Raw genomic sequence first — 72,089 nt, forward strand, 5'->3', positions numbered from 1 at the left:
TACTTATACTATTGTACTACAATCAGAAATTATTGTGTTATCCATTTCTGAATTTTTACAATCAGCCTTGTTCTACATCTGTATTCTTTATGCAGCAATTGTTCAATCCTTACCTTATTTCTATCTCCTGATAACCTCTGTTCTTAACTTAAATTCTCCAAGTTCACTCATTAATGTTCATATTTGTGAGACCATGCAATATTTCTCCTTTTTTATGTCTAATTTCAGTCAGCACAATGTCCTCAAAGTCCATGCAGGTTGTTGCATGCTTCATGACTTTATTATGTCTTACAGCTGCATAATATTCTATGGTCTGTATATGCCATAGCTTGTTTAGGCATTCATCCAGTGATGGACATTTGAGCTGTCTTCATAGTTCTGCAATTGTAAATAATACTATTATAAGCATTGGTGTGCAAAAGTCCATTTGTGTCCTGGACCTCATGCCCTTTGAATAGAGACCTAGCAATGGGATTGCTGCTTCATATGGCAATTCTATACTTGGCTTCCTGAAGAGCTGCCACTCTGTCTTTCACAGAAGTTGTACCATTTTACATTCTCACCAACAGTGGATAAGTCTGCCTCTTTCCACACACCCACTCTTGCACATGTCATTTTCTATTTTGTTTTGTTAATGGCCATTACAGTGGGTGTGAGATGATATCTCATTGTGATTTTGAATTGCATTTCCCTAATAACCAGGAAATTTGAACATCTTTTCATGTGCCTTTTAGTCATTTGCATTCCCCCTTCTGAGGAGTGTTTGTTCATTACTTCTGCCTATTTTTTAATTGGAATATTTGTCTTTTTGTTGTTGAGTTGAAACATCTTTTCATATATTCTAGATACTAAACTCTTATCTGATATATGGTTTCCAAATATTGTCTCCCATTGTGTAGGTTGTCTTGGCAAAGAACTTAACAAAGTCCTTTGATGCACAAAAGGGTTGAATTTTGAGGAGTTCTCATTTGTCTATTTCTTTCTTCAATGCTCATGCTTTGGGTGAAAGATCTAGGACACCACCTCCTCTTGCAAGTTTTATAAGATATTTTCCTATATTTTCTTCTAAAAGTTTTATAGTCTTAGCTCTAATGTTTAGGTATTTAATCCATTTTTAGTTAATTTTTGTATAAGGTATGAGATATGGATCCTCTTTCATTCCTTTGCATATGAATATCCAGTTCTCCAAGCACCATTTATTGAAGAGGCTGCTCTGTCCCAGGTGAGTTGGTTTGGCTGCCTTATCAAATATAAATTGTCCATATATTAGTGGGTCTATATCTGAGCACTCTATTTGACTTCATTGGTTAGTATATCTATCTTTGTGTGAGTGCCATGCTATTTTAACCACTCTAGCTTCATAATATGCTTTAAGGCCAGGTAGTGTGAGACCCCTTACTCCATTTGGGGCATGCTGCCCTTCCAAGTAAATTTGGTTATTTGTTTTTCTATTTATGCAAAGTAAGACTTTGTTATTTTAATTGGTATTATATTGAATCTGTATATCAATTTAGTAGAACTGATATCTTAACTATATGCAGTCTTTCAATCCATGAACACAGTATGCACTTCAATTTATTTAGGTCTTCCATGATTTCTTTTGGCAATTTCTTGTAGTTTCCTGTATATAGGTCTTTTGTATATTTCATTAAATTTATTTGAAAATATTTGATTATTTTGGTTACTGTTTTAAATCAAATTTTTTTCTTGATTTTCTCCTCAGATTGCTCATTACTAGTGTATAGAAACACTACTGGTTTTTGGGTGTTGATCTTGTGCCCTGACATTTTGCTATACTCATTTATTAGCTTTAGTAACTTTACTGTGCCTCAACATATAGTATCATAACATCCAAAAACAGTGATTGTTTTACTTCTTTCATTTCAATTAGGATGCCTTTTATTTCTTTTTCTTTATAATTGTTCTGGTTAGAACTTTCAGCCCAATGTTGAATAACAATGGTGTCACTGGAAATCCTTCTCTTGTTCCTGATCTTAAGTGGAAAACTTTCCATCTTTCCCCTTCAAGGATCATGTTAACTGTGAGTTTCTCATATATTCCCTTTATCATGTTTAGGAGGTCCCCTTCTATTCATATCATTTGCAATGTTTTCATCAAGAAAAGTGTTGAATTTTGGCAAATTCTTTTTCTGCATCAATCGAGATGATCATGTGGTTTTTCTGCTTTTATTGAATTATGTTAATTGATTTTCTTATGTTGAACCATTGTTGCATACCTGGAATAAATCCCTCTTTGTCATGGTGTATAATTCTTTTAATGTGCTCTTGGCCATAGTGTATAATTCTTTTAATGTGCTGCTGGATTTGATTTGAAAGTATTTGCCTGCATCAGTTTTCCCAGAGGGTGAGACTCAGAAGGTTGACATACTTTCTTTTGAAGCCTCTATACTCTGTGCTTTTCCTATGCTGCCCAGCCTATGGTGCTTGTTTCCTGGCATCTTCCCACCAGTGTAAAGTGTTGTGGGCCCAACTTCAGCAGACTATCCATGCCTGGAGCAATGCTGAGATAGAGGTGAGGTTGTAGGTTGGCATTTTTATTCAGTTTTCCAGTCCCAGGGTCCTGAATTCCTTCAGGGAGGGATTCCACTTTAGCTGGGTTCAATCTTTAGGGGAGGTACAGCCTTAAGGGAATTAACCCTTTTTACCTGACTTGTTACTTTGTCTCTCAGACAAGCTTAATTCTTCCCTTGCTTGGGGCAGTGCTGGAACCTGAGAAACTTTCCAGTTCTATCTAATGAGCTTTTTAGTGGTTGAAGAAAACAAAAAATATACACCCCTTTAAGAGCATGACCCCTGCTCCTCAGTTTGTCAATTAAGAGCTTAAGTTGGTACATGGTTCTATGTATCTCCAGGCTCTATGTGCTACCTTTTTTAGGGTCCAGCCCTTTTCAAGTATTTTGTGTCATCCAACTACCAGTAAGCTGTTTTTTCTTTCTCCATCAGCCCTGTCCCTTTCTGCCTTGGTAAAAACTCCTAGTTCCTTTAGCTCTTATTCCAGGTTTATCTGAGTTGGGGGCCTACTTTTTGTATGCAGAATTTGTTAATTAAATCTGCAATTGGATCTTGGCTGAGCTAAGCCCTTGTGGCTAGTAAAGTCTGTTTCTTTTCCCCTTGAGGAACCAGCCTGTTATGCCCACAGGGGAAGGGCAGTGGTCTCCACACTTTGGAGGACTTACAGTTCTTTATGATATCTCAACCAGTCCAGTTTGTCCAGACTGGTGTATGTCATTTGTCTGGTTCCTGGCTATTTATTAGTTACACTGGAGGATGAACTCAGTTCCACACCTCTCTAAGCTGCCCTCTAACCCTGCCATCACTCTATCCTTTTATTTTCAATGTATTTGTATCCTTGTGTCTAAGATAAATCTTTTGTAAGCAGCATAGCTGGATTATATTTCTTAATCCAGTCTAGCAATCTGTATCTTTTAATTGGTAAATTTAATCCATTAAACTTCAAAGTTATTACTGTAATGGGATTTCTTAAATCCATCATCTTAGCTTTTAGATTTTATGTCACATCTACACATGCTTTTCCCTCTTTCTTATTTATTATTTAAGTTACTCTTACTGGTACTTTTCAATTCTGTGTCCTTCTGAAAACCTCTTTCTCTTTTCTTTCTTTTTTCAGCCAGCAGAATATTCTTTAGTATTTCTTGTAGTGTCTGTCTCTTATTACAAAGTCTTCCAGCATTTGTTTGTCTGTGAAAATTTTAATCTTTCCCTCAGTTTTGAAGGACAATTTGGCTTAGTATGGAATTCTTGACATGAGGTCTTTCTATTACAGTGTCTTAAATATATCATACCACTGTCTTCTTGCTTACATAGTGCCAGTTGAGTAGTCTGAACTCAGTATTACATGGTTTCCCTTGTATGCAGTAGACTGTTTTCTCTTGCTTCTTTCAGAATTTTCTGCTTCTCTTCAACATTTCACAAACTGATTAGTATGTGTCTTGTGGAAGGCCTATTTGTATTTATTTTATTTGAAGTTCATAGGGCATCTTTGATTTGCATATTTATATTCTTTATAAGGGTTGAAAAGTTTTCCACCATATATTCTTAACTAATCTTCCTAACCCTTTACTCTCCTCTTCTCCTCCTGGGATACCAATGATTCTTATATTTGTGTGTTTTGTTTTGTCCATCATTTTCCTGATATCCAATTAAAAAATGTCCTTCTTTTACACCATTTGCTTTTTTTAATTTTTTTTTTTTTTCAAAGAGAGAGGAAGGGAAGGAAAGACAGAGAGAAGGAAGGAAGGATGGAAGGAAGGAAGGAAGGAAGAAAGGGAAACATCTTTAAACATTTTCTTGTTTTATTATATTTTGTTTGTTTGTTTGTTTTTTACATGGGCTGGGACCGGGAATCGAACCGAGGTCCTCCGGCATGGCAGGCAAGCACTCTTGCCCGCTGAGCCACCGCGGCCCGCCCCCATTTGCTTTTTTGTATGTTCAAAATCAGTTGCCCTGACATCTAATTCACTTATTCTTTCTCTGGCCTATTCAAACCTGCTTTTGTGTGTCTCTGGTATATATTTTTATTTGGTCTACAGCATCTTTAATTTCTGTGATATTTGCTATTTTTTCTTTTTATTTCTTCAAATTTCTCTTTATGTTCTTCTAGTGTCATCATGATCTCCTTTATGTTGTTAGTCACCCCATTGGTTTTATTAGTAGTTATAAAAGCATCTTTGATTAGTTGTTCCAAGTCTGTTTCTCCTCCAGTGTTTTAATTTCATTAGGCTGGGCTATATTTGTCTACATTTTGATATGTTTAGTGATCTTCTATTGCTTTCAAGGCATGTAAATATTTTGATAGAATTACTTTGAAATTTGATTTCCTTTAGTAGTCTAAAGCTCTGTACTTGCAGGAGAGATGTAGAGGAGGATGTGAGGCATGGGGCAGGGCACAAAAGTGTGGTGATTGATTGCAACACAGGTAGGCACAGCTTGAGAGTGCTACACTGGTGCCTATGACCATGGAATGTGGGGCATGGGGTTGTGGAGGTGTAATGGAGGGGCTGCAGGGGTGGGGTGCAGTTCAAGTAGGCCTTGGAATACAAGAGCAGGGTGTAGTATGGGGGATTCAGAGTGGAGTGTGCTGGGAGCTGGATGGGAGGGACTGTGAGGATGCATGGTGTCTGGTGTATAAGCAGAAGATGGGTACATGCATGGAGCTTAAGGATTGTGTTTATCAGGGTATAAGGCAGGTGGCACAGAGGCTGAGGAACAGTGATAGCAGGGTGAGAATGTATCCTTGCATGAGGAGAGGTCCATTTTGCAGGTGTGGGAATGTGTAGGGGCAAGGCATGGGGTCACAGTTCACAGGGATTGTGGGACTTGGGACAGGGACAGGTGGTGTCAGGTGGTCAGAGTCCATTGTGGGTGCACATACTCAGGGACAGTTGAAGCATGGTTGTGTATGTGTTCAAGTTAGTGGCTATGTAGCACATATGTACATGTGAGCATCTGCCAGATGTGGGAGCAGGGTTCTTTTTCTGGGGGTAGGGGAAGGCTGCTCACATTTGGGGAAGGGGGCTGGGTTACAGGGATCAGGTAAGTGCATGAATGTCTGTATGCCTGGTGGTAGGGAGGATGTGGCTGTGTGCAAGTGTGGATGTGGGGGATGAGGCTCTGGTGTGGGATGGTCTGGGAGTGGGGCTGTGGTTCTGCATGCACAGTGCTCAGGGATAGTGGCAAGGGTTGCACCTGCATGGGATGGGGTAGGTGTTGCCTGGATATGCTGGTTAAAGCTTGTCCAGAGCTGGGAGACATGATGAGAGTGCCTATGTTCACATGAGTGGGTCTAGGAGATCTGTAAACTGATGTACACATGCAAGGAGCACGTGGGTTGCAGGGCAGGTTGTGTGATTGTATGGGCTGGGGGCAGGTATAGTCTAGGTATGAAAGTAGTGCCCAGAACCTTGATGCAATGATAACTGCTTGCAGGGGGCAGGGAGCAGGAGGTGGTTGTCACAGGGCTGGGCGTAAGTTGGTGCATCTCAGGAGGGGTGGGGTGAGAATGTGCACTTTCATGAGAGGTGGGTTGATCTGGGGCAGGCTTGCTTATGCTCAGGATGAGGGTATGAGGCAGGAATGCATAGTGGGAGGTCAGCGTGGGGGTGCTAGAGCATCTTCAGGGGATGTTGATGGGGTACAGGGGTGTGGGGTGAGTCATAGTGCAGGAATTGAGGTGACATGCTTGAGTGCAGCCATTCAAGGAATGAAACTTGGCTTACTTCCTCACTCCTGTCTCAATGTCTGTGTGCACCTGAAGGCTGAGACTTTCATTTGAAAAGGGTTAAGTTGGGCTGCTTGCACTAGCTGGTGGTATTTGGTTCTCTGCATCTCAGTAATTCTGCTTTTGCAACCAGAGCCTCTCTATGTGGTTTAGAAGACACTCCCCAGTCACTTACACCATGGAACCACATCCCAGTTGCCTTCCCATCCCTTCTCTAGTTGTTCTTTGGAGCAGGGGTGAACTGAACCTATCTTATTCTGCAATCTTTCCAGAACTCTCTAGTATATTAGGATTTTTATTGAAAGTTAGATTAAATTTTATTTCACATTGATAGAAACCATGAAAAATATTTACAATTTCCCATACTGCAGTAAAACTTTTCAATGGAATAAGATACTTTACCATAAATAAGATGTTAATTTATATAACTGAATATAACTGTTTATATTCTTCAAAGTAGAAGACAATGCATTTGTAAATGATTGTTTATAAATTTTAAACCCAGACATAAGCATATGGCTTAATTATTAGCATTATATACTGTACACTGCCAAATTATTTCCATTATTAATCAGTACCCATTTATACAGGTGCAATCACTTCATTGTTTTGATTAGTGGGAATACAGCACCAAAATTAACAATTCAAAAATACCAAGCATACACTTCAATTAAATATTAAACTGTGTGGTAATTATACCATGTGTATCAAGTTTTGACTAACCTTCATTACCCAGAAATTTGTTTTCAAATAATTTTTACAAGTAATCTGAAAATACTGATGACATAAAATTAAAAGATTGCTATTTTTATGCTTGCACAAAAACTAATTTAAAAATTCATTTGAGTAAAGTCAAAATTTCAAAGTTCATTGGCATATAAAATAAAGCAAAATTTTCTTAAAGATTCTAATTTTCCTTCATAGTTGATTTCAAAATGTACAAAATAAGAAAACTTAAACTCTATGCTGCAAGAAGAATCATCTTAGACAAAATTACCTTATAAATTACAATTTTTAAGCTCAAGTCTTAAATATTTCAGAACATACTAAAGTATGATCTAATCATCCTCCAGCTATTTACAGAAAGTTAAAATCACGGAAATATTCTGGTCTCTTGAACTAATGATTCTAATAAAATAAGTATAAATTTGGACTAAAATACAAGTTGAAAAAATAAGCGGTGCTAAAGTCTTAAGTGACGCCTGGTTTTGTTAAGTATTAATACATCATATGTACCATGTGACTGTGATTCAAATATCAAAGTATAACACTTATTGACACCGATGTCTGTGACAAGGAAGTAACATTTGTCTCCTCTGAAGGATAATAAAAGAAGAACACATCTTTTCTAGTGAAGAGAAAAGAATGTTAAATGAAAATTAATGATAGGAAAAAAGTTTGGACCTCCAAAATAAAAGGGTCATTAATTGAGGAGAGCAATAATATTACATTCATTAACACTTCAAAGTATTATCCCTATTAGGACTTATATGCCATCTCATCATTTTGTATTGTAATTATTATGTATAATGAATACTTATATAAAAATATGGCCATTGCATAGTGACTAGGAAATTTTGGAATAAATCCATAGTCAAAATCACAGCACACTTAAATCATTTATATCTTAGCTGCTCATTTATACCAAAACAAATTTTCATTAAGCATACTAATAATTTCCAAATGATGTAATAAATATTCTGGTTGCAGTATTTTATTATTTTTCTGAATTACATTTGGGAAAAAGGCAGCAACTTCACTTATTTTATTATTAGTATTGCTCTGGGATCACATTATACAAATACATATATAGAAACTTAAAAGAATGTCATTTCCCATGAGGAGACATTATTTAGTCTGTATCACTGGTATGTATTTGCAAAACATTCTAACACTGCAAACAATAAGTTTCAGGATTGGGCACATTTGAAAGTTTTTACTATACTACAAGGATGCTGGTGTCCTTCTACCCAAGGCCTCTTAGTGATTGTCAATCAACTGATGGTAGGACTTCATCAATGAATTGCTTGATAGCCATCATTTCCTGGTGATATGAAATGTGCATTAGGCCCTCATTGGTTCTGAAGGATACATTGGCTGGATTTACCAATGTTTTTAACTTTTCAACAGTAAGAGAACCAAACATTAGCGAAACTAAAGGATCACAATCTCCATGACATTGGAGGATAGACATATCTCTATTAGCAGCACTGATAAGACCGTATGGAAATGAAGCCAAAAATGGAAGCCAGCAATTTAAGTGCAACAATACCTGCCAGTTACTGTTGGGAAGTAAGAGCAGTATGTAAAGATAAAACTCCTCTCTGGGAAAAGCCTCCCCAAATAATCCTGTTAGAAGGAATTCCATTCTTCAACTCTCGGTCTATCAAAGTTTTGACTTTTTCTTGTGCCTGTTTGATTCCAGGTTCTTCCTCTTGTGAATCAGGTGAAAGTCCATTAATATCAAATCAGGAAGGCATACTCATATTCTTATTTAATGTAACAGGCATAACTGGCACATGCGGGTGTATATACTTGATATGTGAACTTATGATAGCTGCCAAGGATTCCTCTTCCCATTCATTCCCTGTGCCTCCCAATCCGTGAAGAAAAATAACTGCTGCTGTGGCCTTGAGGCAGGCACAGCAGTGGGCAATGGGGCTGCGAGGTTGCTGCCACATGTGCATGGCTTGGCAGCCACAGGTCAGAAGTGGAAGGGAGAAGAGATATATTAGTTTTTTAACATATGCTATATCATCTTTAGAATATATCTTCAAGGAAATACTTCCCTCATTTTCAAAGGCAAGTTTGATTTCCAGAGAAAACAGCAATTTCGTATATTCTGATAACAGTTAAAGAACCAGCCCCTTAACTACATTGGACAGTTTCCAGGTTTCTGTTTCTTTGCTTCAGGATATTACCTAATACAACCTGTTAAAGGGAAATCTTGTTCAAAGGCTTTTTATTTTGAAATCAGGATGAGTAAATTTGTCTTTTTTTTCTGTAATTTGATAGCTGAAAACATGAGAACATCCAATATAAGCCCAGAAACACTGTATCAAACCAAACGCCTATTAAGAATCATTAATTTGACTCTGCATTCACAAAAGACTGTTGATATGACAAAATAAAAAAGATGAAAATAAACAAGTGAAAGCTGCTATTAATGGTATAATTTGATTGGAAGGATTGGTGATGTTCCTCTTCTGTGCTTCATTGAGTGGAGTTCATGGTGAAGGGAAGTTAAAAGTACATGATCCGGGCAGGCCGCGGTGGCTCAGCGGGCAAGAGTGCTTGCCTGCTATGCCGGAGGACCCCGGTTCGATTCCCGGCCCCAGCCCATGTAAAAAACAAACAAAATATAATAAAACAAGAAAATGTTTAAAGATGTTTCCCTTCTTTCCTTCCATCCTTCCTTCCTTCTCTCTGTCTTTCCTTCCCTTCTTCCCTTTAAAAAAAAAAAAAAAAAAAGTACATGATCCATGGCTCTAGCTGAGGGTGTATAATAACATCTCACTCACTAAATTTATTTTTCAGAAACCTAAAAAAGCCAGATTGTTCCTATACCAGATAAGCCCTGAAATCAAAAGTATTAGTCTCTCCAAGAATATCAACCAGTTGCATACCCCTACCTTATGATGTCAATTCCTCTTTTCAACATGAAGAAGCCAGAATTGTCATTTCCCAATTATACATAAAAAGCAAGAAAGGGACCTATTAAGAGGGAGAAGTTGCAACATCCAGGAAAATGAGAGTTAGCAAATGAGTAGGACTATTGAATCATTATATTGATATTTCTTTTTATTTCCAGTGTATTAGAAGAGCTAGAAGGAAATACCTGAAATAGTGGAACTGTAATTAACACCATACTCTGAAATTTGTCCTATAAAAGGTTGTTAAAATGTATATTGAAATTTATCACTTTTCTAAAGTACATGGTCCAAATGGTCTAGAACCTAGTTTAAAGGGAGTAAATGGAGAGAACCTCAATTGACTCATATTTTTTTTGACTCATAGGTTTTTTGTGGAAATGAGAATGAAGTGAGTAGATTGGTTAAATTTGTTACATTTTTTTCAAGAAGTTCATCAAATTTGGGTCATATAAATACAATATTTATGCCAACATCAAAATATAAATCCCACTGAACACAACAAGAGAAGACTAACTTCTTTCTGGGAAAGGTGTTCTCAGAATCATTGATTGTCACAGTACAGTGACTTGATTCTTAGAGTATGAAGCATGCACATCTATTATGATGCTCTATCTGTGATATTCCATAAAATTCAGCATAATTTACATTGACCCCTTAGTTAGTAGTAATTTTTGTTATGAGACCAGCATTATACTCATGTCTATTTCATGGGGTGCAATCCTATATGTCAGTTACTAGTTCTCTGATAAATTTTCTTTGAAATACAAATAACTGAATAGTAGAAAGTCATTCAAAACATTATGGAATCATTAATTTGCTTATTATGCTCAGGGAAAGTCTTCATTGTTGGAAGTATATTTATTGTATTTGTATTGAGTTATGTTTCAAGAATATAAGTTTTTACTTCAAATTGTCTTTTATAAATTCGTTTCAAAGAACTCTAAAATAAATGAAATTAAAACTTAAACTGTATATATGCCATTTTTAAAACAATGGTATGAATTTCTTTGTTATTTTTTTCTATTGAATGTTGTGTTAGCTAGATTCAGTTGTCAACTTGGCCAGGTGAGCATACCTAATCTTGTTGCTGTGGATATGAGCCAATGGTATGTGAACCTCATCTGTTGCCAATTACATCTGCAGTCGGCTAGGAGGCGTGTCTGCTGCAATGAGTGATGTTTGACTTAATTGGCTGGTGCTTAAATGAGATCACAACGTAGAACAGCTAAGCAGCTCGGCATTCATCTCAGCACTAGCAGCTCAGCCCAGGCCTTTGGAGATGCAGAAAGAAGTCACCCCGGGGAAAGTTGTTGGAACCCAGGGGCCTGGAGAGAAGACCAGCGGAGACCATCTTGTGCCTTCCACATAAGAAAGAACCTCAGTGGAAAGTTAGCTGCCTTTCCTCTGAAGAACCAACAAAATAAATCCCCTTTTATTAAAAGCCAATCCGTCTCTGGTGTGTTGCATTCCAACAGATAGCAAACTAGACCAAATGTCTTCCAATGAAGTATTTATTCAAATTTTTGAATCATTTTCTTCAAACAAGTCAATTCAATTAAAGAAAAGAACTCTAGACTCAGGATTCATTTGTAATTTTTTATTTAATACCAGGCTTCTGAAATTGCATGCATTTGGTCTTAAAGTAAAGGAGAAAGAAAGTAAAAATGGTTCAGTGAGAAAATCTGAAAAATCACAGAAGGCATTTGACTCCTGAGAGTGAGTTAATTTCATTGCTCTAAGTACATTTAGTTCATTGAGTATATATTTAGTGGAGTTGGCCATTAGTTGGAGTTGATAAATCAATGGCAGAAGTGTCAACCAGAGAAATACAAATGAGTATATATTTAGTGGAGTTGGCTGTTAGTTGGAGTTGATAAATCAATGGCAGAAGTGTCAATCAGAGAAATACAAATGTAATCTAAGATGTAAAGAATGAATTAATTAGTTATTAAAAGCATTCCTTGCTTTCTCTTTAATTGTCTTTCAGTTTGATGTTCTCATTCCTATCAAATGATTTTAGAGACTCTTTACAGACTTTTGACAGTCAATAGTAATTTTCAAGTTTGGATAAATCTGATAGACTATTCTTCTTTCCTCACCAATAAATAACTTTATACATGATTCCCTAGGATGGCAAACTTTTAAGAAATGAGTGTTTTGTTCTTGTCACTGCATACTGTATTGCAAATTCATATATAAGTAAGTAGACACCACCATATATTGTGGTTTCAGTTTTAAAATAAACTGTTACCTTACCTTTTTCAAGTGATTTTCACAGATGATGTTTGATATACTGCACTATAATTGGGTGAAATCTTATTTATCCCATAGATATATTTAAATGCAATTATTAATTTAATACTTTTTAAAGCAAAGTATTGTTTAATCCAAAACTTCATTTTATTGATTTGAAGTAACAAGTAGGGCCTTAGCATATGAAGGGTTCAAAGCCCACCCCTCATTATGTCAACATGTCAAATTGTACATTTTTCTCAACTTTTACATTTTTAAGTCCTATGCATAATGAATCTATTACACATCCATTCACTTATTTTTAAGCACTAGTGAGGATAAAGGAGTTAATTTTTCTTAAATGATTGTTTTTCCCCTGTAAAACATATCACATTAATATTAAATTTTTCAATTTAGAAATCTCAAAAACCTTGAATTTAAAGCTTTTAAATTATTTCCAATTTGAATCAAGAAAGGCAAGTAAATTAATTAACTGTGAATCTTTTCATCTCTTCAATTAAAAGGTATTCAATGATTATATAGTAATGAAATATTTTTGTTATTCAGATATTGTTTGAAATAACATTTCATCCCTTGTTATTGTAAAATCTATGAAGGATGTATGGTATCATACACAAGTGGTACACATAAAAAACTGGTATGCTAGAGGGACCAGCATTTCCAGATCATCAGCTAGTTCCATCTCCTTACCCCTAATTATTGACATCCTTTCCAACATGAAAAAGTTAGAAAAGACATAGCCCAAATACCCCTAAAGAGTGGCAGAAAGATCAAAGGTGATGGTGGAGTTATATGGAGAAGGTAAGGTTTAACAAATGAGGATGATTGCTGAATAATTATATTGATATTTCTTTTATTCTCCAGTATCTTAGAGCAGTTAGAAGTAGAAACCTAAAATTGTGGAGTTGGAACCCATTCCAATCTCTGAAATCTGGTCTACAACTAATTGTTGTGCCATGCATTAAAATTTATTGTTGTTTTTGTATGCATGTTATTTTTCACAAAAAAGAACTACTGCTTTTTTATTTCTTTCCTTTGTATATATGCTATATTACAAAGTTAAAAAAAATTAAATTCTCAGTACTGAGTAACTTAAGAGATGTATGCAAAATTTTCAAGCCTTGCTTGTGGTGATTTGATGCTGTATATACCCCAGAAAAACATGTTCTTAAATCTAACCCATTTCTGTGGGCATGAACCCAGTTGAAGCACGACCTATTGATGAAGTTACTTTGGTTAAGGTGGGGCCCACCTCAATCAGGACGGATCTTAATCCTACCACAGGGTTCTTTATAAGCAGAGTAATATTTAGACAGAGAAAACCACAAGAAGCAAGGTGTTGGAAGTTGGCAGAACATGGAAGAGAAGGGAGAGACCAGGAGATACTACCATGTGCCTTCCAATATGACAGAGGAGCCAACAAGACAAGGATGACCACCAGAGAACCCCAGAATTCAGGTCTTTTGGAAGAAAATATTGCCTCAATGATGCTTTGATTTGGACTTTCTTTTAGCCTCAAAACCATTATCAAATAAATACCCACTGTTTAACCTGAAAAAAAAATTGGCATGTAAGAGCTGCTCAGTTTCACACATATTTATAACTGGCTAGGAGATTAAAATTCAGTATTATATAAAATTATCAAAGCAAAACATTATTGACATGCAGATGTATGCTGATTTGTTTTTATAAAACCTAAATCCTATATTGTTTTTAGAAATACTGGATAAATACTAACATGCCTCTTATATTTTCACTCGTTATCACCAGTACTATAGTTATGTAAAAGGAAGACTTGCACAGAAAAGTATCCAGAGTGATTCATTTTCCTCTGTTGCCATTGTCATATATCACAAATGAACTACAGAGGTTATATAGAACAATAAACTCTCTACTACAAATATATGGTGAATTTACAATTCTATTTGAACTTTCTCAGGGAAAATGTTCTTTTCTGCCCCTTTGTTCACTTCGGACAAATAAAACTCCCATTTTCCTCCAAATGACCAATTAAGGAAGTCTGTTTTCTTGTAAACGAGCAAACAAAAATATCAGTAGGTCACCAAAACATTAATTTACCAGCCCCAGCTGACTCAATTTGAGTACTCAAAAGTTGTAGTGGTGAAATCCCAGTGCCGAATTCAATAGGTACTGCCTTAGATCCAGAGGGAGTGTGCTTCCTTCCTGATTCACCACTTATTCATGAGTTCATAAATGATATTTAACTTTTCTTTCCTACGAGTCTTCATCTGCACAATGATGATAAGATAATATGAGCCCTCTCATGTAAAATTAACATACACATACATAGCAAATATATTTTATGATTCATATAAAGAGAGAACATGAGTTTTATATGGATAGATGATGTAGAGTGAAAAATTTATTTGATCTATTTCATTTGCATTATTTACACTATTTTTCATTGTATATTATATAATTGTACTTATTTAATTAAAATTATCTGAACATTTCAATCCCCAAGTAATTCCTTAACATTTTTTTACTATATATAGGGGGTCAGGGAGAAATGTATAACAATCCTTTGAATTGAGTTTGTTTTCAAATGAAATCTCCGGCTGTGTATGGAATAATTAGTAGATTACTTTAGGGCCAAGCTGATTATAAGGTCCTGCTGAGTGTTTGATATACTAATTAACTTTCATTGAGTGCTTCATATGCTTTAGATAGAGATACAAGTGTTTTATTTATTTACTAAATACTAAGCCCATGCAATGTCTATTATAGGAAAGCAGTCCAAATAATACTTGTATTTCTCAGATACAAAAGTTGTCTAATTTCTTTGAGAGAGCAAGAAGTAGAACCAAACATTGATTATATTAAGTAATACAGTGCCTGTGTTCCTGTAGGTCCTGATATAGAGCCACACCACATTTAATACATCACCAAAGGTTTGAGTTTAGCTTTTTTGTACTCTTCTAAGAACATTTTATAATATAGTGTTTAAACATAAATAAATAAGAATTAGCAATTGAAAGGTGCTTACACATAACCGAAGTTCATTGCATCAATCATATAGTTAGAAACCAGTCCATTTTTTTCTCACTGCATTTGTTGCACAAGAACTACTAAAAAGCAAAGCAAAAACATCAGCACTGTAGTTACTAAAGCAATCTGAGTTTGAAAACAAGTTTTGGTTTGATTTGCCCTTTCAGTTAAAACCAGCATCATTTATTTTATTAGACACCAATAGGTGTTAAAATAGAATTAATGCAAAAATGATTTGGAATTTTACTGAAGTAAAGTAAAGGCTTTATCTGTTTTCATGGTCCAGGGAAATACAGGAGGGAAGAATTTTCCACTGAAGATTATTTGCCATTAGATGAGCATAAATTCTTCTATAGATAGCATCACTTTTAATATAATGGCCATTCTTCATTTGCCAGGTTATTTGTTGCCAGTTCTAATCACTCTAAGTACATTCTCATTTCATGAGATTCCTGGAAGATGAAAAACTGAAAACTACATTTCATAGAATCCCATTCTCTATAGTTCATATTTATCATCCATTGTTCTAGTTTGCTAGCTGCTGGAATGCAACATACCAGAAACAAAATGACTTTTAAAAGGGGGAATTTAATTAGTTATTAGCTTTTATTTCTAAGGCCAAGAAAATGTCTCAACAAAACAAGTCTATAGAAATGTCCAATTTCAAGCATCTGGGGAAAGATACCTTAGTTCAAGAAGGCCAATGATTGTTTAACATTTCTCTCTCAGCTGGAAGTGTGCATGGCAAGCATGGCCGTTTCTGCTGGCTTTCTAGTGGCTCTACCAAAAAATGACTCTCTCTAAAATGTTACCTCTTTTAAAAGATTCAGGTAAGCAGCTCCACCTTCTGTAGGTGGAGACACACTTCCATGGAGATCATCTAATCAAAAGTTACTATCCACAATTGGGTGGGTTACATCTTCATGGAAACAATCAAAACACTCCCACCCAGCAATATTGAATGAGGATTAAAGGGCATGCCTTTTCTGGGGTCCACCACAGATTCAGACCTGTATGCCTATCAACTTGTGAAATTTAAGTGCTATTTGAGAGATTGGAGGAGAAGAAAATGAGTATTCTTTGAAGGAAGCAGATGTTTGGACAGCATCAATACTGCAGTATTAATGTTTTTGCTGTATTTATTGTGACTGTTTACAAATCATTTCATACCTGTAGGCTTCAGAATACAAGTGAACCAATACAAATTTGTTCCAAAAGCATTTCCATCTATTGTAATCATATTGATCTCCATTTGTTTGAGTTTCCTAAACTGCCCAGAATGCAATATATCAGAAGCATAATGACTTTTAAAAAGGGAATTTATTAAGTTGCAAGCTCGCAGTTCTAAGGTTAAGATAGCATCCAATCTTAGGTATTCAGGAAAAGATATCTTGGCTCAAGGCAGGCCAAAGGGTCCAGAACATCTCTGTCAGCTGGAAAGGCTTCTGGCTGGCATCTGATGGAGTCCTTGGCTTCTGGTTTCAAGCACCTTCCCCAGGGGCATTTTCTTTCTTCATCTCCTAATATCTGGGACTCATGTGGCTCTAAAGCTTTTTCTAAAATCATTCCCTCTTAAGGGACTCCAGTAAGTGACAGTATCTCCTTGGAAACCACCTAAACAAAAGGTCCCACCCACAATTGGGTGTGTCACATCTCCACGGAAACAACTTAATCAAAAGATCCCACCCAGCAGTACTGAAACAGGATTAAAGTACATGGCTTTTCTCAGGTTTGTAATAATTTCAAACCAGCACATTACTTATCTTTCTGCTTTCTCAGGTACCCATAGCAAGCTACCTGATCATATTTTCAGTCAACTTCAGGCATTAGGGAAATAAATTGAATGTTAAAATGTGTTCCAAGTATTGTCTGCATATTCTTTGCCAGTTTCCAGTCTCAGCCTATTCTATTGTGGTCAATGTGAACCTCTATTTCTAAGGGTTAATTTGTGAAAGTTCATTAATTGCATCCATTCCCTCTTCCCATGAGCAACTTCCGTGGATTTAATTCCAGAAATCACATATTTGTTCAGATTTTTTAAAGTACACTATATACCAGCAAAAAGTGGAGTATGTTTTTACAAAAAGGTGTATTTTATGTAATACAAAAATTGAGAATTCCCTTACTCATCAAATTCTTCCCCTCTTACCACTGCTTACCTAATGCAACTCAATTTCTCAGCATTTTGACATTAAATGTAGCCATGTGAATGAATCCTTGCCCATTAAGTATGTTTGGAAATGAATTCTGCCCTGTACAGACCTGGCCCATGAAAATAAATACATGTGTTCCACCATGCTTTTTCCATTAACCATGAGTGTATAGAACCCACAAGCACAACTACAATGTGAGACTTTTTTTTGACAAAGTTTCAAGAAAGAAAGCATCTGGTGTCTAGTATCACTGTTTGCAGAATCATCAGCCAGGGGTGTCACTAATCAGGAATACTTGTTCTGAGGTATAATATCAAGGAAAAAATGCTTTTTTTTATAGATGAAATTGCTGTTTTATTTCTCATTACCCTTTACAGATGCTAAAATTAACTGAAAGAATTCTTTAATCCTATGGCTTTTTCATGAAAAAGTTAATCTCAAATGTACAACAGAAGATATTGCTAAAATAACATGAAATAGAAAGATGAAAATTGTCATTATTAAAATTATTCATTTAGGGAAATTTGACGATGTTTTCCCCTCTTAAACTTTATTGCAAATTATGATATCAATATACTGCTCAAATAATCTCAATTTTGCTTAGATGTCTTTGAGCTTGTGCAAAGTTAATAGCAGGATATCTCTCTTGGTCTTTGCAAAAAGCAATATAATTGATTATTGACGAGATAATGTAACATAACTTCTGCTGATTTTCTTATTTTTCGTGGGGATTTTTAAACTAGAGAGAGCACACTTCAGTTTCAGTCCTGGCAATGTATAAATATTGCATTAATGTTATTAATTTACATGAGAAGTAGCAGATTGTATCTGATCTTTACATCCATTGGGTACTTTATACATGTTCACAGGATCAAAGGGTATCCTTTTATGTATTGAAGATCAGAGATCTACAACCTAAATTTATTCTTTCAAACACATTACAATAAAAAATTCAGTGCTTTTGAAAATTCACAGTTTTGTGCAACCATCACCATAATCCATTACTGAAGCTTTACAATCTACCCAAATATAAACTCTACAATTTAAGCACTAATTCTCTATTACCTAGCCACACTTTAACCTTATATTCTAGATTCTGTAAACTATATTCTAGATTCTGACTCTATGAGCTCACTGATTTGAATTATTTCATATCAGTGAGATTATACAATGTTTGTCTGTTTTTCTGTTTTATTTCACTGAACATTATATCTTCGAGGTCACCCATGTTGTTGCATGTATCATAATTTCAATTCTTTACATGGATAAATATTACTGCATTGTATATATATACATAACATTTTATTTAATAATTCATTGATTGATGAATTCTTGCATTGCTACCATCTTTTGGTGATTGTTAATAATATCACTATGAACACTGGTATGCTAATAGTCTCTGATTTCATACTTTTGAGAATATACTTAATAGTGGAATTGTTGAGTCACATGGTGGTTCACTCTGTGAGGAACTGCCAAACTCTTTTCCACAATGGCTGCGCCATTTTATATTGCAACCAACAAGGTTGCAAGGTTGCAAGGTTTAAATTGCAACCAACAAGGAATTTTAAATTGCATTCCTACTTTTCCATATCCTCTTCAACATGTAAATTAAAAAAAAGACTGTATCCATTCTAGTGTGCATGAAATGATAACACATTGGAGTGATGAAAATATTTTGATTTGTGTTTCCATTACAATTAATGTTGTTGAGCATTATGTTGCATGTTTTTAGACCTTTTATGTATCTTTGGAGACATTTCTATTCATATCATTTCCCCCTTTTTAAAATAAATTGTGTAAATGCATCACACTAACTAGGGCATTAATAACACGGTAGTATATCAGGTTGTGAATGCTGCCAGAAAATACTATACCAGAAATGGAATAGCTTTTAAAAAGGGAATTTAATGAGTTGCAAATTTACAGTTCTAAGGCTATAAATATGTCCAAACTAAGTGATCCAGAGAAATATATCTTGGCTCAAGGAAGGCTGATTGGAGAAGGCATCTGCTGGTCCTTGTTCCTGGTTCATTGCTTCCAGCTTCTGATGTGAGTAGTTTCCTCTCTAGCCATTTGTGGGCCTTAATTTAGTTCCTCCAGAACACAATTATGGGTTCTTTCTTGCTTCATTAGCATCTCATGGGAAGGCACAAGGTGACATCTGCTGGGCTTTGCCTGTGTCTAGGCATCTGTCCCTCTGCCAGCACTCAAAGTATCTCTTCAAACCTCTGTTTCTCTGTCAGCTCTGAAACAACTGTTCCCCAAGCACTTGCATCAGCTCTGAGCCCTCTAGAAAATGTTTCATCTTTAAAGAACTCCAGTAAACTGATCATAACTCACCTTGAAGGAGTGGAGTCACATCTCCATCTAATCAAATGCCAAATCCACAATTGGACATGTTACATCTCTGTGAAGAGTTTCCAGCCTACAGTGTTGAATCAGGATTAGAAGAAATGGCTGTCCCCAAAATTGGCTGAGGATTAAAACATGGCTTTCCTGTGATACATATTTTCAAACCAGCACAGGTTGTATATAGGAAGCCTGCATTTTATATGTTGTTTTTCTTTACCTACATTATTTTAATATTTTTAACAGCGATATCAATCTACTGGTATTCATTTTTTCATGGGAAAGGAAACCAATTCAAGATTTGCATTCAGAGTACTCTGAATGAGCATGAAGAGGGATCACAACTTATCATTCACATCCCACCCCTCTCCTCATATCTCTCCTGCAGATCTAATTTATGTGATAAACACTCTCCCTAGCATTCCTTTCTTTCTCTCAGTTTCTCAGGTGCTTTTCAGATAAGGCAGGTTGCCACACACCCCACACCCACACACACATGCACACATACATATTTGGATTATGATGAGAATCTTCAAAAGACAATGTTTTGGAATTGCTCAAGTTGGGATATGAACATCCTGAGAACTTAAGGCATTCTGAACATGAGACTCTCTTCAATCCTGCAATGTCTTTTTACATACTAATTCCCCCAAATTTCTTTGTTCTAGTAGACTTAAGTCTCATTACAGTAATGTTTTAATATAGGGGATGACTCCTGGCCTGACTCAGGGAACTCAGTAAATTGCTGCTCAGTTTATCTCAACTCTCCAGGGCTGGCACTTTGCATTCTTGATTATGATGATGATGATGATGATAATGATGATAAACAATGATGATGACAGTGATCTTAATTGAGGTGAAATTCACAGAATCTAAAATTAACTATTGTAAAGGGGACGATTCAGTGACAATTTTTACATTCAGAATGTTCTGTAACACCGTGTCTAGTATGTTCTAAAATAGTTTCACCACTCCAAAAGTAAACCCCAAACTATAAAGCATTCCATTCTCAATTTCCTGCTATAGTCCCTGGAAACTATTGATCTGCTTTCTGGTCTCTATGGATTTATCTATTCTGAATATGTGACATAAAAGGACTCATACTATTTGTAAACATTTGTTTCTGGGGACTTTCACTTAATATAAGGTTGTCATGGTTAATCTATATTGTAACATGAATAAGCACTTCATTCCTTTTTTAAAAATTTTCTTTTCATTCCTTTTTATGTATGAATTATATCCTAATGTATGTATACATCGCATTTTTGTTTATGAATTTATTCATTAGTAGATGTTTTGGGTTTCTATATTTTACCATTGTGAGTCATATTGATATGAACATCCATGTATACATATTTAAGTATGTTTCTTCAAATCTTATTTTAGGTGTGGATTGCTGTATCATACATTAATAGTTGGTTTAAAAATTGTTTTCCACAACAGCTGTACAATTTTACATTTCCATCAGAAGTGTATAAAGGTTAAATTTTCTCCAAATTCTTTTCCATACATTTTATTTTCCATTTTTAAAAACTAACACTGATGCTAATGGGTATGAAGTGGCATATCATTGTAGTTTTGAGTTGCATTTAACTAATGAGTACTTGATATTACTGTGCACCTTCCTGAGTGCTACTTAGTCATATGAATTTTTTTTGAAAGAAGTTATACCCAAATATTTTGCCTCTTTTATTATTGGCTCATTTGTCATTTTATTTGCTGAATTATATGAGTTTTTTCACATTCTTCATATTAATCCTTATCAAATATAAGATCTGAAATGACTTTCTCCTGTAGGATGCTGTCTACTGACTTGATAGTATCTTTGATTGATGAAAGTTTTAAATTTTGAATTATATCCATGATATCTATGTTTTATTTCATTTCTATTGTAAAGCTAAGATCATCAAGATTTACCCCTATATATTCTACTTAAAGGGTTTTATTTTAGTTCATAATGATGGACCATTTATCTACTTTTGAGTTTAATTTTGCATGGTATGTATTAGGAGTCCAACTTCATTCACTTGTCTGTTGATATCCAGTATTACAGTATCATTTGTTGGAGAGATTTCTCTTTCCATATTGAGTGGCCTTGGCAGGCTTGTGAAGATTCAACTAGCCTTGATGTGATGATTTATTCCTAGGAACTCAATTTCTAATCCATTAGTTCATATAGCTATGCATAGGCAAATATAAAATGGTTTGATTAATGTAACTTTGTAGAAAACATTGAAATCTGTATTGGTGAATAATCTCACTTTGTATTTTTATATCAAAGTGGATTTGGCCATTCACATGAATTTAGTGATGACAATTATGATGGGCTTTTCTGTTAATGCTAAAAGGCTATTGGTTTTTAAATTATTTTTATTACAGCAGTTGCAAGTTTACAGAGAAAATTTCTGCAGAAGTTAAATAATTCACATATACCATCCCACAGTTTTCCCTGTTATTAACATTTTGCATTACCATGAGACTTTGTTACAATGGTGAACATTATTATTAAAATTATACTATATTGGCTTTAGTTCATAGCTTACCTTAACTTTTACTCCTGGGAAGACACAGTTCTATGTTTGTTTTTCAACTTTTATCTGGTAATACTTATACAACCTAAAATTAATCATTTTAAACACTTTCAGGTTTACAATTCATTGATATTAAATATATTCAAAGTGTTGTGCTACCATCATGACCATTCATGACCAAAGCTTTTTCCAACACCCCTAACAAAAACACTGTACCAATTAACATTTACTCTCCATTCTTCACAACCACTACTGCCCTTAGTCTCCTGTATTCTAATTCTGACTTAATAAATTTGCATATTCCAATTAGGTGAATATATATGAAACCATACAATATTTGAAGATTTGTGTCTACTTTATTTCCCACAACATGGTGTCAAAAATGTTCACCCATGTTGTAGAATATATCTGATTTTCCTTTTGATTTATGGCTAAATAATATTCTATGTGTACACTATATTTTGTATTCATTCTTCTTTGGTGGATGCTTGGCTTGTTTCCAGTTTTGGAGTATTGGATACTGTAAATTGACATTTTCTTTTGGTGTAACTTATTGCAAATATATAGAAAGACAACAAATTTGCATTGATTTTATATTCTTTGCTGAAGTAGTTTTATTAGAGTAACAGATTTGATAGCTGACAAGAGTGTTCTAGATATAAGACTGCATGAGTGCAGCTAGTTTGACTTCACACTTTACAATGTGAATGTCATTCATTTCTTTTTTATGCTTAATTTCTCCTTGCTAGAACTTTTGTTAATATGATGAATACAAGCTGTGAAACCTGGTCTCCTCATCATTTTCTTGATTTTAGAGGAAAAGCTTTCACACTTTCACCATTGAGTAAAGCCCTGTGGGCTTTACATTTATGGCCTTTCTCAAACCAAGGAGTAACAATGGTGTTCTTATATTATAAAGTGTTTTTATCATAAAAGCAGTTAGATTTTTCCCAAATGACTTTCTGCTACAATTTTATTGATCATTTGTTTTTAGGATTTCCCCCTTTCTTCTATTAATGTGGTGAATTACATTATTTTCTTATGTGGAATCATCCTCAAATGCCTGTGATAGAAACCATTTAATCATGTTATATATTCTTTTCTGTATGCTGCTTAATTTAGCTTGCAAGTAGTTTTGAATATTTTTGCATCTATATTCACAAGGGACATCGGTCTGTACTTTTCTTTTTTATACTGCATTGTTCCACTTTGGTATCAATGCAATAATAGACTCATAGAATTAGTTAGGATGAATTTTCTACTACTCAGGTTATTGCAACAGTTTGATTAGGAATGGTGTTTGTTCTTATTGTATGAATTCACCATCTAAGTCATCTGGTTCTGGATTTTTGCTTGTTGGGATGTTTTATAATGTGATTTTATTGATATATATTATATATTCACAAACCATATAATCATCCACAGTGTACAATCAATGGTTCACAGTATCATCATATAGCTGTGCTTTCATCATCACAATCAAGTTTTGAACATTTTTTATTACTCCAAAAAACATGAAAATAAAAGCAAAAGAGAGCACACAAACATCCCATACCCCCATACCCCCAATTCTTCATTTCTTTTTTTCTCTTTATTTCCTTATACATCTGTCTATACATTAGATAAACTGAGGGTCAGTCACAATGTTTGAAATTTTATTTTGGTTAAATTCCTTCCATTTTTCACCAAGAAGGCTTTTTCAATCCCATGATACCAGGGACAAGCTAATTTCCATCATGTCCCACATTGTCATGGAGAGTTACTCCCTCGGGAGTCATGTCCTCCATAAGGGAGTGCAAAGATTTCACCTGCAGTGTTGGAGTTCTTTGCTATGATCTCAGCCCTTCCAACCATTCAAGGCTGTTGTACAATATGTGTCCAGTTGTGGCTGTCCCCCAAACAGTTTTTACAGATAGTTACTGGCTATTTACTAGGTGCTGTAGAGGATAACATAAACTCCACACCTTCCTATGCCATCTTGCCCTGACCCTGTTGAAATATTTTTGATTACTGATAAAATCGACTTACTTGTTAGAAGTCATTTCAGATTTTCTCTTTATTATTAGGTCATTTTTAGCAGTTTATATGTTTCTAGGAATTTATCCATCTATTTTAGATTATCCAATTTTTTGATCTATGATTGTGCATAGACTTCTCTTGTATTCCAACTTGTTTCAGTTAAATCATGTTATATCTCCTCTTTCATTTTTGATACATGTAACTGAGGGTTTTTATTTTTTATTCCACACAGCTAAGTATATGTAAATTTTTAATTTTTCAAGGAAACAGTTTGGTATGGTTGATATTATTTATTAAATTTATTATATATTTCATTTAACTCAACTCTAATTTCTTATACTCTTTATTCTGTGAGTTTCATGTTTAGTTTGCTCTTTTATTGTACTTCTTAAGTATACAGCTATCATATTAATTTTATATATTTTTCTATAATGTACACATTTAAACCTATACTCATGTATGTGAGAACAGCTTTAAATTCAATCCATAAGTTTTGGAATATTGTATTTTAATTTTCATTTTCATCAAAATACTTCCTAAGTTCTCTTATATACTTCTCTTTGACTCATTCATTCAAAATGTATGTTAATTTTCTAATTTTTATATGGTATCAATGTAAAGTTTCATTTCATCGTGTTATAAATAATACCTTTGTGAGTGAATATTTTTTTAAAGTAGAGACAATTTTGACCTGACAAATGGTGTGTCCTAGATAATATTCTGCATGCATAAGTGAAGAATGTGTACTCTTCTGTTGCCAGATGGATTGTCCTGTTTTTGTAGTTAGTTTATAGTGTTGTTTATATTCTTTTTTACTTTTTGATATTTTATACAGTTTTATGCAATGATGAATATATAAAATTGAGTTCTCCAGATTTTATTATAGACATGTATTTTTGCTTTGAATATGAAGTAATATTTTTCTTTTTTCATATATTTTAATTTTGTGGCTTTGTTTTTGGGGTATGTATGTTTCTAATTATTATGTCTTCTTGATGGCTTTGCCCTTTGTTAAACTATGTACTTCCTTGTCTCCCATAGCAGGCAGTTTTTGATGTATCATCTATTTTTCTTGTATAAGTACAGCCTTGCCAGTTCACTTTGATTACATTTTAATGTTATTTTATGAGATATATGCACACACCATAATATCCATGAGAAGTATACAATCAGTGGTCTACAGAATCATCACATTGCTGTGCATTCATCACTGTGATCACTTTTAGGACATTTTCATTATTCCAGAAAAAGAAATAAAAAGAAAAAATAAGCCCCAAAGATCCCATTCCTCTTAACCCTACCCCCATGTTGACCACTAGTATTGCACTCTACCAAATTTGAAGACTTACAATAGAGGTAAGTTAATCAAGAAAGTGTAGTATTTTAGAGATAGATGAATAGATCAGTGGAACAGGACAAACTATCCAGAAGTAGATCCATACAAACAGGGGCAACTGATTTTTTTTTATGCTATGTCATTGTGCAGTCATCAACAAATATCAGGGTTAACACATTACAGTTCAGCAACTTCTGATTTTATCTTCTGGTTCTTCTAGAACAGCAGGCACTAAAAGTAAGTATCTATATAAAAGTCAGTAGTCACAGTTATTTGTTAAATCATAATTTCTCAGTTGCACCTCCTCCCTATCATTTCAATATTCAGGGATATTTGGAAAATGACCACATTAACTGGTTCATGTGGCAAAGGGTGCTGATCTTATGTGGTGGAGTAATGAAACTGTTTGATGCTCTGGGAGCAATTGGTCTCTCTAGGTTTCAGGGCTTATCTGGCATAGGAAAAATTGGAGACCTTAATTTTCTTAAAAAAAAAAACCTTACCATGAAACCTTTTATAGAGACGTAGATAGAGCCCAGGATACCATTTAGGGTTTTCAGGAATACTTTTGCTTGAGGCTTGGCATACTATAGTTGTTTGCAATATCTTGCTAAAGCTTGCCTAAGAATAACCTCCAGAATGTCTCTTTAGCTCGATTTGTTGAAATTTTTTAGCTACTGAAATTTTATTTTGTTCCATTTCTTTTCCTCCTTTTGGTCAAGAACACATTCTCAATCCCATGTTGCCTGTGCCAGGCTCATTCCTGGAAGTCTTGGTCCACATTGCCAGGGAGTCTTACATACCTGGGAGTCATATTCCATGTGCAGGAAGGGTATTATTTTTATTTACAGATTTGGCTGAAATAGAGGCCACATCTGGGCAACAGAAAGCTCTCTGAGGTGACTCTTAGGCATAATTAGAAGAGGTCTAGTTTCACCATTATGGAAATAAAATTCATAAGGCAGAGCCTCAAGATCAAGTTCTTGGCTGATTAAATTTGGAATCACTAATGTTTAAGAGAATATTAGGAATTCCTCAAGTGGGAGTTGTATAGTTCCAATTTTTTCTTCAGTCCTTCAAGGGACTTTGTAAATACTTTTTTTTTTCTGCCAACAATTCTCTGGAATATATCCAATTATTACATTAACCTGTAGAAGATAACATGACCTCATTCCCTATTCTAGGTTCCATGCAATCACGTTGTTTAAGCAAACAGGCCAGAAAGATTAAATAAGATAGTGTGTGTGCTAGTTTGAAAGGATGTGGACCCTAGAAAAGCCGTTTTAATCTAAATCCCATTTCATAAAGACAGAATAATCCTTATTCAATACTGTATGTTTGAAACTGTAATCAGATCATCTCCCTGGAGGTGTGATTTAATCAAGAGTGGTTGTTAAACTGGATTAGGTGATGACATGTCTCACCCATTTGGGTGGGTCTTGATAAGTTTCTGGAGTCCTATAAAAGAAGAAATATTTTGGAGAAAAAGAGATTCGAGAGAGCAAGCAGAATGACATAGCCACAAGAAGCAGAGTCCACCAGCCAGCCTTTGGAGATGAAGAAGGAACATGCCTCCTGGGGAGCTTCATGAAACAGGAAGCCAGGAGAGAAAGCTAGCAGATGACTGCTCACGTGCCCTTCCAGATGAGAGAGGAACCCTGACCATGTTCATCAATGTGCCTTTCCAGATGAAAGAGAAACTCTGACTGTGTTTGCCATGTGCCCTTCTACTTGAGAAAGAAACCCAGAACTTCATCAACTTTCTTGAACCAAAGTATCTTTACCTGGATGCCTTTGGACATTTCTGTAGACTTGTTTTAATTGGAACATTTTCTCTGCCTTAGAACTGTAAACTAGCAATTATTAAATTACCTTTTTAAAAAGCCATTCTCTTTCTGGTATATTCCATTCCAGCAGGTAACAAACTAGAATTACGTGCTATAGAAAATTTAAATTTTAGACTAAATAAACACCTTTTCCTTTAGTCTCATAAAGATGTCAGTTTTTAAATACAAACACCATTTTGATTATTTTTAACATGCGATGACATATTCCATCCTTTCATTTTCAAAGTTTTTATGTGTTTAGATTTAAAGTGAATGTGTTGTATACAGAATATTGTTGGATTGGCTTTACTATCCCTACTTCCAATCTCAACATTTTAATTTGAGAGGCAATTCATTTCTAGGTAAAATTATTGCTTCCATATTATGAAGGATCTGCCATTTTAATATGTTTTTCACATTATGTTTCTTCCTAAATTCCTCCATTGCTTCCTTATCTTTTTTTGGTGCATGATCTGGGAATTAAATCTCTTAATTTTAATTTATGTTTTCCATTGTGTCATTTTGATTCTTTTCTTACTTCCTTGCTATGTACTCTTAGAGTAATTTTATTAGTGCTTTTCCTGGGAATTGTTAAACTCTTATACTTACAATAATTTCACTTAAATTAATATCAACTTAGGCTCAATAATATTGTATGCAAAAATGTCTCTACTGTTGAGTTGTGCACTTACCCTTTCTGCTGTTTCTGTCACAAATTATATTATATACATTGTGTTCTCATTAACATAAGTGTGTAATTATTTTTAGGATGCAAATTCAAATTATAGAGAAAATAAAAGAGGATTTAAAAATGTGTGTAATAGTGCTAGTTTATATACTTATTAATGTAGTTATTTTTGCCAATTTTCTTTACTTTCTCATATGCCTTTAAGTTACACTTTAGTGTCTGCTCATTTCTACCTAAAGGATGTTCATTTCAGTTTCTTTTTAAAAATATTTTTATTGATGAATCAGTATACAAATAAAAACATTTTAAACATACAAACAGTCCATACATGGTTTATAATACGTGGCTCACAATAACAGCATTTAGTTGTATATTCATCACCATGATCATTTTTAGAACACTGTATCACCTCAGAAAATAAAATAAAGGAAAGAAAAAATTCATACATACCATACTCCTTACCCTTTCCTCTCATTGACCACCAGTATTTCCAACTATGCAGTGTACTTTAACCTTTGTTCCCCCATTATGTGTTTATTTTTATCCATATTTTTACTCATCTGTCCATGCCCTAGATAAAGGGAACATCAGCCACAAGGTTTTTCAAAATCTTACAGTTACATTGTAAATGTTATATCTTCATGCAATCTTCTTCAAGAAACATGGAAATAGAAGTAGAGTTTCTATAATTATCTTCAAATAAACAGAACTAGAATTTCTATAATTGATTCCTTGTGACTGCTATAAATTTTATTGAGGCTTCATTATTTCCAATATTGTTATTCTATCTGATATATTAACCAGCAGCTTTCATTCTGGGTCTGTTTTTTTTTAGATGTTTATGAGAGTGTATCATTGTTGCTGTCTACTTGGAATTGCTTTATTTGCCATTTACATCAGGAGCACTGTCCTTTCTGGAGAATATTCAAGTAATTTGTAGGAGTACTTTGACTTTTACATAAGCTGATCATTTATTAATTACTGGCCATTTAAGTTGTGTCTTTCAGATTGATGAAACATGAGCAGAAATTAGTGTTTGAAATGGAAATTAACTTTGTAAAATCATCTCATATTTAAATTGAGATTTCAGCTAACAAGAGAACTTTATAATTTTGTTGTGAATACTTCAAAATATAAATCCTTTATAACAAAACTAAATATCAAATATTACAAATTTTATGGCTTTTTCATACATGTACTTGAATTGAAAATTCTCCTGAAAAAAAACCAGTTCAATAGGATTTATCTGATTCTTTTAAAATGTTCTTATTCTATTCAATCTCTCTATTTCTACTCCTGGTTGTCTGTCCTAATAATGTAACATAAATGTTTTCAAATTCCTTGCTTAAGGTTTTCTGTGAAATAGTATTAAATATAGAAAAAATGTGACAATTTACAAACAAAATCAACAGTGTGGGAAAATTACTGCATATCCTTATGATTAAATATTACAAAGATCTTGAAATACACTGTTCAATGTCATTTCAGGACAAAGGTGTATTAGTTAGGGTTTTCTAAAGAAGCAGAATCAACAGGGAATACTTGCAAATATAAAATTTATGTAAGTGTCTCACATGACTGCAGGAACACAGAGTCTAAAATCCACAGGGCAGGATGTTATACCAATGATTCCGACGGAGGGTCTGGATGAACTCCACAGGAGAGGATCACCAGATGAGACAGGAAGAGTCTGTTTCTTTTGAACCCTCCTTAAAAATCTTTCACTGATCAGATTAAGCATTACTTATTGCAGAAGACTCTCCCCTTCAGCTGATTACAAATATAATCATCTGTGAATGTAGCTAACATGATCATGATTTAATTCTATGAAATATCCTCATCACAACAAACAGGACAGCACCCACCCAACCAGGCAAACAGGCACCAACACCTGGACAAGTTGACACATGAACCCAACTCTGACAAAAGATAATCCTTTTGATCTAATGTTATGTAGTAAAAACTGAAAGTCTTATTGTAATTTAGTTAGAAATATATACAGCTTGACACACAAATATAATGAAAGGATGTTGCATTAAAATATCATAAATTACTTAAAAAATACTAGTATTAGGTGATGATGTAATTCTATTCCTATTCCTAATAAACCTTTATTTCCAAAATTTTCTAACTTAATTGCAAACTATTGTACCCAGAAAATATTTTTTTGTTTGAAAATATATAATATGTGATGTCTAAATTCTAAAATGTGTTTCTTTTGGGTACTTTTCTTTTCATAGTTTATCTTGTACACAGTTGTGATATCATATTCATAAGTACTTGGAGGTTTTAAAATGAAATTTATTGACTGGTTTTCTGATTACATCCATATTATCTGTCATCATATACAAAATATGGTGCAGTTTCAATGACCACAAATAAGTCTTTTTGTAGTCTTCTCTACAGTCTCACCCCAGACCAAACAACCCCTGATTTGCTCTGTCATTGTGCATTTTATTTTATTTTTCATTTTTGCCTGTGAAAGAATTTCACATACATGGAATTAATTACAAAATGTGTATTTCTTCTGTCCCTGACTTCTCCTATCAGGCACTCAGATTTTGAGTTTCATATATGTGATTTCATGTATCAGGCTGTTCCTTTTACTGGTAAAAGTATAGTTTATCTACTCATTTATTTAACATTTTTGTTGAATCCCTTGAACTAGCAGCAGGACTCACCCCCAAAGAAGAAATAGGGGAAAGACTCAGCTTGACTTTCCCAATTCACCCACAATGAAACCTGCTGAGATTCTGAGAAAAAGGCACTAAATTCTGAGTGTTCAGTTCTGAAGAATGTATTAGGGGAATTTACAGAGAACTAGCTACCTGGAGATGAATAGCAAGATGGCAGGAAGTTTACTTGGAGATGTCCACACCAATGGTATTAACTCCTTAGATTATATAGGGCTAGAGACAAAGGTGTGCATATTTTTGGAAAGCATCTGGGTACCAAAACAAGCTGCACTCTGCCAGAAGCACTCAAGGTTATAGCAGTTAAAATTTGGTAAGTTTTCTGGGAGCTATGGGGAGAGATATCTATGGGTATGCAGTTGACAGGGCCATGGTCAATCTTCATAGATATAGTGGATGCTATATGCTTTCATACAAATAGTGTGTAAAGGTTTTGCCTTCATATTTCACTTAAAAGTAATTTTTTACTTCTTGCAAACTCATATATATTTTTCTCTAATTGTATATATTTTTATTTATTTCTTATGCAGTTTTATTATCAGACTTTATACAAATCTCCAAAATGTATACAATCCTTGGCTCACAGTATCTTCACATAGTTGTCCATGCATCCTCATGATCAATTCTGAATATTTTAATTACATGATAAAATAAATGAAAAGAAAACCCAAATCCTTCCATACACTTTATCCATCCCTGTTTTTGGTGTTCTATATTTGTTAGTGTTAGTGAAAGAGCATTAAAATATTGCTGTTAACTATCATCTAAAGTCTGCAACCGGTGCATTTTTTCCAATACACCCCTCTGTTATCAACTCTTTGTAACAGTGTCACACATTTGTTCTTGTTCATGGAAAGATTTTTTTCATATTTGTACATTTAATCCTGGGCCTTATTCACCACAAGATTCACTGTGTTGTAAATTCTTATGTTTTAACTTCAACTTTCCTTCTGGTAACATACTTGACTCTAAACTACCTCTTTCTACCACTTTCAAACACTATTCAACACTGCTAATTCTTCATTTAAACAACATGCTGCCATCACCTCTATCCATTCCGAATGGTTAAGCTCATCCTAGTTAAACATTTTGCACATATTAAGCATCTACTCCATTCTTTACCCTCATTCTATATCCTGGTAACCTGTATTCTATATTTTAAATCTAAGAGCTTACATATTCAAATATTTTATGTCAGTGAAATCATACAATATTTGCTCTTTTGGATCTGATATTCTTCACTCAACAAAATGTCCAGGCATGTTGTTGGGTGATTTAATAATTCATTCCTTCTTACTGCTGAATAGCATCCCATCATATGTATAACATATATTTTGCTTATCTGTTCATCTGTTACTTGATACTTGGGTTGTTTCCATCTTTTGGTAGTTGTGAATAATACCACTAGAAGCTTCAGTGTGCCAAAGTCTGTTCATGTCCCTGATTTCAGATCTTCTGTGTATATACCAAATAGGTGGGATTTCTGGGTCACAAGGCAACTTTATACTTATCTTCCTCAGGAAATGCCAAACTATCCTCCAAAGCAGCTGCACTATTTTACATTCCCACCAGCAATGAATAGGCATTCCAATTTCTCCATATCCTCTCCAACACTTGTAGTTTCCTGTTTGTTTAACAACAACAATTCTGGTTGGTGTGAGGTGATGGCACATTGTAGTTTTGATCTGCATTTCCATAATAGATAGTGAAGCTCAGCAGTTTTTTATGCGCTCTTTTAGCATCTGAATTTCCTCTTTGAAAAAATGTCAACTCTTATCTTTTTTCTCACTTTTAACTGGTTTCTGCTTTAATACATTGTGTGTCTTTTACAGTTGAATTGTAGGATTACTGTATATATTTTGTATACCAAACCCTTATAAGATATGTGGTTTACAAACATTCTTCCCATTGAGTCAGTTGCAAATTCACCCGTTTGACAAATTCCTTTGAAAAAGTGAAGGATTTGATTTTAAGGAGTTCCTATTTATTGAATTTTTCTTTCATTGCTTGTGATTTGGGTTTAAAGTCTCAGAAACTATCTCCTTTTATTAAGTCTTGTGGATGTTTCCTTATATTTTCTTGTAAAAGTTAGTTACTCATTCTTATAGTTAGGTATATGATACATTTTTAGTTAATTTTTGTATAATGTGTGAGAAAGCAGTCCACTTTAGTTGTTCTAATTATAGACATCCTGTTCTAAAAAGTAAACAATGAAGAAAAGAGCAAACAAAAGAAAATATCAATTTACCATAAATTTGAGGCTCTGTTTCTAAACTCTCAATTTGTTTCCATGGATGTATATGTCTGTCTTTACGCCAATACCAGGATGTTTTGACCATGGTGGCTTTACAATATGCTTTAAATTCAGGAAATGTGATACCTCCTACTTCATTCATCTTCTTCAAGCTGTTTTTAGCTATTCAACATTGTTGGAATTTTCATTGTTATTGCATTGAAGCTGTGGACCAATTTTGTTAGAACTGGTATCTTAATGACACTTACCATTCCAATACATGAACATAGACTGTTTTTCCATTTATTCAGGTCTTCTTTGATTTAGTAGAGCAATGTTTTATAGTTCTCTGTGAACAAGTCCTTTACATACTTGGTTTTATTTGTAGGTATTGATTCTTTTCATTACTATTGTAAAGGGAATTTTTTGCTTGATTACATCCTCAGATATCTCATTACTAAGTTATAGAAAGGCTATTGATTTCTACAGGTTGATCTTGTATCCTGCCACTTACTAAGCTTGTTTATTAGCTCAAGTAGGTTTATTTTCAGGAGTTTCTAAATGTAGGATCATGTCATCTGCAAATAGAGACAGTTTTACTTCTTCATTTCCAATTTGGATACATTTTATTATTTTCTGTTGCCTATTTGTCCTAGCTAGAACTTCTAGCACAATGTGGAATAGCAGTGTTCACAGTGGACAGCTTGTCTTCCTCCAAATATTAGAGGGAACTCTTTCAGTCTCTCACCACTGAAGTTCGCATTAGATGTGGGTTTTTCCTATAGGCCCTTTACCATGTTGAGAAGGTTTCCTTCAATCCCTGATTTTGAACTGTTTTTATCATGAAACAATGCTGAATTTTGTCCAATTATTTTTCTGTGTCAATCAAGATAATCATGTGGTTTTTCCCTTTGGATTTTCAATGTGGTATATTACATTAATTAATTTTCTTGTATTGAGCCACTCTTGCATGCCTTGAAAAATACCCAGTTGATCCTAGTGCAGAATTCTTTTGTCATGGTGGGGTATTCAAGTTTCAAATAATTTGTTGATGATTTTCTTTCATCTATATTCAATAAAGATATTGGTCTGTAGTCTTCCTTTGTTGCACTATCTTTTACAAATTTTGAAGTAAAGGTAAATTTTCTCCACAGAATGAGTCAATAGTGTTTCCTTTTCATCAGTTTTTTTGGAAGAGTCTGAACAGGAATTGTGTTAATTCTTGGAATGTCTGTAAAACTCCCATGTAAAGTTATTGTACCTTAAGCTTTTCCCCATAGGGAGATTTTTGATTTCTCAGTCTCTTTACTTCTGATTGGTTCATTGAGTTCCCCTCAATCTTCTTATGTCAGTGTAGGTTGTTCAATATCTTTCTAAGAAATTGTTCATTTCATCTAAGTTGTCTAATTTGTTGGCTTACAGGTATTCATATGATCCTCCTATGATTTTTTTTTTAAATTTCTTTGGGGTCCCTGGTAAGAACTCCCACCTCTCATATCTGAGTTTATTTATTTACATCTTCTCTCTTTTTGACTTTGTCCTTCTAGCTAAGAGCTCATGAATCTTTTTGTTCTTCTCAAAAATCAATTTTAGTTTCATTCTTTCTATTATTTTTTATTCTCCATTTTAAAAATTTCTGCTTTAATTTTTATTTCTTTCATTCTGCTTGCTTCGGAATTGCCTTGCTGTTCCTTCTCCAATTTCTTCAGTTGTTCAGTTAGGTTGTTGATTTTAGTTCCTTCTTTCTTTTTAAAGTAGGTTTTTAGGGCTAAAAATTTACCTTTCAGCACTGGCTCTACTGCATCCCATAAGTTTTGATACATTTTCTCATTTTCATTCATCTCAAAATATTTACTGATTTTGTCTGCAATTTTTCCTTTGACCCACCGATTGTTTAAAAGCAGGTATTTAATCTTCATATATTAATGTGTTTTCTGGTTTTCCATTTGTTATTGATTTCTAGCTTCATTCCATTATGATTAGGGAATGTGCTCTATACTTTTAATCTTTAAAATTTATTAAGACATGTTTTCTGCCCCAGTGTATGGTTTATCCTGCACAAAGTTCCATGAGCACTTGAGAAGAAATTATATCCTGCTGTTTTAGAGTACAATATTTTATGCATTGCTTTATATTTCTGTTAGGTCTAGTTCATTTTCCATATTTTTAGGCTTTGTATTTCTTCATTGATCCCCTGTTTAGATGGTCAATCTATTGGACACAGTGATGTGTTGAAATCTCACACTGTTATGGTACAGTCATCTATTGTTCCATTCAGTTTTACCAGGGTTTACCTAATGTACTTTGGGCCTCCTTAGTTAAGAACATAGATATTTATGATTGCTATTTCTTCTTGGCAATTTCCCCCTTTTATTAATAAAAAATATTCTTCTTTATCTCATAACATTTTTGTATTTGAAGATTATTATGTCTGATATTATTATAGCTTCCGCAACTTTTGGTTGAATATTATTTTCATGGTTTATCCTTTCCCATCCCATCACTTTCAACCTATTTTCGGTCTAAAATGAGTTTCCAGTAAACAGTATAAAGATGGATTATATTTTTTAATTCATTCTGCCAATCTGTGTTTTTTGTATGGGGGAGTTTAATCCATTAGCATTCAAAGTTATTACTGTCAAAGTAGTTCTTAATTCAACCACTGTATATGGTTTTTATTTGTCAGACCTATTTTTTTCTCTTTGTGACCTTTGTTCAATTTACCCTTATGAATAACCTTCTTTCTCTACCTGTTCTAGTTTACTAGCTGCCAGAATGCAGTATACCAGAAACAGAATGGCTTTTAAAAAGGGGAATTTAATGAGTTGAGTTGATAGTTTACACTTCTAAGGTTGAGAAAATGTCCCAATTAAGGCAAGTCTATAGAAATATCACATCAAAGGCATCCAGGGAAAGATACCTTGGTGTTCAGGAAGGCCGATGAAGTTCAAGGTCTCTCTCTCAAGTGAGAAGGCACATGGCAAGCACAGTTACAGTTTCTCTCTCATCTGGAAAGGCACATGGTGAACACAGTCAGGGATCCTCTCTCATCTGGAAGGGCACATGGTGGACACAGCATCATCTGCTAGCTATTTCTCCTGGCTTCCAGTTTCATGAATCTCCCTGGGAGGCATTTTCCTTCCTCATCTCCAAAGGTCACTGGCTCTTGGACTCTCTGCTTTGTGGTGCTGCAGCATTCTATGCTCTCTCTGAATCTCCTTCATTCTCCAAAATGTTGCCTCTTTTTTAGGACTGCAGAAACTTATCAAGACCCACACAAATGGGTGGAGACATGTCATCATCTAATCCAACTTAACAATCACTCTTAATTAAATCACATCTCCAGGAAGATGACCTGATTATTATTCTGCTTTTACAAAATAAGATTTTAATTAAAACATGGCTTTTCTAGGGGATATACATCATTACAAACCAGCATGCTACATTTCTCCAGAAACCCCCTCCTGTCTTGTCTTTTCTGCCAGAAGCATTGAGTTTAAAATCTCTCACAAGGCTGTCTTCTATTAATGGATTTTCTCAGCTTCTGTATATCTGCGATTATTTTAAACTCTCTCATTTTTGAAGGGGGGCTTTGTTGGATAGAGAATTCTTGGCTGGTGAATTTTCCTTCAGTATCTTAAGTGTATCATGTCACTTCACTGTCTTCTTCATCCCATGGTATTTGATGAATAATCAGCACTTAATCTTATCTGACTTCCCTTGTATTGGTGAATCACATTTCTCAAGCTGCTTGGGAATTTTCTTCTTCTCTTTGTCATTTGACAGTCTGACTATTGTGTGTCTTGGAGTGGGTCTATTTATATCTATTCTGTTTGGAATATGTTAAGTTCTACGATTTGAATATTTATCTCATTTTTAAGGTTTATGGAAATTTAGCCATTATTTCTTCTTATATACTTCTTGGTCCTTTTCCCATGTCTTTTCCTTCTTATATACCCATCATGTATTTGCTTGTGCCCTTTGTGTTGTTACTCAACAACCTGAGATTTGTCTCATTTTTTTCATTTTTTAGTTTCTCTGTTTGTATGCATATCTTTCTCTTACTCACTGATTATTTCTTCTGCCTCTTCAATTCTGCTGTTGTGCTTTTCCAGTATACTTTTAGTTTCATCTAGTGTCTTTTATTTCAATAATGTCTGTTATTCTCCTATGTATTTCTTCAAATTCTTCTTTGTGCTCTTCTATTTTCTTAATATTCTTTAACTCTGTGTACACATTTCCCCCTCATTTCTTTGAATTGATTCAGATTTGTTTGGATGTCTTTGAATAATTGTTCCAGATTCTATGTCTCCTCTGGCTTTTTTACTTTTTAAAAAATTTAATTTATTTTGTGTTATCAAAACAAAACAACATACAAACATGAACATTCTTAACATACAACCATTCCAGGCATGGTGTACAATCAGTGACTCACAATATCCTCTGGCTTTTTGATTTGCTCCTTTGGGTCATTTTTCTTGGGTTTTAGTGTGCCTTGTGATTTTAGCTGATATATGGTCATCTGATCCTTTTGATTGTCCTATTTTGAAGGTTGCTTTCTCTATCCTGGCTAAGATTTAGTGTTTGCATGGATTTGTATTAGGTCATTGCTTTAACAGTTGTGTCATCAGTATTTCTCAACCCAAATAGGGCTGTGTCCTCATGCAATGTTTGCAGACCAGCTCCAATGAGTCTGGAATAGGATTCACAGAGGCTCTTAAATCACTTTAGTTTTCCACTGCACATTTCAGCCTTGCCTGACAGATGGATCTATGCAGTGACTTAATCATCTTTAGAAGCTTTTTACCTCCTGGAGCCCCACAACATCTCCTGGGTGGGGCTGAAATTGAGGGTTTCCTGTTCCTCACTTTATTGACCAAAATCTTGGAAAATGTGGGACTGTTTCCCCAATTTTACTTGCAGAAGAGACTCCCACCACTGTCCCAATCTACAGCCATCTCCTGGCAAGAATCAGGCCACTCACTGCTTTCTCCCACAGTGATAGGGCTGGAACAAGAACCATGACTCCAAGCATAGCCTCTGTCCTCTTTTTCTCAGATGCTTTGTCCCTCACTGACCTAAGTCTTGGAATATTTTCCTGTCCCCGAGTCCACAATTGTTTAAGGCAGGCAGTTTCTGCCTGGCTACTTGCTACTTTTGGAAAATATCCTGCCAGTCACTCCTTAATCCTCCATTTTTGGAACTCATCCTTGTAGCTCTTTTACATTCAACCTTCCCCAGTGGCTTGTCTGTCCATGGATCCTTGTGGTCCTTGGTCTCTCTCTGTGTCTGGATATAATAGGTGGAGATGTGTCTCACTGCTATGAGAAATTTTATAGCCTCTCTCCTTGGTGTGAGGGTGTGATATCCTACAGCTATTCCCTATGGGTACTTTCTGAGCTACATGGAATCAAGTGACAGGAAGGGCAGAGGAATGGCCTGCCTGGGATGGAAGTTCCCTCCCTGATATTCTAATCTTTCTTTAATTGAGGGTTTTTCAATCCTTCTCCAGATAAGTGGGAATTGTCCTTTCTTTCACTTAATTTCTGGAAAGAAGTTTTCAGTAGTTGTTTACTTTGTCATAGCTAATGAAGTCACCCCACCTTTATTTATTTTTTTGATCTTTTCAATAATACATGAACTTTAAAAAAATTAAACATGTATAAGAACAAAATTCAAGTCTGATGTGATCCATCCCTAATAGGGATTTTTAAAATCTGAGTTGATTGACCCTAAAGCTCAGTTAAAGATTGTCCTTATAAATATACCAAACTTAGGTAAAAGATATTTATCTATACATACACTTTTAACTTTTTAAATGAAAATGTTATTTTATGCAAAAATGTATTGACTGTAAAATATTTTATCAAAAGATGCACCAATGCTAAAACCTGAGATTTTTATAATGCTTTGATATTATAAATAACACATATAATAAGAGAAATAAATTCTTAAAAATCAAAACAAAATTTGAAATATTTTTGTCTCTGTGTGATTAGAATAATATTAGGATAACATTTCAGGAGGTAAGTTTCTTATATTAACTATTACAAATCTCTTTAACTTTAATTTTTACCATTTTTCTTTGAAACAGAAAAAAATTGAGAGTCCTAATGAATATCTTGAAAATAAAGACAAAAATGCAAAAATTAAAATTATACTATCACATGACCAAAAAATAACTGACATTATTATTTTAGTGTATTTCACTCACAATTTCATCTTTGTTCTGCCTTCTCTCACCTTTGCCCTCCATAGAAACTCATGAATGTATTGTAATGGGTATGTGTATATAGATAAACTCTCTACTCATGGTTTCCGATCATAAGTTTAGAAACATATGGTATAATTGTACAGTTCAAAGCATTTTTAATAATTAAATAATCATAAAATTATTCTTTTTTAAAATGAATGCACATTTATCTTATGCCTATCATATATCTCATCTTTCCATGTTACAATATTTCCATCCAAAAAGCATAAATGTTGTATCTGGGTTTACAATTTGAAGATGTCTTAAGGAACAAAATTGCATGTAAATGTCATCTGAGTATTATAAATTCATAAAAATGTTCATATAAATCAGTTGTCTATGCCAAGATGGAGTACTGGTACATACATTCTATTTGTCTCATGAGCTAGGCAAAATGACATGATAATGCATATTCCTATACCAATTCAGGTATTTTAGTTTCTTTTAATGGAAAAGAATCCATTCTGGCCCATAGAAGTGAGAATTCATTCTACTTAATAAGTATTTGTAGGATATTTGTCCTTATGATAAATCAGGATGAAAGCTGAAGAACAGGATAAACTAAGATCATCAATAGGGTACAATTAATTGATATGCATAAGGTATCCTTTGGAAAGAAAAGGATTTATCCCTCTGAAAAAAATAAGCCTCTTCTGTTCACATTTTCTTCCATATCTTCTCATCTCTTCCACATTGAAGGGAGGCAACTTTGGACTTCATTAGTAACTAGGATTCTTTTTTTTAATTTCTTAATTAATTTGAGAATAGTATATTAGTATGTTAACAGCTATAATTCTTCAGCTTTCTAAAAAAATTGGGAATATTTTAAGCTGTATAAACAAGTTTAACAGGTGACTGAATCTAATATGATGAATATGGCAAAAGTTTTGGATGGAAATTTTCTAAAATTAGGAACAGTTTCCTGGTTTCTTAAATACAATGAACCTATCAGTGTGTACGAACTTGTTCCATTGCATATCAGTTTCAACATAACTTTTTAAAGCATTGTATTTCTCTCTGGAGTTCTATGGCATGTATTCTCCCACCCTTGCCTCTGTAATTTCCCTCAGGGCAGAGTACAACTAAAAATGGAGATGAAGAAGGGATGCATTTTTAAGTTCCTGTGGCATAATTTTATTCTTGGCCTGGTGGCTTAGTCTCTTTCTCTCCCTCCCTCGCCATTTTGGCACGTCCGGTTCTTCTAAGCCTCTGAATTACAAGCCTCACCAGCGACTAGTGATGATGCAGCCTTGTCTCTCTAACCCTATTGGTCTTCTCCTTAGTCCTCCACCTGCCCAACATCCTCTGCTACGGGTACACTCAGGAACAGCATCTCTATGGTCACAGTCACTCATCCGTCCTCCCTGTGTGATTGTCTACCCTCCCCTGGAGGCTATGCCCTAACTCCACCTCTCCTCAAACTGTATATAATCCAGGGCTCGTCAAGCCTCATGGTCTTTAGCTACTGGTGGCCCTGGCATAAGCGTCTACCAACAATAAAGCTACCTTGCTTCATGCCTTAATTGGCTCGGCCTCCAGTCCTTTAGACCCGCAGCGAGGTCTCCTGCGCGTGCCCCTTGGACCCAGACCCCCGGCTCGAGCCCCTTTTCTGCGTGCAGCAGCGTCATCTAGCAAGCAGTGAGAAGCTGAGGAGTAGAGGGTCCCCAATAGTTTAGCGGTTGGGCCAAACCGCAAGTGGCGCCCAAACAGGGACCCCTCTCTCCTCACCCGGTGAACTCCCACGGCACCCTAGGACCTCGGCACCCTAGGACCCTAGGAAGAAAAGAATGTTGAGAAAGCAAATCACAATATGAGTCTGAAGTTTACAGGGAGGTAATCTACTTCACTGGCTCTCATGTAAAATTTAAGATAAATATGAAGATTTTGTGCCTAGTAAAAATCTCAATGTTCAAAGATTAGTCTAGATGATATTGGACAAAGTGTGCATTGTAATAAAGGATTAAATTACATTTTATGAGTTTCAAGTGAAGGGAGCCACTAATTCCATTTCAGAATGAGTAGAACTGAATTTGGTACAAAATGAGGATAACAAATTTATCAAATTCTACACTGATTGTGATAGGGAAGCTGCCTGGAAAATTGCAGGCCCCCAATTGCTGATGACATTTATTACAAGGAAGGCAATATTGGGATGGTAAGGAAAGTAACTTCTGGCAGAAAATAGCATTATGTTGGGAAAATAGAAGATAATTTTACAATCTTGAGTCAGATGATATTATTAAATGACAGTTGGAGGAGGCTGAAATCTTAGGCCTTATTTTAGATGCCCTTATTATATTATCCAACTATAAATTACACATCCATTGTTCATACTGTATACCTGTATGGTGGGTGCTATCTTTCACACATTAGAGATGAACAATCTTGGGTCTTAGTGAAATTTATAGTTTTCTCATGTCCTTCACTGGCTAACTGGTTCAGCTAAAGACTGTGTACCATGAATACTTGCTTCCAATTTTCTTACCCCTCTGACACCTCTCTGGCTCTCATGAAATGGAATCTAATGGAAAATGGGAAAACATCATAGTCCAATGGACAGCCCAATAAAAAAAACATTTTAGAAAGGACTTTATAAGGAATTGTAAAATAAATATGCTTGTATGTAAGGAGAACCAGAGAAATTAATGATTATGTTCTTAAAACTAATTACCATGTCCTATTTATTTATTTTGACAATTAGACTACAGAGAAGTAAGTGCATAGCATGTGCAACTTTCTGTTTCATGACTACAGATGTTATGAATGCTTGAAGTGGTTACATTTGAAGAGAGAGACATAAGCAAATGGTTTTGTTTTTGTTTTTGTTTTGTATGTGCAGGCTGCAGGAATTGAACCCAGGTATCTTACATGACAGGCAAGAATTCTACCACTGAGCTATCCTTGCACTGCCCTAAGTATATGGTTTTGTTTCCCCATCTCTGAATTAAAAAAACTAAACAGATGTCTTATGGAAATAGCATTCTTATTTCATATTAATTTTCTTAAGTATAAAATGCCATGAAATAAAAATTGCTTTGTCAAGCAAGACACTATTTACATATGCCCACAATACTAGATAATGTATCTTTGTTGTTAATGATATAGAAAAATCAATTTCGTGTTTTCCTAATCATTTTCAAGATTGTTTTTATTTGCTTTTACTGAATTTATAGCAAATTTCTAACAAGATGAGGAATTTCAAATATGAAAATGATGAAATTGTCCAGAAATATCCATTTGGAGACAGAAGGTACAATTGTCCTTTCATACTTTCTCTCCATGACTTCACTTTGAATAACTTTCTGTTTACTGTATTTTGGATATTATACTACCTTTTCTTTCATCCTGGTATCCTATTTCATTATACTGCATATACAGTCCAAATCCAATGCAGACACTATATGCATAAAGTAATGCTTTCAGGAAGGTGGGTTTGGTAGCAATTAATGTTTTTTAGTTATGAATCATTTATTATATATTTGTATAGATTAGTAAAAATGAGAAATGTATAACAGAAACAAAGAAGCAAGTACTATTCTATCTGAAGAGGCAAATAAATTTAATGTAAATATCTATTATTTTTCAGAATTACATTTTAAATACAGAAGTCAGTAATGAATAATTATCAGTCTTGACGTGCTTTGTTGAGGATAACATCAAAACAGTTGAAGGGAGTAATGGAATGCTGAAACAGATTATTGAAAGTACATGTATTGCCTTGAAGTTTAAGAGATATGATGTGATCAAAAATCGGATCATGGTAAGAGTTTTGCTGCTTAACTGCTACCATATTTTTACATTGGGTGTATTGAGCTCTACTTTTCCTCTGTTGTTGACAGCAGTAAATTTGGGAGTCTGGAAATCAAAAGGTTCTGAGCAAAGTTCTGGATTTTCAGGTGCTAATATTAAAATAAATTTATTTTTACAGGCCTAGGAATTATATTTGTTTTCCTGAACCACGGGTAATTTTCACATCATTAAGAACTTCCCTTCAAGTTTTGTAACTGAGAAACTATGGCAGAGATGACTCTAGATGTCTAACCAAAATGAGTAGTCCCCACATTTATGCAAAATAGATTTTCAAGGGAGTGAAAAATTTTATGTATCATTAAGGAAAATCATTCATTCGAGCTGTTTGACTTGAATGATGTAAAAACATCTTTACTGCTCTTGTCATCCACTCATCTATCATTATTTTGTATGTGAATGTTGTATAAATAAGAAAATATTTGTCCTTCTAGTACATGTGCATCCCTCATTTCTTTTTATGCTTACCTGTTCTGCTAAGCCCAACTGGACCAATTGCTTTTATATTAAATAAAAGAGCTAAATGTGGGATATATCTTGATGCATTTATTTTTGAGAGTTTCCTTTTGAAATCTTAACATATGTTTTGTTTTTCTGTATGCTAATACCAAAAGAAGATGATTGTCCTAGGAATAGGAAGAAGTAGGTAGAAATAAATTACAGACTTCCGGAGAAGATGGCGGTTTAGTAAGACATGCAGATTTTAGTTTCTCCTCCAGAACAGCTACTAGGGGAGTAGAAACGATATAGAACAGCTCCCAAAGCCACGACAGAGATAAAAAAGACAGCGTACCCCATCCTGGAATGGCTGGCTGGCTGAGAGAACCCGCTCTGGTGAGATTGCCGAGGGGCGCGGGCTTCACCGGGCAGGGCGGCAAGCGGCCAGAGTCACTCCCTTCCCCCTTCCCGGGCCAGCTGGGAGAATTGGACAGGTGGTCCCCTCAAACCGCGGCAGCTGGCAGCCACACCATGCACGACCCCCCAGACCAACTGAGAGAATTGGATCGGAAATCCCCAGGCAGCGGAGAACGGTGTCGGGGGGGCCCCTTCCAAACCCGTGACTCCCCAGGAATGGTGAACTCACCCAGGCGGGCTGCTGCAGCTGGTACCCTTCTGCCAGGCTTGGCGCCCTGGGCCGACTAGGAAATTCAGACGGGTGCTTTCCCAGGCTGTGGCAGCCAGCGATCCTCCCCACGTTCGAACCACGGGCCGGCTCTCTTCCAAGCCGCATCGGCTAGCGAAAATCCCGGACGGTGAGGGTTTTCCAAAGTTAAAGGACCCACAGCATCTTTTACTGGTGGGACCCACAGACAAACGTGTGCCACGAGTGCCACCCACTGGGCAGGATAAGAAACACAGAACCCAGAGATTTCACAGAAAAACCTTCCAAATTTTTGGATCCAACACCCAGGGAAATCAGTCTAAATGTGCAGAGGCCAGCAGAAGATAACAGATCACGCTCAAAAAATTGAAAATATGGCCCAGTAAAAGGAACAAACCAATAGTTCAAATGAGATACAGGAGCTGAGACAACTAATGCTGAATATACAAACAGAAATGGAAAACCTCTTCAAAAAAGAAATTGATAAATTGAGGGAAGCATGAAAAAGACATGGGCTGAACATAAAGAAGAAATAGAAAAACTGAAAAAACAAATCACAGAACTTATGGAAGTGAAGGACAAAGTAGAAAAGATGGAAAGAAAATGGATACCTACAATGATAGATTCAAAGAGACAGAAGATAGAATTAGTGATTTGGAGGATGGAACATCTGAATTCCAAAAACAAACAGAAACTCTCAGGAAAAGAATGGAAAAATTTGAACAGGGTATCAGGGAACTCAAGGACAATATGAAGCGCACAAATATATGTGTTGTGGGTGTCCCAGAAGGAGAAGAGAAGGGAAAAGGAAGAGAAAAACTAATGGAAGAAATTATCACTGAAAATTTCCCAACTCTTCTGAAAGACCTAAAATTACATATCCACGAAGTGCAGCGCACCCCAAAGAAATTAGACCCAAATAGGCATTCTCCAAGACACTTACTAGTTAGAATGTCAGAGGTCAAAGAGAAAGAGAGGATCTTGAAAGCAGCAAGAGAAAAACAATCCATCACATACAAGGGAAACCCAATAAGACTATGTGTAGATTTCTCAGCAGAAACCATGGAGGCTAGAAGACAGTGGGATGATATATTTAAATTACGAAAAGAGAAAAACTGCCAACCAAGACTCCTATATCCAGCAAAATTGTCCTTCAAAAATGAGGGAGAAATTAAAACATTCTCAGACAAAAAGTCACTGAGAGAATTTGTGACCAAGAGACCAGCTCTGCAAGAAATACTAAAGGGAGCACTAGAGTCAGAAATGAAAAGACAGAAGAGAGAGGTATGGAGAAGAGTGTAGAAAGAAGGAAAATCAGATATGATATATATAATACAAAAGGCAAAATGTTAAAGGAAAATATTATCCCAAAAGTTATAACACTAAATGTTAATGGACTGAATTCCCCAATCAAAAGACATAGACTGGCAGAATGGATTAAAAAACAGGATCTTTCTATATGCTGTCTACAGGAAACACATCTTAGACCCAAAGATAAACATAGGTTGAAAGTGAAAGGTTTGGAAAAGATATTTCATGCAAATAACAACCAGAAAATAGCAGGAGTGGCTATACTAATATCCAACAAGTCAGAATTCAAATGTAAAACAGTTAAAAGAGACAAAGAAGGACACTATATACTCATAAAAGGAACAATTAAACAAGAAGACATAACAATCATAAATATTTATGCACCGAACCAGAATGCCCCAAAATACATGAGGAATACACTGCAAACACTGAAAAGGGAAATAGACACAAATACCATAATAGTTGGAGACTTCAATTCCCCACTCTCATCAATGGACAGAACATCTAGACAGAGGATCAATAAAGAAATAGAGAATCTGAATATTACTATAAATGAGCTAGACTTAACAGACATTTATAAGACATTACATCCCACAACAGCAGGATACACCTTTTTCTCAAGTACTCATGGATCATTCTCAAAGATAGACCATATGCTGGGTCACAAAGCAAGTCTTAACAAATTTAAAAAGATTGAAATCATACACAACACTTTCTCAGATCATAAAGGAATGAAGTTGGAAATCAACAACAGGCGGAGTGACAGAAAATTCACAAATATGTGGAGGCTCAACAACACATTCTTAAACAACGAGTGGGTCAAAGAAGAAATTGCAAGAGAAATTAGTAAATACCTCGAGGCGAATGAAAATGAAAACACAACATAACAAAACTTATGGGATGCAGCAAAGGCAGTGCTAAGAGGGAAATTTATTGCCCTAAATGCCTATATCAGAAAAGAAGAAAAGGCAAAAATGCAGGAATTTACTGTTCACTTGGAAGAACTGGAGAAAGAACAGCAAACCAATCCCAATGCAAGCAAAAGGAAAGAAATAACAAAGATCAGAGCAGAAATAAATGAAATTGAAAACATGAAAACAATAGAGAAAATCAATAAGACCAGAAGTTGGTTCTATGAGAAAATCAATAAGATTGATGGGCCCTTATCAAGATTGACAAAAAGAAGAAGAGAGAGGATGCAAATAAATAAGATCAGAAATGGAAGAGGAGACATAACTACTGACCTCACAGAAATAAAGGAGGTAATAACAGGATACTATGAACAACTTTACGCTAATAAATACAGCAATTTAGATGAAATGGACGGGTTCCTGGAAAGACATGAACAACCAACTTTGACTCAAGAACACATAGATGACCTCAACAAACCAATCACAAGTAAAGAAATTGAATTAGTCATCCAAAAACTTCCTAAAAAGAAAAGTCCAGGCTTCACATGTGAATTCTACCAAACACTCCAGAAAGAATTAGTACCAACTCTCCTCAAACTCTTCAAAAAAATCGAAGTGGAGGGAAAACTACCTAATTCATTCTATGAAGCTAACATCACCCTCATACCAAAACCAGGCAAAGATATTACAAAAAAAGGAAACTACAGACCAATCTCTCTAATGAATATAGATGCAAAAATCCTCAATAAAATTCTAGCAAATCGTATCCAACAACACATTAAAAGAATTATACATCATGACCAAGTAGGATTCATCCCAGGTATGCAAGGATGGTTCAACATAAGAAAATCAATTAATGTAATACACCATATCAACAAATCAAAGCAGAAAAATCACATGATCATCTCAATTGATGCAGAGAAAGCATTTGACAAGATTCAACATCCTTTCCTGTTGAAAACACTTCTAAAGATAGGAATACAAGGGAACTTCCTTAAAATGATAGAGGGAATATATGAAAAACCCACAGCTAATATCATTCTCAATGGGGAAAAATTGAAAACTTTCCCCCTAAGATCAGGAACAAGACAAGGATGTCCACTATCACCACTATTATTCAACATTGTGTTGGAGGTTCTAGCCAGAGCAATTAGATAAGAAAAAGAAATACAAGGCATCAAAATTGGAAAGGAAGAAGTAAAACTATCACTGTTTGCAGATGATATGATACTATACGTCGAAAACCCAGAAAAATCCACAACAATACTACTAGAGCTAATAAATGAGTACAGCAAAGTAGCAGGTTACAAGGTCAACATTCAAAAATCTGTAGCATTTCTATACACTAGTAATGAAAAAGCTGAGGGGGAAATCAAGAAACGAATCGCATTTACAATTGCAACTAAAAGAATAAAATACCTAGGAATAAATTTAACTAAAGAGACAAGAAACCTATATAAAGAAAACTACAAAAAACTGTTAAAAGAAATCACAGAAGACCTAAATAGATGGAAGGGCATACCGTGTTCATGGATTGGAAGACTAAATATGGTTAAGATATCAATCCTACCTAAATTGATTTACAGATTCAATGCAATACCAATCAAAATCCCAACAACTTATTTTTCAGAAATAGAAAAACCAATAAGCAAATTTATAGGAAGGGCAGGGTGCCCCGAATTGCTAAAAACATCTTGAGGAAAAAAAACAAAGCTGGAGGTCTCACGCTGCCTGACTTTAAGGCATATTATGAAGCCACGGTAGTCAAAACAGAATGGTATTGGCATAAAGATAGATATATCGACCAATGGAATCGAATAGAGTGCTCAGATATAGACCCTCTCATCTATGGACATTTGATCTTTGATAAGGCAGTCAAGCCAACTCACCTGGGACAGAGCAGTCTCTTCAATAAATGGTGCTTAGAGAACTGGATATCCATATGCAAAAGAATGAAAGAAGACCCATGTCTCACACCATACACAAAAGTTAACTCAAAATGGATCAAAGATCTAAACATTAGGTCTAAGACCATAAAACAGCTAGAGGAAAATGTTGGGAGATGTCTTATGAATCTTACAACTGGAGGCGATTTTATGGACCTTAAACCTAAAGCAAGAACACTGAAGAAGGAAATAAATAAATGGGAGCTCCTCAAAATTAAACACTTTTGTGCATCAAAGAACTTCATCAAGAAATTAGAAAGACAGCCTACAGAATGGGAGACAATATTTGGAAATGACATATCAGATAAAGGTCTAGTATCCAGAATTTATAAAGAGATTGTTCAACTCAACAACAAAAAGACAGCTAAAGCAATTATAAAATGGGAAAAAGACTTAAACAGACACCTATCAGAAGAGGAAATACAAATAGCCAAAAGGCACATGAAGAGATGCTCAATGTCCCTGGCCATTAGAGAAATGCAAATCAAAACCACAATGAGATATCATCTCACACCCACCAGAATGGCCATTATCAACAAAACAGAAAATGACAAGTGCTGGAGAGGATGCGGAGAAAGAGGCACACTATCCACTGTTGGTGGGAATGTCAAATGGTGCAACCACTATGGAAGGCAGTTTGGCAGTTCCTCAAAAAGCTGAATATAGAATTGCCATACGACCCAGCAATACCATTGCTGGGAATCTACTCAAAGGACTTAAGGGCAAAGACACAAACGGACATTTGCACACCAATGTTTATAGCAGCGTTATTTACAATTGCAAAGAGATGGAAACAGCCAAAATGTCCATCAACAGAAGAGTGGCTAAACAAACTGTGGTATATACATACGATGGAATATTATGCAGCTTTAAGACAGGATAAACTTATGAAGCATGTAATAACATGGATGGACCTAGAGAACATTATGCTGAGTGAGTCTAGCAAAAAACTAAAGGACAAATACTGTATGTTCCCACTGATGTGAACGGACATTCGAGAATAAATTTGGAATATGTCATTGGTAACAGAGTCCAGCAGGAGGTAGAAACAGGGTAAGATAATGGACAATTGGAGCTTAAGGGATACAGACTGTGCAACAGGACTAGATACAAAAACTCAAAAATGGACAGCACAATAATACCTAATTTTAAAGTAATCATGTTAAAACACTGAATGAAGCTGCATCTGAGCTATAGGTTTTTGTTTGTTTTGTTTTGTTTTGTTTTGTTTTTACTATTATTACTTTTATTTTTTCTCTATATTAACATTCTATATCTTTTTCGGTTGTGTTGCTAGTTCTTCTAAACTGATGCAAAGTTATTAAGAAACGATGATCATGCATCTATGTGATGATGTTAAGAATTACTGATTGCATATGTAGAATAGTATGATTTCTAAATGTTGGGTTAATTTCTTTTTTTCTGTTAATTAAAAAAAAAAGAGAAGGGGTAATTGGAGCTGAAGGGATACAGACTGTGCAACAGGACTGGATATAAAACTCAGAAATGGACAGCACAATACTACCTAATTGTAATGCAATTATGTTAAAACATTGAATGAAGCTGCATGTGAGGTATAGGTTTTTTTTTCTCTCTATTATCGTTTTAATTCTTATTCTGTTAACCTTTTATTTCTTTTTCTAAATTGATGCAAATGTACTAAGAAATGATGAATATGCAACTATGTGATGATATTAAGAATTACTGATTGTACATGTAGAATGGAATGATTTCTAAATGTTTTGTTAATTTTTTTAATTAATAAAAAAATAAATAAATTACATAGTTTATATAAAATACAGACATGAAAAATCATTAATTCTTCAGTGTCTTTTTTTCAAATCTACTTTATAGTCGGTACCGGTTCCTCTTCTCAGACTACCAATATTTCCAAATTATGCCCATGATCAAGGTAAATTAAAGTTGACTTACTTCTTCTGCATTTTTTTCTTCTGCACAATTTATTTTGACCATCAGGAGGATTATTATTTCTTCTGTCACACAACATTCAGATTATAACCTGAGTCACCCCAAGGGCTGAGGACATGGTAAAACACAAGTGATGTCATTTGAAGACCCTCTTTGGGCATTCATTGCTCCATGAAAAAGATGAAGTTACTTAATGTGGAATTTAAGACTGCACACAGAATCTTACTGGTAGACACTGAGACAGATGCATTTCACATGGGAAATGAGTCATTTAAATTATCTGAACTGTCACAGATATTTGTACATCTGTGTGCTTTCTGAATTATATTGTAAACTGTCACTCTATCACCTTCCTTGACAGCTATTTCTGGGGTCCAAACACTCAATTCAGTGTTCACTCTAGAGTTGATAGTATAACAACTTCACTCATTTTTCCCAAGGTTATGTGCTAAGATAACTGGAATAAGAGATGAAGGAAAAGCCATAACTTTCTCCTATGTGCTTCATTCATATGATCCCAGTGTTAATTATGTAAAAATCCTTAATTATTTCATACAATTTTTTTTCTTTCGGTCCTTGAAAAAACCAAATCCCTAGAAAACACTCAACTCAAAAAGATTTGGAATGGGTTCTAGCTAAGAAAGACAATAATGGTGTATGTTCATCTCATGAATAAAGTTTGAAATCTGCTGACATGAAACTGGAAACTTATTCTAATACAGTCTTTTTCTTTTCTATGCTTTGACTAATTGTTTTTCACAAATTGTATTTCACTGTTCATAAAAATATGGATTTCAGGACAAAATTCCAGATATTAATGAAGAATTGACAGGTAGAACCAATCTCAGGGAGTCTGGATATATTTTATCTTTAGTTAAGGATATGAGTAATTTCTTGAACAGCCTGAATCATTTGTGTTTGCCTTACAAGTGGTGATCACTTATTTTATTTGTGTTCTTGTCTGTGTCCAGCACAAGTGGACACAGGGATGAGGCACTATATTGTGCAAATGCAGGCTTTGCTTTCTCATATCCATTACATTTGTATTATACCACAATTAAACTATTATTAGACATATACACCCACACAATAAGATTTCACTTCATATTCTTTGGATGATTTTAATTAAGACAGAGAGCATAAAAAAAATTGACTAGGGGGTCAATGTAAGCCATGGTGGCTCAGCAGTCAAAGCTCTCACCTGCCATGCCAGAGACCCAGGTTCAATTTCTGGTGCTTGCCTATACAGAAAAAAAATTGCCTAGAATGTCAAGATTGGAACTGCTTACCCATTGCAAATCTGAATGTAAAATAGTGCAGTGGTTATTGAATCCATCCTGGCATTTAACTAAAAAAGTTAAGCGTAGTTTACCATTTGATCCAGGATTCCACTCATAAATATACCTCATAGAAATAAGAACAAATGCCAATGCAAAAGTTTACACACAAATATTAATTGCAGAAGTTTTCATAATAGACAAAACTGAAAATAAACCAAATGTCCATCAACTGATGAATGGATAAACAAAATGTGTTATATCCATGCATTAGTCAAGGTTCTCCAGAAAAATGGAAACAGGATGTATATGTCTGTGCATTTGTGTGTGTTTGTGTATACATAAATAGGAATTGGCTCACATGATAAGAGAATCATCAAATATAAATTACATGGTGCAGGATGCAAGTTGGGAACTCATTGCATTCTCTTGGAGAAGTAGAGTTGACTGTCTAAAGTAGGAATATAAATTCTTGTGATTGTTGCATTCCTTAGTTCTTCCTTTAAGTCCTGCAACTTAGTGGTTCTGAAGGCAGTAAACTATGTTGATTGAGTATGTAAATAGCCATTGATGTAATCAATTGCCTAATATGTTATGCCTATGAAACACCCTCAAGTAACAGTCTATTGCCCACTGGACCACACTGGTCACCATAACCTAATCAGATAGGGATATAAAACTAACCATTTTTAACTTATACATTGTGTTCTAGCTGCCAGAATGCAGTATAACAAAAGTGGAATGGCTTTTAAAATGGGGAATTTAAAAAGTTGTTAGTTTATAATTCTAAGGCCAAGAAAATGTCCCAGTTAAAACAATTCTGTAGAAATGTCCAATCAAAGGAACCCAGGGAAAGACACCTTGGTTCAAGAAGGTCTATAAAGTTCAGGGTCTCTCTCTCAAGTGAGAAGGCACATGGTGAACACAGTCAATGCTTATCTCTCAGCTGGAGGGGCATATGTTGAACACGGCATCATCTGCTGGCTTTCTCTCCTGGCTTCTGGTTTCATGAACCTCTCCAGGAGGCATTTTCCTTCTTCATCTCTAAACATTGCTGGCTCGTGGACCTTCTGCTTCATGGTGCTGCAGCATTCTCTGCTCTCTCCAAATCTCCTTCATTGTCCGAAGTATTTCCTCTTTGATAAGACTCCAGAAACTTAACAAGACCCACGCAAATGTGTGGAAACACATCTCCTCTAATCCAGCTTAACAACCACTCTTGATTGGGAAATATCTCCAGGGTGATGATCTAATTACAGATTCAAACATACAGAATGAATAGATATTATTCTGCCATTTTATGGGATAGGATTTTGATGAAAACATGGATTTTCTAGAGTACATACGTTTCAAACCAGCACACCTTGTCTTTGGAAATTTAAGTGGTTCTATTTCATTCCTGCCTATTGATGATCCAAACTCAGTGAAAAAGTTCCCGCATTAATGTTTGACCTAAAGAGAAGAGTGACCACAGGAATGATGGAGCTAACACAAACTTACAACTCATGGTAGTTGTTGACTATCATGTCCTCTGAACTGTCCTGGAGTGACTGAGAAAGTCTTGCAAGATGAATGCATTTTAATATTCCATATCTCTAAGCCATTGGATTCGCATATACATATTATTCCTGGACAGTTTAAGCTGAGCATATCCACTTCACTCAATGAAGGCTGCTCTTTGGTGAATGACAAACAACCCATCTGGGGGGCTCTCAGGGTCATCACAATTGTTTCCTCTGTGTCCTTTAGTGTCATCAGACTCTCCCTTTTTGCACTGAAGCTTATATGAGACTGAAACTTTGTTAGGAGATCTCAGCCTAGTAGGGGTACTGGACAGTCAGGAAGGTATAGAAATTGATGAGAAACTTCATGGGATCCTAGCAGAAACTTACAGGCTGTTAAGGATTCTTGAGCCAAGACATCAGTGGCTCCAACAATGGCTTGTCTGTTCCTTGTCTGCTAGTTTTTCGCCTATTTGTTGCATAACAACAGAATTTTCTTCACCTGTGTCTACCATAAATTTCATCTTTTCATCTCTAACTGTCATTGTGACGACGGGCTCGCCAGGGCTGACTGTGAAGGGACCAGGACTGTCTTAGTCTGAGTAATCTTAAAGGACTGCTAGACCTATGAAATCAGTAACTCTGGGTTTTCTACAACTAGTAGGATTTTTGTCACCTTTTTTCCATCATCTTTTGGGACATTCTGCTTTCCAGTGTCCCTCTTCCTTACAGTAAGTGCATTGGTTTCTTCCCAGTGGAGCTGTACTCTTGCATTCTTTGGATGGCCACGAGTAAGTTAATGTTTTATCTCCTGGCTCTGGTTGCTTGAATGTTCTGGGTTTTGAGACTGTGGGCTTCCTAGTACCCTGGATGATCACAGCAGCAAGTAGGTCTGCCTTTTTCTTTAGTTAGTGATCTGCTTCTCTTCGTGCCTCCTGGTCTTGGTTCATGTAGACTCTGGTAGCTACCTCAAGAAGCTGGGATATACTCATTCCAGAAAACCCTTCTAAAAGTTGCACCTCTCTCTGGATGTCGGGTTGGGCTTGCCCAACAAATGCAGTATTAACAAGTCTTTGGTCTCTGGCATCTTGAAATCAAGATGTCTAAAGGCTTCACTAAGGCACCCATGGTACTGGCTAGGGGATTCATCTTACTTTTGTAGGACTCAGCAGTTTTCTTGGCATATTAATTGTTTTTCTGGTCCCCTTTTCATGCCTTGAATGAGAACATCTTGGTAGAGATTTAAACTGTTTTTGCCAGCTTCAGTGCTGGGGTCCCACATGCATCAGCATCTGGGGAGGAGTTTTGAGCATACTGGGATGTGTTCATCACCACTGAAGGAGCATTTTCTTCTAACCACTTCAGGGCAGTTTGTGAAATCAACTCCACTCTTTTGTGTTGAAGAGGGTGATGCAGAGTTGATGGCCATCAAGCCACATTGGTTTATGATTCTATATGATTGATTGAAATAAGTCAATTATAGCCAGGGATTTCTCAGTGTAAGAGGGAGTGTGGTTTTTCTAGTTTATGAGGTCAGTGGTTGAAAAATGTTAGCAGAGGAACAGTGGTTGACCTCCCTGCAACTGGCCACCTGGATCATAATAAATTGGACCTCGAGTTTCTCGCAGGGTCAGTTGCAGAGCTCCTGAGGTAATGTAGGTATTTCCAACTCAGAATCAAGGGTTCCAGGTTTGCAGGATTTCTGGAGGAAGTTCAGGTGAGCTGGGATTGGGAGAGATGTGGAGTGATAGTAGAGAGCTGGCTGGAGTTCCTGATGAGGTGGAGTTTCCAGTAGATGGCGTTGGGGGAGCTGACAGTGCTTCCAGAACAGCAGCCAGTGCTTGAGGTAGGGATTGGGAAACCAGAGCTGAGTAAAAATAACGTGGGGGTAATGGGCCTTCATCAGCAGTGGGGTGAATCAGATGTTTTTCCAGGGTTGAGGATTTAGAAAGGTGGAGGTAAAGAGTCTATGAAAGCAGTGGGGAGGATGGCCCCTGTCATGGCCAGGTTCATGTGTCAACTTGGCCAGGTGGTGGTACCTGTTTGTCTGGTTAAGCAAGTGCTGGCCTGTCTTTTGTTATAAGGACATTTCATAGAATTAAATCATGATCATGCCAGCTACATACACAGATGGCTCCATTTGTAATCAGCCAAGGGGAGTGCCTTCTGCAATAAGTGATGCTTAATTTAATCACTGGAAGCTTTCTAAGGAGGATTTAGAAGAGACAGTCTCTCTCCCTGCTTTGGCCAAAGAGCCGCTCCTGTGGAGTTCGTCCAGACCCTCCATCAGGATTGTTAGCATCACAGCCTCTGTCCTACAGATTTTGGAATCTACATTTCCATGGTTACATGAGACACTTCTATGAATTTTACATTTATGAATATTTCCTGTTAATTCTGTTTCTCTAGAGAACCCTAACTAATACACCTTGTACCAGGAGTGGTTCTTAAGAAACAGAATCCTAAAAATGCATTTTATGAATGGTTTTCTAAACTGACTAACTCAAAGACACTAAGGACTCTGATTCCCATAATCAGAATGACACTACCAATCCATGGAATGAGTTGGCAAAAGAGACAATCAAAATATCACCATTTGATTCTTCTAATGTTTTGCTTGTATAAATCCAGGCTCTGGGGGATGATTTTGACATGTTTATGTAGTTTTGTGGAAATCATAAGTACAGAGATGTTGGCTGGTTGTTATTAGACACACTGTATACATTACATTAATGAGTGAAGGGTATGGGCTTAAAGCTTCAAATGAGAAGCTTAAGTGCCATCTAACAGATGTAGGCATTTCTGTGAGTGTACTGAAGGAATTTCTTACTTCCTGCAGCCATAGAGTTGAGATCTGCAAAAATCAGACTCAGAATCTTATTGTCAGAGCAGCAAATTTATAACATAAACTGAAATCTCAATCTTGCATGATGTCTGCTTTTAAAGTGAGGGCACTGATTTGAAAAGAGTGGGACTCTGAAAAATGGAATGGCGATATATGGATTGATAATGATGTCTGTGGAGAGGTTGAAAACCTAGGTCATGTTGAGTCTTCTTTAGATAGACCTGTAATAGTCTGCCCTGAGGACATAGCCACCTCACCTCCAGTCTGCCTTGAGGAGTTGGCCACCCAACCTCCACATGAAAGGATTAGCTCTAGAGTGATGAATTCTGTTTCAACTGATGGAACTGCAAATGAATGCTCCAAAGCAAATGGCTTGGAAGATACTTGCAATTCTTTTCATAACCTACCCTCACCCTCCCTCATTTCTTCCAGACCTATGACTAGACTTAAAGTCCACCAGACCCCTAAAGGTGAGGTGCAAAGTATGACACATGAGGAGGTACATTATACTCCAAAAGAACTGCGTGAGTTTTCCAATTTATATGGACAGAAATCAGGGAAATAAGTGTGGCTATGAATTTTAAAGGTGTAGGATAATGATGGGAAAAATATAAGGATGGATCAGGCTCAATTTATTGAGATGGGGCCACTAAGAAGAGAATCTGCATTCAATGTTAAAGCTCGAGGGGTTAGAAAAGTTTGGATGGTTGGCTGAAACATGGATCAAAAGGTGGCCGACATTACCTGAGGTTGAAATCACAGAACTTCTCTGGTATAATGTAGATGAAGGGATCCATAGGATTAGAGAGACTGGAATGTTAGAGTGGATTTATCATGCAGAGTCTGCTCTTACACCTTGGGAATGTCTGGAGAATGCACCTTTTACCAGTACAGTGAGAAATAAATTCGTGAGAATAGGTCAACTATTACTGTAGGAACTGCTGTCACTGAGCTGGAATCTTTGAACACAATGGGGATGACCAGATCTCGAGTTGGCAGAAGCCAAAGACAGGGTGACATGGCTATTATAATAGACAGCAAACTCAAAGAAGGCATCAAAATAATCTGACTTGCAGAGATTTGTGGCATTCACTAGTAAATTATGGGTTACCTAGAAATATAATAAATGGGCTGTCTACTAAATTCTTGTTTGAGTTTTATAAACAAGAGCATGAAGTGAAGTGAACAGAAGTCTAACTTGAATTACAAACAGACATAGTCATGGTCTATTAATCAATTTTCAGACTTGAAACAGTTTTCAGGCCCAGAGCCCCTTGAATGAAGGAGAGGCAAGGTCCCTTTGGGGGAGAAACCTGTTACACTGCCACAAACCTATACTGGTAATCTTCCTCCAAGTCCTCCCCAAGGAGACTGACAACCTTTTACCAGGGTAACAGTGCATTGGAGAAAAGGAAATGATCAGGTATTTTTGGGATTATTAGACACTGCTTCAGAAGTGATATTTATTCCAGGGGACCTAAAATGTGACTTTGCTTCACCAATTAGAGTGGGGGCTAATGGAGGACAGGTGATTGATGGAGTTTTAGCTCAGATCCATCTCACAGTGGGTGCAATGGGGCTGCAGACCAAATCTTTAATTATTTCCCCAGTCCCAGAATGCAGAATTGGAATAGACTCACTGAAAAACTGGCAGAATCCCCACATTGGCTCTCTAACTCATGCAGTGAGGGATGTTATGGTGGAAAAAGCTAAGTGAAAGCCACTAGAACTCCTGATACCTAGCAAAGTAGTAAATCAGAAGCAATATCAGATTCCTGGAGGGATAGCAGAGATTATTGCCTGGAGGGATAGCAGAGATTATTGCCATTTTTAAGAACTTGAAGGATGCAGGACTGGTGATTCTACCACATTCCCATTCAACTCTCCTATTCAGCCTGTGCAGAAAAAAGATGGGTCTTGGAGGATGACAGTGGATACTGTAAAGCTCACCAGTGGTAACTCCAACTGCAGCTGCTTTTCCAGATATGGTATCATTGCTTGAGCAAATCAATACATCCCCGGTACCTGGTATGCAACTATGATCTGGCAAATGCTTTTTCTCAATAGCTATTAGTAAGGACCATCAGAAACAGTTTCTTTCAGCTGGCAAGGTCAGCAATATACTTTCACTGTCTTACCTCAGGGGCATATCAACTCTCCAGCCCTATGTCATAATCTTGTCTGCAGGGGCCTTGATTATTTCTCCCTCCCACAAGACATCACATTGTTCCATTATGTTGATGATATCATGTTGATTAGACCTAGTGAACATGAAGTAACACCTACTCCAGACTTACTGGTAAGGTATTGAGTGTCAGAGGATGGAATATAAATCCAACAAAAATACAGAGCCTTCCACTTCAGTGAAATTCCTAGGTGTCCAGTGGTGTGGGGCATGTCAAGACATCCTTTCAAAGGTGAAGCATAAGTTGTTGCATCTGGCCTCTGCTACAACCAAAAAAGAGGTACAATGCCTAGTTGGTCTCTTTGGATTTTGTCAAGTTCTATTCCATTTGGGTATCCTACTCCAGCCCATTTATCGAGTGACTGGAAAAGCTGTTAATTTTGAATGGGAAGCTGAACAAGAGGAGGCTCTGTGACAGGTCCATGCTGTTGTATAAGCTGCTCTGTTATTTGGACCGTATAATCCAGCAGGCCCAATGGTGCTGGAAGTGTCAGTGACAAATAAAGATGCTCACTGGAGCCTTTGGCAGGCTCCTATAGGAGAATCACAAAGCAGACCCTTAGTGTTTTGGAGCAAAGCCTTACCATCTTCTGCAGATAACTACTCTCCTTTTGAGAAACAGCTATTGGCCTGCCACTGGGCCTTAGTAGAGACTGAAAACTTAACCTTAGGCTACCAATTACCATGAGACCTGAGTTGCATATCATCAGCTGTGCTGTCTGACCCACCAAGTCATAAATTTGGAAATGTACAGCAGCACTCTATTGTAAAATGAAACGGTGTATATGAGACAGGGCCAGATCAGTCCTGAAGGCACAAGTAAGTTACATGAGGAAGTGGCCCAAATGCCCATGGTATCCATTCCTGCCACATTACCTTCTCTTTCCCAGACCATAGCTATGGGAGTTCCTAACAGTGAATTGACTGAGGAAGAGAAAACTTCAGCTTGGTTTACAGATGGTTTAGCATGATATGTAGGTCCCACCCAAAAGTGGACAGCTGCAGCACTAAAAACCTTTCTGGGGCATCCTTGAAGGACAGTGGTGAGGGGAACTCCTCCCAGTGGGCATAACTTTGAGCAGTGCACCTGGTTGTTCATTTTGCTTTGAAGGAGAACTGGCCAGAGGTGTGTTTATATACTGACTCATGGGCTGTTGCTAATAGTTTGGCTGGATGGTTAGCTACTTGGAAAGACCATAATTGGAAAATTGGTGACAAATATGTCTGGGGAAGAGGTATGTAGATAGGCCTTTCTGCCTGGGCTAAAAACATGAACATATTTCTGTCCAATGTGAATGCGTACCAGAGGGTGACTTCAGCAGAGGAAGATTTTAATAATCAAGTGGATAAGATGATCCGTTCTGTGGATACCAGTCAGGCTCTTTCCCCAGCATCTCCTGTCATTGCCCAATGGGTTCGTGAATAAAGTGGTCATGGTGGTAGAGATGGAGGTCATGTATGGGCTCAGCAACATGGACTTCCATTCACCATGGTTGACCTGGCTACAGCTACTGCTCTGCTGAGTGTCCAATCTACCAGCAGCAAAGATCCATCCTCATCCCCTGCTATGGCATCATTCCCCGAGGTGACCACTTGGTTACATGGTGGTGGGTTGATTACATTGGACAATTCCATTCATGAAAGGAGCAGTGATTTGTTCTAACTGAATAGACACATACTCTAGATATGGCTTTCCTTTCCCTGCATGCAATACTTCTGCCAAAAATACTATCTGTGGGCTTACAGAGTGCCTTATCTATCATCATGGCATTCCACACAGCATTACTTCTGATCAGGTAACACACTTCACAGCCAATGAAGTGCAGGAATGGGCACACGCTAATGAAATTCTCTAGTCCTACCATTTTCCTTATCATCCAAAAGCAGCTGGATTGATAGAACAGTGGAATGGCCTTTTGAAAACTCAATTACAGTGCCAACTAGGTGGCAATACTTTGAAGGACTGGGGTAATTTTCTTCAGTACACTGCGTATGCTCTGAATCAGTGTTTATTGTATGGTGCTGTTTCTCCTATAGCCAGGGTCTGTGAGTCCAAGAACAAGGAGTGAAAATGAGAGTGGCACCACTCTATTATCCCTAGTGATCTATTAGGAAAATGTTTACTTCCTGTCCCTATGACCCGGAACTCTGCTGGTCTACAGGTGTTAGATTCAAAACGGGGGGGGGGGGTACTCCCACCAGGAGAAACAGCAATGATTCCATTAAACTGGAATCTAAGACTGCCACTTGGTCACTTTGGCTGCTCATGGCGCTGGATCAACAAACCAAAAAGAGGGTTACATTACTGGCTGGGGTAATTGACCCTGACTATCAGGGGAGAAATAGGGCTGCAACTACACAATGAGGTAAAGAAGTGTTTTTCCTGGAATATAGGAGATCCCTTAGGGCATATTTTAAAATATACTACCATGCCCTGTGATGAAAATAAATTGAAAACTGTAGCAACCCAATCCAGACAGGATTACCAATGGCTCTGAAACTTCAGGAATGAAGGTTTGGGTCACCCCACCAAGCAAAGAACCACGGCCAGCTGAAGTGCTTGCTGAGGGTAAAGGGAGCATGCAATGCATAGTGGAAGAAGGTAGTAATAAATATGTACTATGGGCACATGATCAATTACAGAAATGAGGACTGTAATGTTGTTTTGTTCATGTTATACTACTTAAGTTGTAGGATATCGACTTTAGGAATGAATATTACCTAAGGATTTGCACCATATTCTGGAGAGATTTAATGTACTTCTTGTTATATGCAGGGCAGTTGGTATTCTTAGGTGAAAAAAAATGTCTTTTATTGTTTTTTATTTAGAAGTTGGTATGGTTTAAGGTGATGAGTATAGCTGCCAAGTTGATGAAGATGGACTGTCATGGTCAGCTTCATGTGTCAACTTGGCCTTTTAAGCAGGATTCAGAAGAGACAAGCTCCCTTCCGGCCAATGAGCCTTCCCTATGGAGTTTGTCCAGAACCTTCATCAGAATTGTCAGCTTCACAGTCTGCCTACAGATTTTGGAATCTATATTCCACAGTTACATGACACACTTATAAGTTTTATATTTACAAATTTCCTGTTATTCTGTTTAGAGAACCCTAACTAATACAGCCCCTCTGTTCCTTTATCTTGGCAACCTGAGGTGGAAGAGGTTTTTCTTTGTCATTGGTGGGAGTTCTCTAGGGTCTGGAGTTTAGTGGGGGCTTGGACTAATTGCTTTCTGGCAACCACTCTGGGGAGTGGAATTCCACAATGGTGCATGCTACAGGACTTTCGCATGGCTTTCATTGCAAGCGTTTAGCCATGGTGATGAATTCTGAACAAATTGGAACCAGGAGTCAATGTATAGGAACTGAAAAACTATGACAACTTTCCAGATGCCTTGAATCAGGTGGGGGTAGAACAACCTGTGGAATGGCCATCAAATTCAAAAATGTGCCAGTCCAATTGGCAAAATTTGTGCAACTTTTTGGGCTTAAGCTTCACCCCATAGTCTCTAGTAAATCCTTTCTTGAAATTCTTAAGAAGGTAGGCTAAGAGAGTTTTGTTCTCAGTACCATCATGTGGTAGTTAGATTCAGTTGTCAACTTGGCCAGGTGAAGGCATGTAGTTCTGTTGCTGTGGCCATGGACCAATGGTAAGTGAATCTTATCTGTTACTGATTTACATCTGCAGTCGGCTAGGAGGCATACCTACTGCAATGAATGACGTTTGACTTAATTGACTGGTGCTTAAATGAGAGACCATAAAGTAGCACAGCCCAAGCATCTCAGCATACCTCATCTCAGCACTCGCAGCTCAGCCCAGGCCTTTGGAGGTGCAGAAATAAGTCACCCTGGGGAAAGTTGTTGGAATGCAGAGGCCTGGAGAGAAGCCCAGCAGAGACCATCCTGTGCCTTCCCACATAAGAAAGAACTTCCGTGGAAAGTTAGCTGCCTTTCCTCTAAGAACTAGCAAAATAGATACCCTTTTATTAAAAGCCATTCTGTCTCTGGTGTGTTGCATTCTGGCAGCTAGAAAACTAGAACACACCCATAGTGATTCTCCCAGGGCACCAGGCAACAAATGGATAAACAAGATGATAACAATTGTTTCATCCATCTCTGACCACTTCCTTCACAAGAGTTTAGCGTCTACTTGGCATGAGGCAGATTGGTATAAACCTCCAGCCAGCACTTTCTTTGTGTAAGGGCCACTTTATGACCCATATGAGGACCCACAGAACTGCAGATCAGGACACACAATTCATCTGATGGTGACTCAATGCGGAAGTCTCAGTACATAGCCACATTTGTTCAGAAACTTTCACACACCAGCACTTGAGAATATACAAGTCATATTCTGACAAAATCAGAATATATCTAACTACCAGGGGTTTCTCCTTTATCCTTTCCTCTATCTGAAGGTACTTGGCCCAGTTTAGGAGGTGATCAGTCTCCTGTCTGCCTGAAAGGCAGGATCTGTCAGTCCCTAAACTTCATCAAACAGCCATTCTTACCACTTCAATGGTGGGGCTCTGGTCTAGTTTTCAGGCTTATCTGCTAAGAAGTAGGGAAAAACCTGAACACCACACAAGAAAGCACCAAAGCCTCTGAGAAGGGAACATGCTTTTCTATTGCTGCGGCAGACTCAGAGGACTTCTGTCCAAAGTCTGAGCCTTAAATACCCTTTGTTTCTGTATTATATAGCCTAGCAAACAGGGTGGGATTTGCCATAGGAACAGACAGACAGTGCTAAGCAGAACTTGCAGGCAGGAGTTATCATGAGAATGGAAGGGAGTTGTGTTATAAGCTCTGGCTCTTAGTTGATTTCTCTTATCTGAAGGTAGACATTTCATCTTGTTATGCAAGTGGACCTGGCATGCCTGGACAGATAAGCAGATGCAGCAGACATTTTATTTCACTACCTCTTTCAGAAAGCATGTTTTTCACATTCTGAGAGTGCACAAATCCAAAAAATCATTATAGTAAGGAAATACAGTGATAATGCTGGGTCCTCTCTTATGAACTACCTCACTTTATGTGGTGCTTGAAATGGAATTTGAAGTCCTGAACTCATCATTACCTTTAACAAATTTGTCCATATATTTAGGGAAAAACATTAACATCTTACATTTTCTAACTATGCAAAGCTCTGTCAGGCAGATGCTAACTTCTTACAAGCATTTAAATTCCCAAAGGTCAGATTTTCGGTATTGTTTCACCATTTCTTGACAAGGATTTCAGTTCCCTCTTGACCATTGTAAATAGAATCATTAGTGCCTTTAAATAAAATCAGTGTGTATGCCATTCCAAAAACCAGAATCAACTCAGAAATCTCATTTCTAAGATTCTGTTTCTCAAGAATCATGTGAGTATTAACATCAAACTCTGCATTAGTCTGAGTTTTCCATAAACATAGAACTGACAGGATATATAAATACCAGATATTTATATGTACATATTACATATTAAGAGACTGACTATAGAAATTGTCTAACTTGGCTGTGGAGATTGGTAAGTCCAAATTCCATAGGGTAGGCCACAAATTATGACTACATTAGTGATGTTGACTTCCCCTGGAGAAAATGCAAGTTTGTCACTCTGATGAAGGATGATAAGTTCACCAGGAGATGTTGGCTCACCAAAATAGTTGAGGATTTCTCCTTTTGAACTGCAAAATCCTAAATTCTCCCTTTAAGCCTCCACAAGAGCAGATGAGAAAATCACTCTCATTTTGAAAGCAGTCAACTTTTTTTTGTAGATGTAATATGCTTAGGCACAAATGATTGAGTAGCGATTTAATCAGAGAATACTGTGAGAAGTATTCTCACAGTAAGAATCAGCCAATAGTTGCTTGACCCCACATCGACACCATTTCTAGCCAAGTTGACTTATGAAATTATCAATTACATTGTACAATGGCATGTTATTTGGCAATAAAAACTGAAGTTTTAATATAGATTATATATAGATAAACTTCTAAAATATGCTAAGTGAGAAGAACCAGATATGAAAAGGATCTTGTATAATTTCATAAAATTCCAAAAGATGCAAATCTAAAGAGAAAGAAAGGAAATTAGTTGTTTCCAGGGTCTGGAGGCAAGGCTATCAAAGGAAGTGGGAAGTGAATGGTAATGGTTAAAGGTAATATTCTGAACTTAGTGGTTATTGTTGAATGCTTTTGAAATTAAACTAAACACCACTGAGTTGCATGCATTAAACTGGTGCATTTGTGGTATGTGAATTACCTTTCTATTGTAAAAAGGGTATCATTTCCTACCAGTTCTGATGAATAATTTGTTTTTGCTTGTTTGAAAATTATGATGGAATAAGATTTTTATTGCTTGGAAAGCTTAGAAGAAAAAAATGCAGTTTTAAAAATGAACATTTAGGGCAGGCAATGGTGGCTCAGTGGCAGAGTTCTCGCCTGCCATCCTGGAGACCCATGTTCAATCCCCAGTGCCTGCCTATGTAAAAACAAGAACAACAACAACAAAAAACAATTGTAACACAATTAAGCTCTTCTTCCTTTTAGGCTATATGGAAGGAAAGATGAAAATTCAAATGACACGAGAGATGAAAATTCAAATGATATCAATGATGAAGTTGTCCCCGGTAGAGTAGTTTTACAGAGTAATCTAAGTGATACCTGAATCTCTCTACTGCCTTATTTTATTATAAGTATTTCTGTTTTTGAAATTCTTAAGCAAAAATTGTAATATCATAACTGAAGGATGGTCCAAAATAATTATAATTTAAGCTGAGATCCTCAATATTTATTAAATGTAAACTGGAAGTATGTTGTTTATTTGGAAATATTCCCAAATTAGCAGAAATGATTTTAAATTGCAAGAGTACAGAATGACTTCTCAGTTTCAGGATTCTCCTTCTCCTCTCCCTACTGTTAGAAAGAACACTTTACCTGATAGAGAATATGTGCTCACTGATTGTGGAAAAGAAAAGTATTTATTACAATCTCTCCTACTGGAGAAATGGTGGCTGGTGTGCCAAGCAATATAATGCCACAGGTATTTACAACCTAATCTTACCATGCAGGCCCTTCCCCTGCTTCTCTGCTCTTTGGATACTCCAGAAGTTACAGCCGATCTGGATCATCTATTTAATTTGAAATTCCCACTGAAGGTTCCCCTTTTGTTTTTGTTTTACATTTTTAATGACCCTGACCATTAAAGATTGGCACCAGTTCTAAGCTTGATCAGAGGCCCTCCCATTTCCCCACCTGTCATCATCTTTTTTGAAAGCTAAACTTCGTTTGATTCTTAGAAATCCTCTTTATTTTTAAACCTTTAGTTTTCATATTTTAGTCTCTCTTTAAACTTGATAATAGCCTTTTCACACTCTCCATCATAGGGATATTCCTCTTTAAGGAGGTTCTTCATGAATATCTGAACTAACCCTTGGGCACCTTGCATAATGCAGCACCAAAGTGTTGTGAATACCCCAGCTATGCTGGTTAAAGAAGTTAGGATGAGCAGTGCCACCCTTTTATGTTCCCCAAACCAGTTTACTAAGCATCTTCTGAGGAGGTCATCAATGCTTGAATCTTCACCAATTCTTCATATTAGGCCCTTAGACCTTGTAAAGTTTTGGTGATAGTTACATTTGGGTCTGTATTATTAGAGATTAATGTAGAACAACTGCCCCCAATCATAATACAAATGCCTCCTTTTTCAGCTAACATCATGTTTATGGCCATCCTATTCTCCTAGGTCATTCGGCTAGAAGCATCCAACTCTTCTGTTATATACTCAACAGCATCCTTTGCTGATTAATCGAATCCACATTTTTGTTGCTGGTGATCCACCATAATTAGGATGACTCAAATCCTGCATGTATGTGGCTTTTAACCTTAACTCATATGAGATTTCCCTTGGCACCCCTGTACTGTCTGAATCAACTTGATCCTCCTCCCTTTCAAATGCTAGGGTGAATGGGATGAACAATTGGATGAAAGCACAGGTTCCCTACCACTTTTTTGTCAAAAATTATCACAGGATGCCCTTTCCAAAATGCCACCAAAGGGCTGTTTGTGGTGTAGAGAAACTGGAGAAATTGCCATTACTATTCTCAGTCACATCCCATGCTTGGATACAGGAGGCCATGGTTGCAAGTTCTTGGAAACTTTCTTCCTATCTAGGAAGCCAGACAGAGTGGTTCTGAAGGAAGGTAAGAAGCCAGGATGGCCTTGATTTTCTGCTCCTGGCTGGAGGGAAAAGAGAGGATAACATACTACAATTTTCACCACGAGTAATATTCTGAAAAAGGAGTACTATATATTTGAATTCCTTTTCATGTTCCTCCATACCCACTTGGAAAGGCATGACAAGAAGGTCTGTTGCATAAGCATAATAGCTGCTTTTGCCTAGACTCTGGACTATATATTTGATCCATTTCACTCAGGCATTTTTATATCCCTGCCCTTATGGTTTGCTTCAAATTTTCTGTTCTGTCCATCCTGACAACTTTGGGATTATTCTGTATTGGGGCTATTCATGAGTTCCAAGTATCAAATGTTAGGCCTGGGGAACAGGACCCCTTCCTTCCAGGATGTAACCTACTCCTGACAAATATTTCAGGGAGCCACTCTTACCCTAAACTGCCTCAGACTGGTATCTCCTTCACCCTCCATCAGCTCCCTTCTTGCAGTAACTTCTCATTATTCAGCTTCCATTTTCCAGCAAATGCAGTCTTGTATAAACTCCTCAAATTTATTATATGACCTCCACCATTATAATCCTGCATGCATAAGGTAGTATTTAACTTTTAAACTTTACCAATGAAAGCTGACAACTCCAAACTTAGCCCCTATTTCTGAAAACTAGCCAATAAGGACTTGCCTAAACCTTGCTCCCCAAATCCTTGCTCCTAAGACTTAAAAAAAATCTATCACCTCCCCCACTGCCACCTCAGGGTAACCATTTTTCTCTTTCTCTTAAAACACTGCCCAAGTAGCTCTGTTTTTCCTTGAAATAAAGTCTTTGCTTAAACTCTTCTGTTCCACTCCTTCTTGATGACTTTGTGGAGTTTGCCTTTCATCAAACTGTACAGTTTGGGTCTTAAACCTTCAGTTCACTCATTACCAATTTGATAGGGCTTTTTGCATCCCTAATTTGGCCTCACCCATCTTTTGACAAGGGTCAGTATTAATTATGTTAGGCTAAAATACAGACTCTAAAAACCCAAATCTGAAAACCCCCTTTGTCTCCCAACTACTGTCTCTTTAATATGATCTTAAAATGTCCAAAGTTGGAGTTATTTCCCAAGAATCAAACATCTTTTGTTTCAGGTACTGGTCCTTTCACTCAGGCTTAGTGGGTCTGGCCTGTCTCTGCCATCCAGATGGCAGTTGTCTTAGTTGTCAACAGAACTTGACAGGGTCCTTCCAAGGATGGTTGAAATTTGGATGCTTTCTACAATTTTGTGAGTATCCAACTGCCAGGTTGGTGTTGATGAGCATCAAATTCAAGACGTGGGGTCCAAGCCAGCAAATCAAGGGGCCTGAGGGATGATAGAGTAGAGGACAAAACCAGTACATAGTTCTTAAGGAAGAGGTATTTTGCAAAGTCAGCTACTGGCATGGTCTGTCCTAAGGCAAAATTCTCCTCTGGTCCTTTATAGTTGGACCTGTAAAACTTCAGAATAAGTTGTCTGCTGCTGACATATAAGGAGGGACAGTCATAGGATACATATTCTCATTTACATAAGGGAAATTGGAAGAAAACAGGGGTCACCAAACCCAAGCAGCTTTGAAAACCTGCAGGGCAAACTCCATTAGATTTCAAAGTCTAAGAGTTATTTATTTTCAGGGCTTTAGAAGGCAGCAGTCTCACCCTTTCTAAGGACATATAGAGTGGCCCACCTTTCTCTGAATGCAACCCTGGGGAATACTGGGGAGATCACAGGTCCCTCAACTCCACCCTTTCCAGACATTGGGGCCACACCCAGGCTCTCTGTCATTTCTGGGGCACATGCTCAACTCCTCCACGTGGTGGCAGCCAGGCCCTCCCCAATTCCCAAAGAATGTGCTCAACCTGCTCCAAGGTCTGAGGCAGCACCACTCCACCATCACAAGGTTTGCCTTCAGGGCAAACTAACTCTCTCCAAGTGCTTAGTTGGGTCTGCTTTCACAGCCCAGGACCTTACAAATTTGGAGCCCAGCCTCCGTAGTTCTGTCTCTGAAATCATTTTGCTCCATTGTGTTCTTTCACTGCCCCACGCAATCATGATTGGCAATGGCTTTTTTTATACAGATGCTGCAAAACTCTCATTGTCTTCCTATTAGTAGTTTGGGGTCATACCCATTAGCCAGTCTCATGGGTATTATCAGGCCTTTCCCCAGCAAGCTACTCCCAGCTTCTGGAACATATAGCAGTGGGCTTATAATTTGCTTATCTTTCAAATAGATATCAGTAGGTTTGAAACTGAGGGAGCTAATGAGAGAGAATTCAATCCTCTTTGTGATGTGAGTCACAGGAGGTCGAGTTGTTCTAGTGTCCACCAAAAATGTAATTTCTCCCTGATATTGGCCTACCTTTAGACTTACCAAAGGCTCTTGAGATGAGGGGGCTTTAATTTCCCTAATTTTCAAAATTCATCAGGAATATCCCCTGACCTTCTTTCTTTAAATTTGAGCATTTTCTTTGAAATAATCAGTTTTCCCACAACAATAACATCTTGCTGAGTCTTAGGCCCTCATCTTCCCTTTATTCATTTTGGCCCAGATTGCTTCTCTTTCTTGCCTCTGTCTTTCTCCTCCCTGCTTTATCTCTAATCCCTTCTTGAACATGTTGTCATCCATGTTTAATATATATATATATTTTTTTTTTTTAATGGGCAGGCACCAGGAATTGAACCTGGGTCTCAAGCATGGCAGGTAAGAACTCTGCCTGCTGAGCCGTGGTGGCCCACCCTTAGTATGATTTTAACTTGTTGTTTCTGCTTTTCTCTTCCTTTATCACAACTTGCTAATACCAATGGCATGGCAAGGAAAGCTGTTCATCTAAGTGAATTGGTTTTTGGCACTGGTCAGGCAACCTGGGGAACGCCCAGTCAGTGTTTGCACTGGCCCCTTGACCAAGCTCAGCCCTCGCCTATCACTGGCACTGGTCCCCACACCCAGAAGTGCCAGTGACTGTGCAGTCCTGGGAGCACAGGGGTGGACCACACATGGTGGTGGGAGTTGGGGCTTAGAGGAAGGAGCTGGTAGGGTATCAAGACTTTGCTTTCCAGATTGACTGACCCATGTTAACCTGCTGTCCACATGAAACCCTACTTCACTTTGGCCTTCAAAATTCTCATTTAAGTACTTGCTACTACCACCAAGATCTGCACCTATGGTGGCTCCACCTGGGCCTGCGCCATAGGTTTCAAAGCTCATCACTGCATCACTTTTGCTCATCTCAGTGTAACATCCATGGGGTTGGGGAATCCATGTAGCCTCACATGGTGGCAGTAGTCTGTCCTGCTCCCATTCTTCATGTGTACATCCCAACTGCCAGCTACAGCTGGGTATGGGCCTGATGCTCCAGCACTGTCCATTTTCACAGCCCTGACACTAAGCAGTTTTGAAGAACCCCATTCACCTGATTCTCACTTTCCTCTTATATGACACCTGAAAGCAGACAAACAACAACCAAAAGCCCATGCCTGTGCCAAGGAAGAAACAGATGATTCTGCATCAAAAATAGAATGTGGACACAAAGAAAGGAGTCTGATTGGGACTTAAGGGCCTCCATCACCAATAAAATTGAATACAGCAAAACATCACAACCTAAATACACTCTGAGACTTTCTTAGTAATTCTCCTAGTGGTTTATCCTTCCATCTATCTGTTTTATTGGTCTTTTTCTGAATGTTAGCCCAAGACCCCTTTATATCCTTGGGCCACAGGACTATCAGGGTCCATCTCTGAATATTTCCTTACTTGGTCCCTCAATTTTTGCAATAACCAGAGGGAATTTTGTCTAAGTTTATTCCTCAAAAAAAACCAACAGGATTTTGTTGGAAAAAAACATATTTAGTTTAAGTAAAAATCCCTTGCATCACTTTAATCTTCTAACCTCTTATTGGCTCAGCCTCTTGTCTAAATAAATTAGAAAGCCAGCATTTTTTCTGCTACCTCAAATAATACCACCATTTGTTGTTCAGAAGCAGTTGGCAGGACCTGTTAGGAGACACCATGACATTCTTAGGAGTCCAAATCCTGCATTGCCACTTTTATCAAGACTGAATTCTTATAGGAAAATGCTACCAGATCAAGAGTTTATTCACCCATTTGTTTCATTCTTATTAGTGTTAAGTCTGCAATTCCTGCATTTGACAAATGGATTTATTATAGAGGAACCCCAACTCTGCATCATGTGGTCACATACCACTTTGAAATAGTTCTATTGACTCAAAGAGACAAAACTAGAAAATTACCAAAATATCAGTAACTCTGGGTAGCTTCTTTAAGTCCCTTTTAAGAACAAAAATTATTGGAAAATTTAAGTTGTGTTTTTTCCCTTAAGGCCCCTTAAAGGCTTTATTTAAGTTTTGACATTTTGGTATAGCCAATTTTATACTTGTATAGTCAATCTTTAAAGACCTAGCATAAAGTCAATCTTGATCTGCCTTATATTTTGGTCAGAATACATCAGACAACACATTTTTTTGTCATTTTGTACATTTTTCTTTCCCTCAGCCTGCCAATGTTCCAGAAAATTCTCCCTATGTACTATTTAGGGGAATGCTCCTGGTGGGTGATTTTATAGTTAGCCCTCACTTTTTCCCTGATTGGTTGATGACCTCAACCCATCCTGAGTCTTGTCCAGGTTCCCTTCCCTCAGCAACATTTGACTTTGTCCATTTCCAACTCCTTTTTCCTTCTGGAGGTGGTTTCTGACTCAGCACTTGCTTTGCACATCTCAGAAACACACACTTTACCTAAAACTCATCAAGATTCATCCTGACCACCAAGGCAATACTTACTTGCCTTTTTCTTACCTTGGGCTGGGCACAGACTTACCTGGTCACTGTGAGGCAGATATCCCCCTTTTTTTCTTCATCACCAGTGGATTTAAGCATCTATCTTGGGTTCTTCTGGATACTGAAGATGGCCCCCACAGTAGAGACTGAGACCACTTAAATAAGTAGGGTATGCCTTCTCTTTGTCCTCCCTGGGAGTCACCCTCTGAAGCCTCAGATCCCAGATGAACCCCCAGATTGCTAGAAATAACATCATACTTGAAAGGGAATAAATGCTCACTCAATTGTAGAGAAGAAAAGATGTTATCTACAATATTCCAAGAATGGTGCACACCCATAAAATGGTGTCTGGTACACTGAAAAACTAAAAGTAGCAATATTTATCTAGCCCACAAGTACCTCCCCTCTTCTCCACTGATTGAATACTCCAGAATTTATAGCCTATCTCAATAATCCAACTAATTTGAAATTCCCACCAAATGTTCCCTTTTGTTTATATTTTACATTTTTAATGACCCTGGTCATTAAAGATTTGACACCAGTTATAAGCTTGCATTAGAGGCCCTCCCCTTTTCCTGCCTGCAGTCATCTTTTCTGAAAGTTAACTTAGTTTGATTCTTACAGACATATAGTTCACTGCAAACTCTTCTAGAAAAGCATTAGAGTGAAACAATGTAACTGATAAGAACATCTGATTGCTTTTGGGGCATAATATTTTGTAAATTAGTAACTAATAGAAGGTTAGAAAATTTCCTAATTCTATAACACAATACTTTTATGTAATTTGTAATATTTTAAATGAATCTACCGCCTTTAGAACTTAAATTTTATAAGGTAAAAGACTGAATTTTTTGAAGATATTTGAAGAAAAAGTTATTTTTTTAGGGTTTGACTTCGACAAAGCATAATGTTAAAATTGTTAGGTTTGAAATTATTAGGCTTCTTATTTAATTAATGCTAAGGAAAAACATCCCTTTTAAGAGTGAAATTCATTTTTAACTACTAAGAAATGGATAATGTTAACACAAAATGCAAGAAG

At 36.6% G+C, this 72,089-nt stretch overlaps 1 pseudogene; it reads right to left on the reverse strand.

Annotated features, from left to right (window-relative positions):
* Window positions 1-8,248: 8,248 nt before the first annotated feature.
* Window positions 8,249-44,295, reverse strand: LOC143672746 (acyl-protein thioesterase 1-like; annotated as a pseudogene).
* Window positions 44,296-72,089: the final 27,794 nt, after the last annotated feature.

This window comes from Tamandua tetradactyla, assembly GCF_023851605.1.
Source record: "Tamandua tetradactyla isolate mTamTet1 chromosome 15 unlocalized genomic scaffold, mTamTet1.pri SUPER_15_unloc_1, whole genome shotgun sequence".
In the NCBI taxonomy this organism is placed as follows: Eukaryota; Metazoa; Chordata; class Mammalia; order Pilosa; family Myrmecophagidae; genus Tamandua; species Tamandua tetradactyla.